This window comes from Perna viridis, chromosome 3 (assembly GCF_037379345.1).
Source record: "Perna viridis isolate PV_CMFRI_1.1 ecotype Kerala chromosome 3, ASM3737934v1, whole genome shotgun sequence".
Classification (NCBI taxonomy): domain Eukaryota; kingdom Metazoa; phylum Mollusca; class Bivalvia; order Mytilida; family Mytilidae; genus Perna; species Perna viridis.
The window spans coordinates 39014159-39086247 of record NC_142447.1 but is presented as its reverse complement, the minus strand read 5'-3'; the positions used below and the strand labels follow the sequence as shown (position 1 = coordinate 39086247).

General features: G+C 33.1%; 1 protein-coding gene across 3 annotated transcripts; it reads right to left on the bottom strand.

The window, feature by feature from the left end:
• Nucleotides 1-20765: 20765 nt before the first annotated feature.
• On the bottom strand, nucleotides 20766-50358 carry LOC148622193 (uncharacterized). 3 transcript variants are annotated; one of them, XM_088571835.1, is made up of 9 exons: nucleotides 50282-50358; nucleotides 39402-39863; nucleotides 25581-25708; nucleotides 25062-25281; nucleotides 24807-24827; nucleotides 23771-24067; nucleotides 23507-23530; nucleotides 22186-22209; nucleotides 20766-21740 (listed from the first exon to the last, which is right to left on the bottom strand). In XM_088571835.1, the coding sequence occupies exons 2-9, from the start codon at nucleotides 39484-39486 to the stop codon at nucleotides 21619-21621; spliced, it is 921 nt and encodes a 306-aa protein (XP_088427961.1). In that variant the 5' UTR covers nucleotides 39487-39863; nucleotides 50282-50358; the 3' UTR covers nucleotides 20766-21618. The 3 variants fall into 3 exon arrangements, with proteins under 3 accessions (XP_088427961.1, XP_088427960.1, XP_088427962.1); XM_088571834.1 differs by lacking the exon at nucleotides 50282-50358 and having other exon boundaries at nucleotides 39402-39960; XM_088571836.1 differs by lacking the exons at nucleotides 23507-23530; nucleotides 50282-50358 and having other exon boundaries at nucleotides 39402-39958.
• Nucleotides 50359-72089: the final 21731 nt, after the last annotated feature.

Sequence of the window (72089 nt, the reverse complement as noted above, 5' to 3'; positions counted from 1 at the left end):
ATATTGAATATCTGTACTGCAATTGTTCGATTCGTATACAGTTTTCAATGTACATTTGTTTTTCCATAGGCATTTTTGATACTTGTAAAAAAAGTTGTAGCCAATGTTTTAAAATGAGAATGAATCAAACAAAACGTATAAATTCAATGTGACAACGTCTTTCACCTCTAAAACTAACATTATGACATAACATTTGCCTCGATAACATTCCTATTTGAAACTAATTTATCAACGATGGTTTTTCCTAATGTTCTTAACTTTCAGTGAAAGATGTGGTGTCTTGTGTAATCGATTAGAGTCAAGTCATAAAATGCTTTTTAAGTAGAAATTTGATTATTCAATCTTGAAAAGAAATTTTTAACCTATAATGGTAAGTTAGCAGACAAATCTACTCTGACGTTTCGGAAGTAAACTGAGAAGATCTTTCACACTTAAAAGTCCCTAGGTTATTTGATAGTGGAGGACTCTTTGGCGGCTCAAAGATAATGATCGAAGACTTAGCTGTGAAACCAACGTTTAGCATTTAAGCTTAAGACATTAAACAGTGCTATTTATCGTGTCTTCTTTTCAAATGCAAACGATAATGTTTGAAAAGACATATACTAACCCAAGAGACTAGTTCGGTTTGAATTGAAGTTAATATATGATAAGTTCCTTTATTGAAACTGACCCATTGAAGGAAACAAACGTGTTAATCTTTTTTTTTTCATTCAATCAATTTACATTTAGGAGCACCATATCCTTGAACATCACTTTAATGATTAGTCAATAAACATCTTAGCACATTCAAAAAAGCGGACAAATTTGTCGTATAAACGTTTGAGATTTTGAATATTGTGTTTTTGTTTTTTGTTTTTTTTGTTTTTTGTTTTTGTTTTTGCTGTAACTTTTTGTTGTTTTTAATTTGATCAATATTCATCACAAAATGTGTTAGCAATCGTTAAAATGAACGATTGATATAAAGAGATTCGCCTTTATTCTGTTAGGTACTACCTTATTTAAGCCTTCGGCTCAGTTGCACGTTTTAATTCCTAACGTTTATATAGTTTTGTCGAAAGAACAACATATTTTGGTTCTAGATAAAACGATACACGATCTGGCATGTGCCCCTTTGAGGACAGCATAATTAAAGATTTAACTTTAATTAGAATGAACTGGACATCTGAAAAACTTGCCAGTAAGAAAAACATTTCATGATGCATTGGACAGAAATTTTAAGATCCTTTTCATTTTGTGAAGACAAAAAGGAAGAAAAATGCCCTTCATCAAACCATTCAGTACATCTCTTTCTACCATTTTTTCTCTTCGGTTTGTTTGATTGTTTGTTGGGGTTTAACGTCCGAGCAGCAATATTTCAGCTATATTCAACATGAAATTAATGATAAAATGAACATGAAATGATGATGAAATGAAAAAGGGATGGGACACAAGGACAATAGGGTCGACAAATTTTGATTGCCACTAGAAATAGAGAGAGGTGGGTAGGTCGGGCAATTTAGCCTCCTGTAGCGGAGCCCTATGGTTCCTACTCTGGGAGAATACCACAGTATGGTTCTTTAACGTGCGAGGAACGTGGCATCTTTCCTAACACGGTGCACCACTATGGTTTACGGTCAGGTTTTCTGTATTATAGCCTGACAACCCCAGCATGTGACACGCCAAGGTTACCCCATTCCACCACCTGGGGCACACATCCCAGTTGCTCTGTGGGCAGAGCGCCCTAGCCCCCGGCTAGGGTTCTGAGCACTATTTAGTCGCCTTTTACGACAAGCTTAGCGCTGCTGCAGGCCTATTCTTTTAACACCCGGATCTGCACGGGGCTTCGGTGCTTCAGTGATATTTCATAATAACTATATGTCAAAGTTTTAGAGGAATAATGCATCTGATGTGTATATGGTTTCTAATAAATCCGAGCATTATTATGGCATTATTTCTCGCAAATTTGGGATGTGTAAATTTTGTTTTTCACGGAAATCAAATAAGAAAATTACTTACCCAAATAAATTACACCATGATCAAAAGTAAAATTGTAATTTGGTCCGACCAAATATATATATATGGTACACATATGCAAGCCTGTGAATGCGTTAAAACGGAAGATTTTATTACACCACATTCAATTCAAAAGTCCGGAAAAGGTATACAGTATTCAGGCGACAGCATGGTGATGACATGATCAGTCAAAACTATAATATTCTGCGTCATTGTTGTGTTCGGTATAAAAATCTCAGCAACCATTCATTGGAACTATTTGAAATTAGAATATGCAGCTTCAGTTTGAAAAGTTGCTTTTCTTTTTTTTTGCTCGTTCACACCTCAACTTCCGGTATTCTATAACATTTTTCCCTAAATAGGGGTTCAAAATTATCTTTAAATTCTCTTAAATTTTAACATTTTTTTTTTAGAGAAATGAATTGACTTTCGAATTAAATTAAATACAGTCCCTGAACCGATCCGCGCAACGGTTTGACGGATCGATGACCGTTGACTGATTGATCGCTGACGGATCGATGACCGGTGACCGATCTGATCGCAGTTTTGTTATGTAAAATGACGAATGAACCGTTAAAATATAAAAAAAGTAAAGATTGATGTTCAAATTTATTGCATAATGTAAATATGTGTAACACGGGAAACTTTAAAATATATTGACCGTTTTGTGGTCACGTGATACGATCACCGGTTTGATAGATCGGTTTGACGGATCGATGACTGATCGGAAAGTCATCGATGACCGATCGCATTTTTTTGTTGTACGGATCGGTTCAGGTACTGTACATGTATTAATAGACAAATTGTGTATGGGACTTCATTCAATACCACGACCATCTTAGACTCAAAAGTCTTTTAAATTTTAGGGATGCCATAACAGCTATTTGTGATGGGGAATACCCGGTATTGGTTTTCTTTGTTTCAGATATAATGACTTAGTCGAAGGAAAATAACTTTGATAATTGAATTTTTATTCAATGTTTTTTAATTATTTTTCAGGGGCGAGGTTTGATACCTTTTTGCACCATTAAAAAATAAGAGCATTGGTCGTATTAATCAAAGTAAGTTCTTAGAGGTCTTAATATCTTCATCTGGTTAGCAAACTTAATTACTTATTCAAACTATTTAAATATCTTGCTTTTAAACTAACTCATTAAGTAATTGGATACTAAACTTCATTTTATCATCAAAGTGTATCGTATTGAATATTTTTAATAATGTACTTGGAAGCTCTTTAAGCAGGTTCATAATACTTCAACACTACACCAACAAATCAAAACTGTCTACGATTGATCGATAATATAAAATTGTCATAACTATAGATTACACTGTCATAGTTTTCTGAATCTATGTAGTGCCATTTAGGCCTTTATAACATCAGTATTTTATTCTAAATTGATTTTAATTGAGAGAGATTATCATCAACCTGTAAACATATACCATGATCATATGCCATGTGCCAGGTTTTTAAAAAAATATATTGCCTTATCTATTTCCAGAATTTGTCTCTATTTGTAAAAATATTATTATTTCATCTGTTTCGTTAAAATTTTGACTACATGAATTCCTTTATACTGTCTTTATCTCTGATAAGTCTGATATTAGATTGTAAATTCGTACAGTACAGAATATCACTTGTACGCTCAACCAACATCGTTTTGTATGCATTGTCATTTATCAAGCCTGCTTCTTACAATCTCTGTATCAACATTGTGATTTTTCATATTCTTTTCCACTTGACTAACAATGTGTGTGCATTTATTTTAAGTATTTTCCTCTGTTGTAACTGAACAATAGCAGACTAAAATACCCAACTGACTCCCAAAAAGGTAATAAAACCACTTGAATACGGGCTAAATCAGTTTTCATTATACTCAAGGATACATAAAGTATGTTGAGTTATCTTTCGTTTAACTACAGTTGGTCAACGCAAGCAATGGCAAAACGATTACAGAAAAAAGCTTAGTTTTTTTGCAAACAATGAAAAGAATTATATATTGAATATACCCTTCATATCCTATCCAATATAATGATTAACTTCTTATCTTATAAACACGGCCATTTTTTAAAGGTCCATCAAGTGGTTCACAACGGGATCGTATTCGATGAATACATAATGCAGATATTTATGAATGTATTTAAAGTTTTTAAAGGTACTATTTCTAATAAGGTTGAAGCATTTTTACTTTTTACTTTTGTTCTGATATCTCATGTATTGTATTTAAATGCATGTAGCTTTAGAAGAAGCAAATATTTTTTTCCGGAAAGTAATTATTGTTGTTTGCATAATTAAAGTACTCTGTGTATAGTGTGGATAAACTGTAATATGAAAAATACAGTCATACCACTTAAGTATTAACTGAAGGTTGATGATAGGATGGGATATGATTATTTTCAATTAATTGAAGAATGATTGTTGTGCTGAGCCAGTACCATTGACATTAATTAAAATTAGATTAACACACTACAACTGAACTTAACGTTATATAATAGTAAACACCATACACTTAAACAGTCATTTCTCCAGATTCTGCCTTGTTTTATTAAAATTATGTGACATTGATTTCCTATAGATCTGTCAAGGATAAAATGCATAATTAGTTCAGCTGATGATGTAAAACTCTTTTAGAAAATAAAACATAGCTGTCAATTTGTTGACGTTAAAGACTACCGATAAAGAAATGGAGATTTCAACGTGGCACTTATCCATAATACTTTATTCATCAGTAACCGTCTAAAACTAGAAGATTAATGATATATTGTTTCAACAAGAAAATATGATGTAAGCCTGGTAGGATTTCATAGCCTACAAAAACTTGTTTGTCAGTTATGAAAACTTCAATTAGTCCCCTATTGTAAATGTCGGAGAACAACATATATTTAAGAACGAACATGGTTTATCGACTCAATTATTTTGAGCAAAACGAGGTGTTAAAAACTAATTCTTGTTAACATGTAAGAGATCTTTAACTTCAAACAAATTAAACCTAATTACTGCACATGTTTAACCCAATCAAAAGTAATCGATGTCATCTGATAATTAAAAAACATTTGGAAATGCATTCTATCATTGTTTTGAGCTATAGTTCCTGATTTTTTCAACAAAAACGTGATTGAATGCAAACCGAGAAAGTGTTATAGATGTATTAAATGTACCCCTGCATTCCTAAATCTGACTTTAACTAAACTGACTACATGTCAGATTTGAGAGAATGAAAGGAGAAATTAATTTTTTGACAAAGAAATAAAATACATGAATATTAAGTGCAATTTTAATATTTGTTGACTTCTTATATATACATTATTCCTCAGCAGACTATTGACGTTTTATATCTTATCAAATATTTCTGTAAATATAAAATAATATGAAATGCGACTACAATTCCTGCATAAATATATCCCAAAGTAACTTGGTTTTCGACAAGTGGAAATTCAGAATACCAAATTGCCAATATTAAAAATATAGCGGAATTGGATTTGCAGAAGATGTTTACTGCAAAATTGTTTATACAATTCATTGAGAAATCAGACAGACGTTTAATTCCAAAAACCAAAGATGATGACATTTAAGGAAGACATAAATTAATAAAGTCGAATGACTTCTGCAAGAAGAGAAGGGGAAATTATCATTTTATTGAATGGTACGTTTATTTTCACTTACATTTATTTCGTTAATTCTGCCGTTGATTACTACATAGAAAATATAATATTATAAATGATCACGAGACAGGGTTTTATTTTAAACCGTCCGCCTTTACGTCCGAGCGTCTGTCCGAAATACTTTCGTTTCACTGGAACATATTAAACTTTTACATTTATAATAACCTAAAAGCGCAATAAGATGCATGTTACTGGTAAACAATTTTTGGTGTTTTTATTAACATGCTGACAAACATGCGAAACCAGTAAAATAGGGCTATCATTATAAGTTTCAAAACTCTTTTTGTCAGATATGAAATTCTCCAGCTAGGTGTATCGTAAATGTAATAAAGAAATTTAATTCGGAGGACGAAGACATTAAAACAGTTTACGGCTTCTTTTTTTTTATCGTGGACTATCTGAAGATGATATCGATGAAATAAGTGTTCGTGAGGCAGCAAAACCACAATTCATTGGGAACAAACAAGACTTTGTAAAACTCACCGGCAATACAGGTTTTTCGCGTAAAACTATCTTAAGCAGAATAGAAATACAGTCTACAAACATAATGAATAAACCAGCTGGTTTTAAACCAAAGAAGATCCAAAATAGTCAAATTGAGAAATAACTTTTAACTGACAATAATATGGCAAACACCACCACTATACATGCATTTGTGTATTTCTAAAAAAAAAAGCTTTTAACAGCATCGAATACCAGATTCTAAAAAAACGATAAAATTGTATTTGACCTTATGATTAATTTGGTAAATTAACAAGGTGGAACGAGAACTGAACCATTACCTGTAACAACTTGTGTACGTCTAGATTGTTTTTTTTTTTATCTCCTCCCCTGTATTCTTATGTTGGTGATTGGTTCGGTAATACGGTACACATTGGATTGACATTTTTATTACGTCTTTGAGACCTGGAGTTTACTGCCGACATATATATCCTATCCCAATGCTTTCATGATGCACAACATCATAACATTACAGAAACAACAAAATAAAAAAAAACACAAGTAGATCCTTACGCAAACCAAAGATATGAAATGCAAATCAAAATGATCACTCTAAGACCGCTGACTTCATGGAAGACGTCCGAATCTTTACCTACCTAGGATGTATGGTCAGTACATCAAAAGACACTGATGGGTACATTATAGCTAGATACAATAAAGTACAATAGGTATTTCGCATGTTAGAGATATCACTTAGATAACAATCTTCGATACAAAAGTCAAAAATGTATTCTTATATGGGTCAGAAACCTGTAGAGAAAAAGTAGCAACTCTCAAATCAATACGAACTTCTGTCTACAAATGAGATGATGTGGATAATTTGGTTAAGTAAGTAATAAAATGTGATTGTATTTTACCACAACATTCGTTAATTGTGTAATTGTGTGAGCTTGAGTATAGGAAAGTATACCCGTAGTAGAATTTTTATCTTCAAACAGTTTTATAATAATTTGTTTTTGGTTATTTTTTTATTATTATTTTTAAATGCGCTCTTTGTATTGTATGCACGTTTTATTTTTCCCTCTAATCTCTTCATTATACTTAATGTCAAAAGTAAAAATTTATTTGTTATATTTTGTAGTTTCTGAAAAAAAATAAACTTTTCAAAATATCAAACTTCATGATATAACAATGTGCCCAACGTCTGATCGCTCCGTAATCTAATAACTTCCAATGAACTTTTATTGGTGGACTCGTAAAAACACTCTCCTAATCAATTGGAAGTATATTGACTACCTATTAAGCTGGTTACTTATTAGATTCTAATAAACGATTCATACGACAGCAAACACGTCAAGTCACATAACTGTATTCGTTCGTAGACTGTTTCCTTGCGATATTTTCAGACCAACAAAAGAGGTTATTTATCTAAAAGACGATGGAAATTCACTCTTAAGTAATGCAACTTAAGTGATTGCAATAAAAATACGAATTTACTCGAACGGGTGGGTCCCGTTTGTTGGTTAATATTTGTTAAGATTTATGTTAACATGAAGATCTCTTCAAAATAATTGATTCATCTAGTGAAAGTCAATCCAAAAGTATATCCGAATTTGCCAACCGTAATTACAGTAGACTTAAAGTTTTCCTTAAGATTTTAACTATTTATTCCATTGAATTCTGATAGTCTGAATCTAATTACAAAGGAAATTCAAATATATGAGATCTGCTCTAACCTATTAGTGAATTTGTTTAAAGAACTAGAATTGTCCCCATGAAGGTAGATCTACTAGAATCAGTTCACCTTGAATTTAATATGTAATATTCAAATTGAGCTGTTTCTGGGATAAATAATATAGTACCTCTTCTGTAACGTTTCTTTTCTGGATAGGAGAAACCTTATCACCGTTACTTTGGGTTTACTACAAATTTGGCTGACTGGTTAAGCCAATCACATCAGGATTCAATTAAAAAAGAGGTTATTCCATTATATAAATGAACCACTTTATAGGGTTCAGCATAGTATTTAAAAATTGCGTTTTCGCTGATCTTCAAATGTCACTATTAGATTTTCCAAAAATTGGCCATATCCTTCTCTTACAGTATGGCTCGGTAGCATATTCTTGGACTGTATTTTCAAATGCCTCACAATTTAAAATGCAGAGCAGCCATGTAGATGAAACGTTCTACAGATTTATGTTGTTGCCCTTTTACGGCAAGACGACTTTTACTTAGGGCCTGTTCTTTTTAACACACGGGTCCGACAGGGGGCTAAAACCTTTGAAAAATATATATATTATACCAGAACTTTCGGAAAAGCTGGCTATGGAAAGTGACGGAGTTACTTCAAAATGTTATAGCTTTCACTGCAGAAGGAATTTCATAGATTACTCTTGCTTGAAATACTGTTGATTAATTTTAGAAATGCTTTCATCACTTTTATTGTTTGCAAAGTGTAGTTTCCACTGATAACATATACGTATTATCAAAAAACAAGCAAACTTACATGTTTATACTTAATGAACTATTATTAGTTTGGTCAAATCTTCCGTAGAAAGTCATAAAAAGTTATATTTTTGTATTGTACCTAATGTGTTTGTTTTGTTTTGTTTTGTTTTTTTATTTTTTTTTTAGAAAAAATGGCAAATTCTCATCAAAGCTAAAATGACATGGTTAATTTCAGGAACAGCTTTTTGAAGTTAATATATATATAAATTTAATGATAAATGTCACATATTACAGACGTTTTTATTCATACTTGTGGTCTTTCTCTATTCACTAAACGACAAGAATTAAGTTTCAATTTTTTCTCCGGGAGAAAAAAATACAAAACTGATTCCATTGATTTATCATTCTCGAACATCTCCCGTTTAGATAATAAACCGGATTACTTACAGGGATGAGAAATATACAAAATAGATATTATCACTTTCTTATTAACTTGTTACGAATTAACTCAAATGTATATTTTAAAATTGAGCATGAAGGTACATTGTATCAACAAGGGTTGTGTGGGATTCTGTTTTTAACAGATATGTTTTAGCCAATATGAGCACTTAATTATACTTTTGTTATAAATACATCTCGGTTCCAATTACGTTATATGGCAGCGCAAACTTACAAAATATGTTTCCACCAAAAAAGGACAATGAAAAAAAAAAAACAGATCGGATATGTTAGTACATAAAAATAAACCAGCGTTTTACTTAAGTCGTATCCAAAGTTAAATTAAAAAAACAAATTAGAATCAAAATTAGATTCCCGTCCTCTTTCTTATCATCGGACTGCATGTCAATTGACTTTTTGTGAACAACTCTTCGGCGGGGTTTCTATAAGAGTAGAGAACACTACCTATACCGGTGCACCTGTTCCCTGCTCCAAGTTTATTGTGGAGCCCGAGTTACTCATTACTTTTTCTGCTTATTATTTTGGTTATTTTATGTTCTTTGTTGTGTGTCTTGTCTTTGTCCCTGGATTACAAGCTTTTGAATTCCGCTAGAATCTTGGTTACCTTGATTACTATCGCTCAAAAGAATAGTTTTTGTTGTAGTAAACTTGCCATTTCATTGATTGAGTACACCATAATTGTTTATAACAATTAAATTGTGACCTGATTTATGTAACTTTTTTTTCTATTTAGATAGTAAAAAAGTGCTTAATAAGTTTTTACAGACATATGATAGTTAAAACGGAATAAAACAACTAATGTAATATAATGGATGCAATTTACAAATTGTGTAAAGAAAGGATTTAACAGACCAAATATTTAATTTAGAGGAAACCTTGAAGGGAATTAACAAAATGATTTCTTCTGCATCCTCTTATTGCTACTTAAAAGATGCATAATAGCTAATCATTGTCGTTTCCTATATTATTATACCGATATAATTTGACAAAGAGGAAGTAGCACATATGTTTCTAACTCAGTACAAGCATCATCAAAGTTTTTCTGTGAAAATAAAAGCTTAAGCATACTTAATAGTTTCCCTGTTAGATGCAATAATTTCAGATAGTTATTGAAAACCCTTTTGTTTCCTGAAACAAACATCATTGCAATGTAATATGCGTAAACTGAATTACATCCTGTATTTTATGAAAGGTGATAGGGTTATGACATTTATTGTTTTTTATCTGTATGAATAAGATACATAAGGTAGACAGGAATTTGCAATTTACTGAGATCCGTAGTAGATGTTCCTCTTTTATTAACTCCAACATGTCCAAGTTTTCCAGGAATGATCATACGTGACTCACTCTGCAAATGCTATAATGAATATTAATACGATTTTGAGTTAGCGGTTAAAGACCCTTACAATTGGTTCAGATAGTATGTGGTACCTGCCTGTCAAAAGCTCTTCCTTAACCAATAAGGGTAACAACAAAATTACCGAACACTAACTTGATTCATAATCAAATCAAGTCCCACACGTGCAGGTCCGGATGTCAAAAGAATAGGCCTGCAGCAGCGCTAAGCTTGTCGTAAAAGGCTACTAAATAGTGCTAAGAACCTTAGCCAGGGGGCTAGGGCGCTCTGCCCACAGAGGAACTGGGATGTGTGCCCCAGGTGGTGGAATGAGGAACCCCTGGTGTGTTACATGCTTGGGTTGTCAGGCTATAATACGGAAAACCTGACCGCAAACCATAGTGGTGCACCGTGTTGGGAAAGATGCCACGTTCTTTGCACGTTAAAAAACCCTACTGTGGTATTCTCTCGGAGTAGGAACCATAGGGCTCCGCCACAGGAGGCTAAATTGCCCGACCCTACCCACCTCTCCCTATTTCCAGTGGCAATCAAAATTTCTCGACTTCATTGTCCTTGTGTCCCGTCCCATTTTTCATTTCATCATTAGTTCATGTTCATTTTATCATCCATATCATGTTCATCGCCTGAATATAGCTGAAATATTGCTGCTCGGGCGTTAAACCCCAACAAACAAACAAAAATCAAATCAAGTCCAAAATAAATCAAGCGAAAAAAGATATTACACCACCGAAGCAGCTGGTACCGCAACGGTCTTGATTTTGGTACAGGCACTTAAACCGAAGTGGTGGGTTAAATCTAGGTTTTACAGCGCGCTAAACCTCCTTCTTCTATTGCGGCGTGACTATATAAGTGGTGATTAAAAAGCATTTGCATGCTATTGTTATAATCGATAAATCAGTGATCACATCAGCACAAAGAACAATTTACAAAAACAATCATTTCTCATTGTATAGATTTTTAGACTTAAATTATTGTCATCATTTACCTGCTGTTTTCAGTTTTTATCCAAATGAAGCAAAAGGTTTGTATAAAAATATATGTATGTTATAGACGTTAGGGATTTCGTATTATGACGTATGCAACATAAGTTCAAGTTTTGATTGATTGATTGATTGATTGATTGTTGGGGTTTAACGTCAGAGCAGCATTATTCCAGCTATATTGAGACGATGGACATGAAATGGATGATAAAATGAACATGGAATGATGATGAAATGAAAAAAGGGATGGAACACAAGGATAATAGGGTCGACAGATTTTGAATGCCACTAGAAAAAGGGGAGGGATGGGTAAGATCGGAAAATTTAGCCTTCTGAGGCGGACCGCGAATATTCCTACTCCTATCGAATACCGCCCCGTGCAAGTCCGGGTGTTAAAAGAATAGGCCTGCAGCAGCGCTAAGCTTATCGTAAAAGGCGCCTAAATAGTGCTCAGAACCCTAGCCGGGGGCTAGGGCGCTCTGCCCACAGAGCAACTGGGATGTGTGCCCCAGGTGGTGGAATGGGGAACACCTGGCGTGTTACATGCTGGGGTTGTCAGGCTATAATACGGAAAACCTGACCGCAAACCTTAGTGGTGCACCGTGTTAGGAAAGATGCCACGTTCCTCGTACGTTAAAGAACCCTGCTGTGGTATTCTCTCGGAGTAGGAACCACTGCGCTCCGCCACAGGGGTCTAAATTGCCCGACCTTACCCATCCCTCCTTTTTTCTAGTGGCAATCAAAATTTGTCGACCCTACTGTCCTTGTGTCCCATCCCATTTTTCATTTCATCATCATTTCATGTTCATTTTATCATCCATTTCATGGTCATCGTCTGAATATAGCTGAAATATTGCTACTCGGACGTTAAACCCCAACAAACAAACAAACATTTCCTCCATTTGTAATGACATTGGTTAAACTACTAAACACGGTTTAGATTTTATTTGCTGAACTGTGTGCTATGTTTTGTATTTCAATAAACTATTTAATTGTTTCAAACAAGTACGCTTTTACTATTAATCGATATATGAAAGTGATTTTAAATATTCCGGACGGAAATGCCCCAAATGAAGCTCGAAATTTTCGGTTGTATCACTTTTGTCCAATGAAATTGTAAGTTGCCATGATAAAAAAATCATTGGTGTTACGTAATGTCGAAGCGAACTCAATACCGACTGTGTCAGAAAAAAAAACAGTAATATATATTTCAAAATGCTTTGAACACTGATATTTCATTCCTTGTATAGCACCTAGCAGACCTCTCTATGACGGATTTGGCTTCCGATAGTTTTGATTTGAGTACTTCTTGCACTGATGATGAGAGGTTACACCTTTAAACACTTTTACAGCATATCGAAATTTGCAATATATATGATAAAAATACAAAACAAAACAGCACACTTAACAATATAGCACTTGCAATGTGAACAAACAAAAAAAGAGGGTGACATCAGGTGCCCGGGAAGGATAAAAGCATCTTGATCCGCCCAGCGGCCACCGTTACATTTCAAAAAGTAATCAAAGGAACCAAAATTCTTTCGAAAATTAAAAGAATGAAAAACAGACGCATAAAACACAGAATATAAACTAACCTAAATAAAGTACATACATAGTAACAAAAGTAAATGGGCAACTTGGACTACTCTATAAACTGGGTGCTTGGGCCAGGTGTAGCGATAGGGATAGCGCACTCTGCATTTATAGAAACACCCAACTAGTTGCTCATAAAAAGGCAAGGCCGGGCACACGAAACAGGAAAGGAAAACTATGACACAATGAACAAATCAGTTTCCATGGTGCAGATAATTACAACATAACGATCTCTGAGTTCCCGATGACGACCATAAAACATATGTAGTGATGACTTCAATCTTGTAGCAACATAATCCTTATCCAAAAGTCTTATTGTAAGAAGTCTAGAGCGATACAAAGTGTCTGGAAACTTCATATGCAGGTGCTGATGGAAAGTTGCCATTGATAATAGGAAAGTTGACAATACGGAATGAAAAGTCATTGGTTGTTGTGTAGTTTGGTTTTCCTTGACCACCGATCTCTAGGTGTAGGTTAATGAAGCTGACTTCAAGTATCTGAAGTATCATCTCGAGTTCTTTGGGTAGATGCAATGTGTCAAATCCCCGAAACTAGGATTGTTCAACGATAATACGTCATCTATATAGCGGAAACTGAGATTAAAGGATCTAGCGAAAAGATGTTCCTTCTTTTGGATTAGATCAGATTTAAAGTCAGCCTCATATGAGGGAAGGTATAGGTCAGCAAGTAGAGGAGTACAATTTGTTCTAATTGGAATGCCGTCCATTTGTGGAAAAAACGCGACTGTCACACTGGACAAATATGGTGTCGGTAAAAAAATCCAGAACTTTGAAAAAATCTTTTTCGGTATGCTTTGAAGATGATTTTTGTTTTTTGTTTTACGAAGTATGAAGAATCTCTCAAGAGCTACATATTTGTATCTAGGTGTACCCTCTTTTTTGTAGTAAAAAACGATGTATATTTTCGATTCGGGTTTTTTACTTAGTATGGGAAATTTAAGTATTAAGAGAACTTATTGAAAAATCATAAGTTTTGATTTTATTGCATTCTATTAACAATCTTGAGTTGAGGGTTTCCAGAAGATCTTTCGAATTATTTAGGATTCACAATGTGGTAGGACTCGAGACCCTTTTTGACAGCTGTGAGTATAGAAGATAAGTTTTGAAAGAAATGTGGTGGTAAATTTTTGTTGGCATCGTCGTGGCACTATTCATACCAGTTGTGAGCGTGCTATGATTCCCGTCTGGGGACACCACAGTCTTACAAGACAACAATGTGTCCGGGCTGTTATCAGGTTCGAACTTTTTAGACTTGGCGACGTCCGAGCCAGTTTTTCTTTCCTTCTTCTTGTTAAAACCATAAATAATATTACTGGGCTGATGATACATTCGGGAACAAAATCTACCAGCAGAGATATCGACCCAGTGGTATTAAAGATTAACCAAGGAAACCCAGCTTTTATCTGAAATCAAAAGAATGTAATCCAGACACGAAGACCAGACATGGAAAACCGACATAAAATAACAAAGAAACGTACATATAAAGTAACCAAAGTAAAATGGGCAACTCAGACTCCGATAAAAATTAAATGTGAGTAATACCATGTCTTAAGACTTCAAGTAATATCATGTTTAAAGACTCGCTAAATTGTTAATTTTTGTATTGAATATCAGAATTTCAGGTTTGCTTTTTTATTATGGTAATAAACATTCTCACAACATGTATTTTTGTTTAATGATATATGACCAAATGAAAATTCTGTTAAAAGTGTCAAAATTGTTATTGTGCATATAATTAGTTATTAAGAAGACCCTTTTCCATTAACATTTACAGTTTGAAATTCTTGCTAAATCATCTAAATGAAATTGACTATTATATATATATATATTCGTATTCGTATGCTAATTGTATAAGGATAATGTGAATTATCTAGTAACGGCTTTGCATGTAATTAAGGAAATTTATCTAAACGACAAACATAATTTGATGCCAGTATTTAATATTTCATTCACTTAAAATGAATATTCTAAAACTTAAATATTTAAGTACCCGATCCAATCATGTATAATTGCATTAGCATGATAATAGAAGACTTCAGATTTGCACTCTAACATATTACATTGGTCTTTTCAACTACTACAGCTTACAGGAAATGCGATAAAAGCAGATACTTAATCACTATAAAAAGTACATTGCCGTAAAATCAAAAACGGAAAGTGAAAATTGATGTCAAAGTATTTACTACCCCAACATGTCTATGATTTATGGTAATTTTACGACTAATCACCTGATATCAACTAATTTCGTAATAAACAATGGAACGGAACGATTATTTTAGTCTCCAAGAACAAACTTGATTAGATGCTGTTTTCATTAACCCCATATTTCAGAATAAGACTATCAAATATATGTACAACAACAAACTGAAACTCCGACCGAAGTTAACTTTATTAGTATCCATGTTTAAATACACTTAGCAAAGGTATCCAAAGATGCTTTTAAAAAACTTAATCCTCCTTGACCCAGATAGCAAGTCACTTTTTGACTACGTTGGCTTAACATTGGTGGATGTTTTTTTTAGTCGCGACCCTAGTTTGAACTTCACTTTCCCTTGAGGGTATTTTACTGCATCGATCTTCGTTAACCACATTACTTCTTTAAGATGAACCAATAATTGTGAAGGACAACAGATATAAGCACTAAATGGTGGCTGATTATTGTTAATATAAAAACTCTACCTTAAAGGCAGGAAGACTTACATTAATCAACGGGTGCTATTGCAAACATTCTTGATGATTACCGATATCTAACTTATGTAAACATGTTTAAAAACACATAATACATCCTCCGGGATCTTCCTAAGCCATATTACAACCACCAAGCTCCAAACGGTGTCTGACGTTCAAAACTCACTCCGGACGCTACAAGCAGGTACCCTCAGTAAATGAAAGAAACTTTCAAAACCGAAAGAAAGGTGAATGAAAAGTAAATTAAGCGACATTGTTCAGTTGTCGATTGGTTTGAAAATTTTGAAAGGGCCGTTTTGCAGAGGTAACTATGAAAGGAAAAGAACGTCTTCCGCTGCGTAGAGTTTGCACTGTTACCTGTAGTCTTGCTTTTTTTCTAGACTTTCTATCTATTAAAGGTTTTGCTTGGACATTGTAATATCTTAATGTAATATGCTAAGTAATTCAAATATTTTTTTACATTTGTTTGTAAACTCATTTCGCGTTTGATTGGAAATGAATTGCGATGTTAAATATTCCTGAATAGTTGATCAAAATCCAAGATTGTGTAGGGTGCATGCCCCAAGTCTATTATTTCTTGCTTTTGTTATTTATTAAGTGTCTTCTTTGTTACATTCAGTGCTTCTATTTATCACCATGATTGAATTCAAGATTTCTTATCAATGGGAACAAAAAATAATGTTTTAAATGAAAAGAATCATGTAACGAAATACAGTTATCTAGTACAAGTTGAGTTATAAAAACGATTGAATTTCATTCAAGTTAAAGATAGATATCTTTGACGATGGTTTCACTTTTCAGAACAATACACTGAATTATTTTTATCAGATTCTTCTTATTGTCAGCAGCACATATCGACAAAAAACAACAACAAAATGCTGTAGATCTGCGTTTAAATTTTCCATTATTATATATTAACAAGTTGATTTTGTCTTGGCACAAGGTGACGACAGGCGTATTCGAAATTTACTTCCGTTCACCCTTGATATGAACAACTTCGTAATTGACTGATTGAATGTCTTTCTCAATACTGTTTCAGAGGCTATGTAGCAAGAACATTAACAAAATACTTACGTCACATTAAAAAATTACCCCGGGCCGCCACAACAAAACACAAATGCTATTGAAACTTAAAAAGATTTTAGAAATAAAACAACAGAAAAGCATTAATTTAAAAGTAAAAACATTAATATATTAAAAATAGTACCAACTTCTTTTATCAAATCAACAACGTTTTGTTGTGGGACGGCCTTAAACAAGTCAGGTATTTTGTCAAAATCTAAATTGTATTTATTATTTATTTATTTATTTATTTAATATCTTATGTTAACACGACCTTCACGATAAAAGAATTTATTCAATTTGAAAGTGAACAATCACATATAAAATACCGAAGTTCAGGATAACCAACAACCAAACCGACATATTTAAATCTTGAATGTCCAACACGACTACTTATGACCACATGCTTAATCAATTGCCGGATGTAGATTTATGAATTAGATTTATGGAATTGGGTTTGATAAAACGAATCTTGTTATATCATCAGCAATAAATTGATTCAGTTGTTGTCAGTACGTAATGTTAAGGAATTTGTATCAGACAGAACGTCATGTTTATAGAGAAGTACTATCTAGTCATCACAGTAGAGTGATTTTATACGCATGCAATTGAAAAAGTGTAAATACATGTAGGATGTGGGCATTGCAACTGAAGACTTGTTGAAACCTGAGCAGAAGAAAAAGCATTACGAGGTTTAGCGCGCTGTAAAACCTAGATTTAACCCACCAATTTGTTTGAAAATGCCTGTACCAAGTCAGGACCATTGCGGTATCGGCACCTGCTGCTCCGGTGCTGTAATATCTATCTTGCCAGATTTATTTTGGATTTGACTTGTTTATGAATCGGATTAGTGTTTTTGTTGTTACCGTATTTTTTGTTCTTTTGACTATTCCTTTAGACTATCACGTAGAGTTAATCATATTTTTTTTATTTTGACTATTCTTTTAGACTATCACCAAGAGTATATCAGTTCATTATTTTGACTGTACTTTTAGACTATCCCCTAGACTTTGTCATTTTTGTATTTTTGACTGTACCCTTAGACTATAACTTAAAGTTTATCAGTTTTGTTATTTTGACTATTCTGATTCTCAGTCAGAGTGGTTGGGGTCCGTAAGGTCTTTAACTTTGAAACCAATGAAAGTTTTAAGTAGGCCTATAAGTGCCAATATTATATCAGTTTTCGAACACCCCAATGTAGCAAAATCATCGTCTACTATACATGACAAATATGTTGTCGTACCAGCAGACAAAGCCCAAAACAACATTGTTTTTTGTCTGCAAAACGTTTAACATCCAATGCTTATTATCAGAAGTAGACGTAGAAAGTAGAAAATAATAGCAGTGATAAGACCTATACTGCTACCCGATCTACAAAGAGGAGATTTTTAAAACCCATAAATCTGTGCTATCCTCTTTTGGTCTCTCTACCAATGAAGATGATTGTGATTTACTGTCTATGTACTGGATTCCTAAACTCTACAAGAATCCATACAAACAAGTTACATAGCTGAATCTGCAAAATGTACCATCAAAACTCTTTCAAAACTTTTAACTTCTCTACTCACAGCTGTCTGTCAAGAGGGTCTGCAGCCTTACCACAACACATGTTACTCCCGTAGTGGTATTAATTCAATGTGGATCCTGAAAAATTCGAAAGATCTTTTGGAGACAATCAGTTCAATACTTTTATCAGAATATAATAGCATTAAATCCTATGGTTATTTAACACTGTATACTTCTATTCCCCATACTCAGTTAAAATCCCATCTTAAAAGCATTATATATCGTCGTTCCCCCACAAAAAAAATACCTAGATGCAAATATATAGTTCTTGGTAGAGATTCCTCATACTTTGTAAGAAATAATTCCAAATCCTCTACTTATCTGATTGGAACGAAAGAATATCGTTTAGCTATATCCTTTAATCTCAGTTGCCGCTATATAGATGACGTATTATCTTTAAACAATCCTAATTTCGGGGATTTGATACATTGCATCTACCCCAAAGAACTTAAGAGATAAAGGATATTACAGACACTGTGAAGTCAGCCTCATATTTTGACCTACACTTAGAAATCGATGGAAAAGGAAAACTGTTGACCAAACTTTATGACAAACGTGATGACTTTTCATTCAAAATTGTCAACTTTCCTTTCATCTGTGGCAACATCCCTTCAGCACCTGCGTATGGAGTGTTCATATCACAGTTATACGTTATGCCAGAGCTTGCCGAAACTATGCAGACTTCTTGTATTGCGCTAGACCTCTCACAAATAGGCTTCTGGAACAGGGTTATGTTGCTACAAGGTCGAAGTTATCATTACAGAAGTTTTATGGTCGTCATCATGAACTCGTGGATCGTCATGGTGTATCCATCAGCACCATGAAAACTAATTTATTCAACGGGTCATAGTTTTTCGTTCCTCGTTTGTCTACTCCGGACTTCACCTTTTATGAGCAATTCGGCCGATATTTCTAGAAAAGCAGAGGACGCTTACCTTACCAGTGCACCTGGTACATGCTCCCAGTTTTTAGTGGAGTCCGAGATGCTCATTTCCTTTCGTTACTTTGTATGTATGATTTTAGTTACTTTATGTTCTTTGTTGTGTATGTCTGTTTTCCATGTCTGGCCTTTGTCCCTGGATTACATTCTTTTGATTACCGCTATAATCTTGGTTCCCTTGATTACTCTAAGATATGTAAGGCCCCAGCAAAATTTACTCTTCTTTTGTATTGTATTGTTTTTTTGTTTTGTTTTGTTTTGTTTTATCTTTTTTATGTTTTTTTTTGTGGGACTTATGGAATTTTTCTGCCCCATAAATGTTACGGTATTTTATTTGACTGTGGTGTACTCAGCATGAGTTAAAGGATTAAGTTGCCTTTTCAAGAGTTCGGGTATATTTATGTATTCCATGTATCTAGGTTTTTCATGTATTGGTATTTTACGGCACATCTATAGTGATAGGGAGACAGTCAATCAGATTCCAGTCTTTTGTTCTGGAAAAATACATCCATAATGTCATTTTAATTCAATCGCTGAGATATATTCCCCCATACATCGGATGCCTAATTTGATTCTCCATTGCATGTTATATATAAAATGCTACCAAGCTGCGCTACAAGTCCTTAATTAGTAAGCCTTTTGTCCTATATCAAGTCTGCTGGTGAGACTAATTTCATTACATTGACAAATTGCATGTAACCAATTATCTCGAAATGCATGAAACTTTGGCATTAAGGAATTAAAAGTCTCAGAGATTTAGAAGACTACTGTCAGAAAAATTTGATGAATTCATGAATAAAGATACATGAATGAACATCCATTTACAACAATTAACAACTGTTAAGCAGTTTAATGAAATTTTACACAATTTTTATTCTACATATTCTGATTGCAACATGACGTTTGCTTTACTACACTGTTCTTTATATTTATTTTAGTAAAATGTATTCAAAACTTCGAAAGATATAAACTTTACTTAATAAAATCTATTCAATCTTCACAGCACACATTTAGAAGGAAAACTTATACATTTCTTTCAAGTTAAGATAATTTTACAGATGAAGGATTCTATTTGTACGTATAAGGAGTGCCGATGTACGACGGTATGCTTCATTGCAAATAACTGAATAATGAAATGGTTTCAAGCCATGTGTTTATGATGTTTGTTTAGAAATATAAAGAACGAAAAGTGCATGGTAATAGACGTAGTAGTACACTTTACCAACATTGATCTAAAAGTGCAATGCAAGACGCAAAAATAAAGTTTCCCTATAAAACTCTATCCAACATTTGTATGTTCAATAGATGGTTACAATTTGCTTTTACAAAAAGAAATCCGGGCTTTTCTAAGAATTGCTCCAAGATTTAATGTAGTCTTAGTTGCTTATTTACTTTTGTTACTTTGTATGTATTATTTTAGTAACTTTATGTTCTTTGTTGTGTATATCTGTTTTCCATGTCTGGTCTTTGTCCCTGGATTACATTCTTTTGATTTCCGCTAGAGTTTCGGTTCCCTTGATTACTTTTTAAAACCTTAATACGACGTTTAACAATTAACCTCAGGTTTTGAATGCTATATTACAAATACGACCTTATCTAACAATTAATATTGTACCGGTATAGTAAAATTAAAAAGCATTGTCACCTACAAATATTTAATAATGTAATAATATAGAAAATAAAATGACACGTTTATAAAAGAAAAAAAAGGATACGACCAGTTTTTTCGTACTTATAAATTGCGTAAAACATTTATTTACATATCACAATTAATTGTACATGACAGTGTGACTCCCTTTCTTGTTGTCTTACGTTCTCTTCAAACAGAGGTTGTCCTATGAATGTCATTACCACTAACCAGAACATTTTTCTAGCCATCTGTATCCGTTTGAAATTCTTGGCGATAACAGGCACTCATATTGATAACAATTTCAGAACAAACAAAACACAGGGTTTAAGTAACCATCTGCAAATCGAATTTTCCATTACAGCGATACTTTTCATCTCCTTGGCTATACATTATGTTAAAGTGAATTCTAATGTTATATCGTTGTCATTCATATTTCATCAGCAATGTTACTTGATAAATGTCCTTGAGTTTACTAATTTAAAGATAGTTGAAGTATTGAGCTGAAGGCTATATGCATATAAAAGAAGCAAGACCCAGATCATTATAGTAACATCTTTACCGGCAACACATTGCGATAACAACTATAAAGGTTTAACATGTACAACGTTTAGATGTGCATACATTGTTTAAAACGTCAACAGTTAAAAAAACACTGGTATAGTATCTCTGGATCAAAGCTATTGCAAACATTGAGATATGTTAAAGGAACAACCTTTCACGTGTATCCTGAGAAGTTAAAGGCACATTCACTATTTCCATGTTCTTCAACCTTGATGCCTTTGTCAGCTAAAGGTTAACACTAACATTGATAGTAATAGTATAATATTATTCCTTTGATTAGATGCCTTGTTATTATCGTTTGAGGATGCATCGTTTGACGTATAACCGGACATTCTATCAGTTCCTGCAATAGATAGTTAACTGTTTAAGTATTGCATGTCATTCTGATCACATAAGTGGTCTATATCTTAATGTGTGTCCTGATGAAAAAAAAACCACTCAAATCTACTTCATATCAAATGGGTAATTTGATTTTATTTTGGTGTTATTTGGTGTCATGTGATAGTGATGTGATTTTCAGGAGGGGATTTTCCTTTATTAACACACGGACTCACCTGTTTACACGGAAAAAAACATACACGAATTATGTACAGACCAACTCCCACCTTTTACCTTTCCATACGTAACAAAGGGAAGTTTTAAAGAGTAATCAAGGGAACCAAGGTTATTGTGGTAATCAAAAGAATGTAATATTAAAATTTACGTATCTTTAATCGATTGTGATTTCCATGGATGTAGGGACATATGATTTAAAACGATTATGTGTCGTGCTGAGAAAACAAACTTACTTTTCGTTTTGTTTGGAACGCCATCTGCAATAAAAATGGAAATTCATTATCGCATGAATGCATTAGTATTTCAAGTAACCGTTGGGCAATACAGACATAGAAATGATTCACAAAAAGATTCTTGTGCATATTGTCGAAAGCGTAGGAAAGAAAGAGAAACACATGCACGTATCAAGCTGCAGAGAAGACGTTAATGTGCATTAAGTGGCAAAAATAAAACAAGAGTACTGATTCATCTCAATTAATGAGCAATCATTTGTCAATATGTGCAAACAAAAACATTACATAGTGCTGAATTTATTGTATTTCACTCAATGAAGAATTTTACATGGGGAAATATGAAGTATTAATGAACTGAGAAATAGGAAAATTCGATACATGCGAAAAACCATTACAAAAACAAATTCAAAGTATCATTTTTGAAATGTATAGAATGCAATATTCGAGTACAAAACAATGCAATCTAAAATTCCTAAAGCTGTCATGGTAAGATCAAATATCCGTTCATTATGTGTGTGTTCGTTTCCACAAGAAGAACGCATTGACGCCATGGATTACATCTGTACATATGTGTGACATATTGATTTAACGGATATAAAGAGAGAATGATGTTCATTAATCAAATATGATATACACAAAGAACTATGTACACGTATATTGCTTCACATAAGTAAATTTAAAAAAAACAAAAACTACTTTTTATAATGTAGGGATGTTAAGCAACTATAAAAGTATATAAATTAACATAGAGATATGTTAACAGAATGTATAAAAACATGATCCTTGTACATTAATGTCTATTCTATCAAATTACTAAAAACACACTATAAAGTAATATCTCAAGTGCACTAGCAAAGTTAACACAATACTTAGTTTTACTTTTATTGTTTATGGATATAACCTGCTTTATACCAGAGTTTGCTGGACATTCAATAGTATTGAATAAATTAGTTTACTCAATGCAAAAGTTGTAAAAATTCATTGAAATAAAGACCTTCAGACCTTTTTTAGGTTTTTCAAATTTGATTTTATATATTGTTTATATGATTAAAGGCAATATTTTGAGAACTGTCTTGAAATCATTTAAACGCGTGAAACTATTTGAAGGTTTGCAAATTATTTCTTTTAGATATATACACGAAAGTGTATTTACAAGGATTTTACAGGTTTATTTGTATATTCAAGCTATTACATACTATTTGGCCACAGTAAAGATATATTACTTTAAAATTGAAAAATGTGTTTAAAAGATAACATACAAGAAACCAACTTTGATTAGGTGCTGAAGATATTATTAAAGGCAGCAACCGACAAAGCTTACCTTTGTTGTTAGAGAGTGCTCTTGCTGAAAATGTTAAAGCAAAAGGCCTAGTTAGACTTTACTGGAAGGAAATATCTAATTAACTTGTACAACATTCATCCTTTAATGTTTTCTATCAAATACATTCGATAGGAATATATAATGCCAATACTCCAAGATTATATATGTATGTGCATTTTTTAAAATATATGAAAACGTTGAAGTTTATCAACCAATGCCTGTTAAAATGAAACTTTTCCTAAATATTGTTATATGGTTACTTACTGTCTAAAACACTGACTCGAAAACTGTGTGTTTTATTTTCTGAACTTCTACACACATATTGTCCTTGGTCACTTAAGTTGCTTCGATCAATTATCAGTTCACTAATCAACCAACGTCCAGGTGGAACCTTTTTGTAAATCCATAAACGACCGCCCCATCTTGAATCGTTCTCGTCGATTATATTGCCCTCATGGAACCAGTCGACATCTGCCGGTGCCCTCAAAGCTCCACTTGCATTGCATGTTAGGTTTATTCTTTGATAAATGTCTACGTATGCAGTTCCTGTCAGTTGAACGGCTGCAGTAAAAATGTTCTTGGCAAATAAAAATCTATGGTGTTTATTTTATTTATTTTAAAAAAAAGTAAATATCCTTGAAAAGAAAAAAATAATTGCGATTATAAGAAGTTGTGTAAAACCTGATTCATAGACTCGTTTTTTCTTATTTATTTGCTGAGATATTGCTTTTCTGCCTTGATTTGTCACGGTATACAAATAGTATAACTTAATCACAATATACTGATTAAACAAAAAATGTTCCTTATTCATATTCCCGACTATGGATTAGTTGTTTTTTTCCGATTTTCAGTAAAGGGGAGTAACTTCTTTTATAAATGTGTCATCTGACAGACTGGTTTACTGTCGAATTGGAGCAATTGACAGTCGTATAATTCAAATTCAAGAAATAATTGGAGCCGCGGTACGTACTTTTGATACTTTTGAATCACTTATTTCAAACCATTCAGGTACTTATTGTAGTGAAAATAGTTTCAGTTTCCAAGAAAAATGTTTACTGTTTACCTTTCCCCAATGAGAACGCCATCAAATTTGTTGGGTGTTGGTAGGTTACGTCCCTTTGAAAAACGTGTTAAAATGGCTTGAATTCCGTTTATATGAAAAACGACTTTTGCTCGCATAGGTTGGTTCAGCAAAGGGATATTTAATTTTAAAATATCCATGACATTATCCTTAATATAAAAAGTAAAAAATATTGTTCTAGATGTTGTTAAAAAGGTGTGAATCTTAAAATCTACTTACTCGGTATTCGAATTCTTCTTGCTACAAAATAATAAAAAAATGATATGCAAGAAAATGTATTTTATTACACTGACGATGAACGTCGGAGAGCGAATCTAAGGTTTTTCTTGAGGAAAAAGTAATTGCTTGACTACTTGAAAATATTTTGCCGAATACTTTTAAATGTTACTGGGCATGATTAAAAAACATTCATAATATTTTGAAATCTGAATACAATTTAAAAGACTAATTTCATTTTAAAGTAATTTTACATACGTTTTACCCTAAGATGCACGTATCGCTTGTGACTCTGCGTTGTTGCAATTTGACATTCGTATGTATTGGTGTGTTTAGGCTGAGCATTCTTTATCACAAGATCCCAGCTTTCGTCTGTGCTATTAATTTTATTGTAAACAATACTTATGTCTTCATCGTTAGTCCATCTTTTTATTCCTATCGTTAGTGGCCAAACTTGATTACTAAGTCGCCACTGGACCTAAAAAAACGTTATAATTGCAAAAAATATATTGCATTTATTTCAGTTCAACTGATTAAAAATCCTTCGAGAATGAATTTGTATGTCTTAGTTTTCGTTTAACATTACAAAAAATAAAAAAAAACAATTACACAGACCATTATGACGAATTCCGTAGGTAGTAAAGCTACCTTTCAACAATAGTATTACATACCAAGATTCGAGTGGAAATCAGAATAAAATGACTAATGTTTAACACAATGTCGTATAAGGCACTATCTATAAAACTTGATTTGTAAAGCGTAATACTTATTAATTACATCTTTGGTTTCTCTGTTCCTAACGGTACATTGCAGTACAACTCTTTCATTTTTATGGACGGATACATTTTGTCTGCCTGGTAAAATTTCCGGTGGATGCCGGGCATGGTTCCTTCGGAAGTGCCTTCCTAAAGTATAATATATAATGGGATGAAGAAGTAAATGGGCTAATTGTTAGTTTCTAAGTACATACAGAACTTTATTTGATGAAATTGCGAAATATTATTGCTTGTTAAAAGCATACATATATAGTAAATTCGGGTATAAAAATATAGGTAATAGACTTCAACCTCATATATTTTAGACGGTGAATAATATATTGCACTATAGGCCTCGTGTCAATTTATCATACAAGAACAGTTATTATCTTCACAGGTTGGTCGAACATAAAATAATAATGTTAATGTTTCATGTCAGACATTTCCAAGTGAGATACTTCTTCACTAGATCACAAAGCGTGTTTAATAGTTACTTTTTATGGTTTGATAGCATACGATGGTATTTTTAATTGAAGTCTACATTATTTTTATATCAAAAATACATCAAATATAAAGTACGTATTGGAAGCAGACATTTAATTTAGGAACCGCAATATTTAAAGACCGACATCAAGAAAGGTCAGTTCTAAGTGCATTATCTGACTTAACATGATGTATTGAATTTAAATGAAGACCTCCAACAACAGAAGGAATAAGGATGACATGGCAATGAGTCTGAGCACTCTCCTTTCTAAGCAAAGTATCCTCCAAACAGATCATCCAGGAAACATATCATAGTTCAATAAGTTTTGTACATTTGCACGCAGCCAGTATCAAGATATTTGTTATATCTTTGAATTATCACTTTTGCGATTTGCAGACCATATTCTCGGGTTTTCAATTACAAACTTGGAATGTTAATCACTCAGTTTAATCTTGATTGCTGTTTTATAATATCAGTTGGTTTATCGAAAGTCTAAAGTAAAAGAAAGCTCTAGAGTAGTTATGTCTTTTATTTTTTATATTTATAAAATGTCAAATCTAGCAATTGGAATGTTATTCGAAAAAAGTAGCCCAAAAGAACTTTACGGCTTATTATGTCCTTTTATTGTACCATATGATAGTGTTAGTTTAAGAGCGTTCGGTTTCTGATATCGTCAGAACTATTCTTTTTTCTTCTTAAAAATAGCGATTGCTAAACCACAATAATTATCTTTAAAAAATAAAATAGATATAAATTGAAGAATAAGCTGCTAATCTCATAATTTGCATAAACGCATCGTCAGATTCATGTGAACAGGATAAAAAAGGTCCGCTTATTTGAATAGAAAACTGCTTGATTATGAAATGACCATATTTGAAGGGATTTGGTATAGTAAACGTTTTCAGCATGTATAATAAGAAAGTTCAACTGGCGACTTAATTATACAAATCGACCGCTCTTAAGTAACACAAAGTAACGTAATTCGGAGAGTTATTTATTTATGTTTTGTATAAATTTTATTATACAATGAAATATAAGTAATCTTATTTTATAAGGAACAATTGAAAACGCTGTTAATGAAAAAAAAGTGTAACATCAGTATTTGTTAATTTGATATTACAATGATAATTTATATTAATGATGTACATGCTGAACATTTGAGTTGGCAATATCTTTACATTGGCACTACAAGTCAGGAGTAATAAATGCAAATGTAATAGACAAAGTTTGTTTGTTTGATTGTTGGGGTTTAACGTTAATGTATTGTTTTATTATTAATCTTCTGCTATTGTTTAAGAATGCTTCCAGTTTAAATAATGTATATTCCTTTTCTTTCATCGAAAATATCAGATATACATTAAAGAGTAGGTCGCCTGCCTCAATAAGATTCGACGATTGACAGTTTTACTTCATCCCAAGTCAACCTATACGGTGCATTATTCAATAAAATTCGCCATGTGAATTTCCGTTTTAATATTAATTAACTATTTCAAGTACAATTTTGAAGTTATTCGAATTTGTCTGCTAATATATTCCAGAGTAAATAACATGGACAACTAATTTATTGTTTTATTGAAGTAAAGTCCGAACTGTTAGTTGCATTTTGTGACAGACTGAGTTAGTCCTAGGCTATATGTTTATTTTTTGTTTTTGAATGACAACATTACAGGTAACATGTGCGGCACATTGATCCAGTGGATTTTGTTGTCGTTGCTTGCCTGTGTGCTTTTATATATATATTTTTTTTCTTTATAGCTTTATATTCAGTTACTGATTACAATCTTGCTCCATTGTTAAACTTCACAATAAAGAGCAGATTGGCACAAACAGATGTTAATTCATGCAATGACACTAAAAGATGATCGAAACATGGTTTTCTGTCACAAAAGTCTTGCACTGTACTCTAAAAAAATAGCCTTCTGGAACAGGGTTATGTTGCTACAAGATTGAAGTCATCACTACAGAAGTTTTATGGTTATCATCATGAACTCGTGGATCGTTATGGTGTATCCATCTGCACCATGAAAACTGATTTATTCAACGGGTCATAGTTTTCCTTTCCTCGTTTGTCTACCCCGGACTTGACTTTTTTTAGCTAACTCGGCGAGCGTTTCTAGAAAAGCAGAGGACGCGTACCCTACCGGTGCACCTGGTCCATCCTCCCCGTTTTGAGTGGAGTCCGAGTTGCTCATTTGCTTTCGTTACTTTGTATGCATGATTTTAGTTACTTTATGTTCATTGTTGTGTATCACTGTTTTCCATGTCTGGTCTTTGTCCCTAGATTACATTCGTTTGATTACCGCTATAACCTTGGTTCCCTTGATTACTCTTTTCCTCTTAATTCCCGCTCAATATGCAGTTATTGTTTATTCTTTTTGTTGTGCTTCTCTAGTAAATGGCTTAAGATCAACCAACAAAGTAAATTATTTGTTTTACTAGTGGTGTTTGTTCTATTTTCAGAAAAGATGGTTAAAATCATAAATTTCATACTCCATGCATTTTGTTCATTGTCCAATGTTAAACTTAGATTCAAAAGTACTTACATATATAATTCAAACCATAGAAAACTATTGAATCTGCAACTAGATTTGCTTTCTTGTATAGAGAATTTACCGCCCAATCTCATTTAAGTCGTGCAAATAAGGTCCAAGGTCTTTGAAAACATCTACTGTCGGAAAACCTCCGAATAAAATATGTTTGTATGTTTGACATCATGGTCTGAACAGCTAAAATTAGTAATAAGTCTAACAAAGCAATTTTCCATTACCTTTTGAATAAAAAGATCATACTCAAACCTCCGGAATATGCTAAAAACCGGATGTCGCAATACTAAAATTTCATAATTTAAGGTCACGAATGCCGTAACTCGTTTCTTATATATGGACTTTTCTCGTCAATTTGCACCAAATAGTATCCGAACAATAAAATAATATGATTAAAAGAAACCAAACAACATAAGTAGGAAATAAATTTAGAAATGTTAGAGTGTCGCCGATTTCCTGATTCCTCCGTTACGAAGATTTAAGTGCATTGAAAAATAGCATATAATGGTGTTAAAAACCTTTAACACAAGTTACGATACTTAGAAGAAGGTATCTAAAAATAAAGGAATATAGGAATATATGCAAGAGTAAAATAATTTATCAAAATCGGCATTTTTAAAAATACCGCTGATCAATTGATTCCTCCGTTACAGTAAACAAATTTTGTTATTAATGATAGAACATATAAATGTTGCTTTTACTATAATAACACTATGTTTGCTTATAAAATCAAACTATATAAACAATTTTTATTGTATACATTCTTTTGAATTAATTTTATTTTTTAAATAGGAATTCCTCCGTAACTATTCCTCCGTTACGTGGAATTTTTATAAGGAGCATATTTTCTTTATTACACCGTTGACACATTTATCAAGTGATCTCAAAAGTATACAGGCGCGATTGTTTCGAAAATTACATGTCTTCCATCATGAAAAATGGAGTGAATTGAAGAAAAACATTTGATGTTGTATCACAACAAAAGCTGGTAAGTACATTAATTACTAATACTGAGAGAAAATAACTTTTTGGTGGCTATTTTCATTTTGACACACTCACAGAAATATAGACAACAAAATCGTAACGGCATAGAAAAATTGGGAATCACAATGTACCTGTGTATATGGAAAAAATGCAAATGAAAAAGAGGCTACAATGTAACGGAGAAATCGTGATTCCTCCGTTACATAATTTCACATTAAGAAAACATGAATTATTGATGTTTTGTTTTTGTTTCAGAACTTGAATTAGAAGGATAAATATAAATAAACCTTTTTTTTCATATATTTTTTTGAAATTCCTGAAAAAAAAATGTTAAGACGACACGTTTAGTCTAAGGTCTAAACAATCCTTCTTCAGCTGGGCGTAACAATCAGTATCGTCCATCACTTATGTTTGGGTTGGTAAGGATGCAATCGCACAAGCAGACACTGATATCAAGACCACAGAGTTAAAGTCGATCAAAGGGACAATGACCGTCCATTCTGTATTTGGATATGATGGATCAACAATAGTGACAAGGACAAAATCTTGTTTCTGTGATAACTGCTTTGTTGATGGGAAGTTCTGTCCAGATAGCCAATGTGGTGGATGGCAATTGCATGAGATTAAATCAGATGTAACGGAAACGGAGCATAATGAAGCAGAACATCAAGATCAACTATATGTTGTTGATGATAGGGTGGCCGCTGTTTACGAAGGAGATTGGGATGTTGGCTAAATCAATCAACGTGACATCGCTGATACACATACATGTACAGCTTTAAGAACCCAACGCCACCCGATACAGTGTAGGTCTACGGAAACCAAATCCTACGTAAAATAGAAGAGCCATCGTCTATCGGAAAGAGTAGGCGATCGTACTCCCTTCCGAAGGAAATGATCAAGGACATTGAAAGACGCCACGTCGAAAATTCCTTCGTAACAGTACCTAATCAAGATTAGAAGAACCAATTATGTTGCTGATAGTAAGGACCATAATCGTTTTGCTCCGTACAAACTGCTATTTACTGGAACTATTGTTGTCGTTTTATGGAGAATCCAATGCATTTAAATGATAAAAACGTTTGATGTGAATAAGACGATTCCTCCGTTAAAAACCGAGACTACCTGAAAACGTTTATTTTTTTTAGAATTATGTGTTCAAAACTTGAGTTTACATTCTTGTATTGCATTTTCAAAATATCATAACAAAATTAAACAGTAATTGTTCATTTTTTCTATCTCTTTTATTTTTGGTATTTCTTGATTCCTCCGTGACAATTCTTACTCTCAATTCCTGCTGAATTTTTGAGTAAACTTCAAGTGTTACATAAGTGATGTAAATTTGTGTACGATCAACATTTATGAAAGTGCTGGAAAATGACTTTGGCTTCATTTTGATTTGCTAGAATGGTTAACTGGAGTTAATTTCACATAACACTTATTTAAAAATTCATATTAGGACAGGTTAATGCATTTGTGAGGTACTTTGAGATGTGAAATACGCCTACATTTTCACTGTGAACATACAGTTAAACCCTTTTCCTTCTTGACAATATATTTGAGATTAGGTATTGAATCATTTTTAGCACTTTAAAGTTAAAATGGCTAATATATTAAGCGTCCAATTAGAGTTGATGTTTGTTATGGAGGAATCAGGGGACCAAAAAAGGAGAAAGAGTCCCTGTCTTTGAAAGTCTGTATCTCAAAAAGTAGTTGAGATTTGATCGAGATATTTTATATTCCATGGACAGAATTGTATAGAATCAATTAATTAATATATTGTCTGGAAATATTGTTACCCAATTTAATACATTTTCTAAATGCATATGCACTACTTAAATGAGATTGGGCGTTACGTGCATGAGAACAATTAATACTTAATATTATGAGTTATTCTCATTCTTGTGAGTGACATCTGGGTTGACAGGTTAAGCTTAAGAAAATAAAAAGCCTTTGTTTACAAAATAATCTGAATACTTAGATGTCTTTTATTATTCAAATTTGCAATAAATGTATTCGAAACTTCATTGTAAAAAAACAAATGATATATGTTACTTTTGTAAAATTTTCACAATCATACATGACTGTTTATCGCAAGAGTGCTTAAAACGACGAGTAGCTGTCAAAGTTTTATAGACAGCATAACAAATTTGGTCATGCAGAGACAGAAAAGTACAGGTGATGAAACAATTGAATTACAGAAAAACATAGTCTGTCGTCTTGCATCTGACTCGATTTCTATGAATTTCATATAAACAGGCGAAAATTTCCAAACCATTTCGCTAACGACGTTACCACACACTTATAACAACAAATTAATGGTTATTTATCGAACATTAGATATAAATTAAATAGTTCAGTTTTTTTATCCTTGGCGCTAGATCTGATAGATTTATGTATGCATTTTCTGATGAAACAATACTTTTTGTTTGAATGCCAATATAGTATTATTGAATACTGCTTTTTGATAGACGTTTAATTACAAGCATTAACATTCCAATTTGAACCATCTGCTTATGTTGATATCAGCTGCAGTATAAAGTATATGTCAAAACAAAAACTTGGGGGACAGTACATTTGAATCTCCCCATTCATCTGTCTGTCCATATTTCATGTAATCATGATACATCCTTAACCACTCAAGGAATTTTGAAAAAAAGCTGAGCACCATATGTAGATAATTCATTGCTTTTTAATATTCAAACCCTTTACCGGCTTTTTCCAAATCACTCTAGGGATTCTGATTAAATTGTACAGGAATGTTGGACATTGAAGTAGATATGTATAAAGGAGTTATCGTTCTTGATTTGTTTTGATTTGGTTGATTTTAGTGGGAGATTAAAGTGTAGTTTTCTCAAAAGTACAGATCTAAATAAAGAAAGGACTATTTTTACATAAAAATATGGCATATGTAAACCAAAAAAGCATCAACTGATTCATGGGTTTTTCTACACCATGAATCACCTTACCATAGGCAGTGTCAGATTTTTATATGGACTGATACTTAATACTGACTACATAGCTTTTTTGTAACGTACCACAATATATGACATGATCTAATCGTATGTTTCAAAGATCATGGATAAAACAAAATTGCTATCAACTGAACTAGATTGAAACTACCACTTTTTGGTTAAGGTTTCATAGGTTTTACATAAAATAAAATATTTGCCGTGTACGCAAAACACAATTTAGAAACGAACGGTCACTCCAGTCAAGAAATTGACTATCTAAAAATATATAAATGATATCACCAACGATTATTACACATCTCGAAGGACTTTACGACTCGATAGTTACGACAGATTTTATGCGCAAAGATTAACGAAAATCAAAAAAAATCGGCGATGAGTGATCCAGCAATGAAAACATTGTAGTACTATTACAGATATTATTTTATACCATTATATTATCTTCTTCGATGAACAAATTATAGTAAGATGACAATCATTACGGAGATCGTGCGAAATATTTTCCCCAAGTGGTATGGGATTATATCACCCTCCATACTCTACAGGCAAAAATGCCCTGCTAATAATTGAGTTATGATCGTGAAGATTTGGTTTATATTACATGTTATGCAATAAGTGGATTTTGCGGAATTTCCGGGAATCTAAGAAGTGACATTAACACATGATATATTGAACTCCCGATTATTGAAGTAGAACCTCATTACAATAATCAGATTGTTAGGGAACTAAATTTGATTATTATGATCCACTATGAAAACTAAATTTATCAGAATTACGATCAAATAAGAGTTCGGGTTAATGATGTTTAAAAGGATCTGTAAAAATCTATTTGAAATTACTTAGTACGAGATGGGTTTTAGATTGCCATATTTTTTAATATTGGCAAAATAAATAGAAACGCATCGAAAGGTAAAAACATTTAGGAGACATTGGATCTAAAGCACATGGTCACATGGTGAAAACAGAAGACAACATCATAAAATATAAAAACAAGACTAACAACAAAAGTCAGAAAACAATATAGCACACAAAAAAACTAAAGCAATTGAAATATAATATTCCCGAGTAAGATCAAATACTCCGGACGGGTAGGCATGATCCTTAAAAAAAATTATATCGGTAAAAAAAAATTTGATGACCACCATAATTAAAACTTCTGTCATGATGGATGATATCAAGAAACGCTGGACATTCCACAACCTAAGACTATTTCACGCCCTTTTAAGAAATTCCGTTCATAAATAATATGCACGACTGTAACAGATAGAGTCTTTAGGCTGCTGATGTTTGTATATTTCCAGTCGATATCTACTTTCCCCACTTCCTGGGTTAATTATCAATATATATTTTGAAAAAAAAATTGCAAGTATAAGGAAGAAATAGATGCCGACCCTTGACGCACAAATATATATGAACTAAAGATATTAAAACGTAACACAGTTATGCAATGATGTACGTAAACACTTATAGATTCTTAAACAAAGTGGTTGTCGGGACATGTCAGAAATGTTTTATTTTTATGAGCGTAGCGGAACTGACCGAAAACGATTGTCTGGTTTTCATTTTTGAACAAATATACAAATTTCAATATTTAACTTCAAAAAGAAACACAGAACACTTAAAAGACATACACAATTCTTAAAAAAGACAATTCCATATCATCGTCTAAGTATACAGAAGAGTTTTGTAAGAATAATCAAGAGAACCAATATTCTAGCGGAAATCAAAATATAACCAGGGGCAAAGACCAGACATGGGAAACAAGACACAAAACAAAGGATTTAAAAATAACCAGAATAGTACGTACAAAATAAAGTCAAGTCCAGGCTATACAAAAGAGGAAATAAAACTAGACACGATGAACTAATTAGTTTCATGGTGCAACACCGTCACGATCCATGAGTTCATGATGACGACCATAAAACGTCTGTAGTGATGATCTCAATTTTGTAGCAACATAACTCTATTACAGAAGCCTAGTTGTAAGAAGTCTAGCGCGATACAAAACGTTTGCGTAGTAATAGCAAGCTCTGGCAAAACGTATGAGTTTTCATATGAAAACTCGATATGCAGTTGCTGAAAGGATGTTGCCACAGATGACAGTCAAGCAGACAATATGGAATGAAAAGTTATCGCGTTTATCGTATAATTTGGTTTTCCTTTACCATCGATCTTTAAGTATAGGTCAAGCAATGACCTGTAGTAAATTTTATCTCAAGATGCAATGTATAAAACCCCCGAAACTAGGATTGTTTAACAATAATACATCATCTATATAGCAGAAACGGAGATTAAAGGATGTAGCTAAACAATATTTCTTCTTTGTATCAGATCAGCTATGAAATCAGCCTCGTAAGAGTGAAGGAATATGTCAGCAAGCAGAGGATCACAATTAGTTCCAATTGGAAGGCCGACCGCCTGTTGAAAAATGCATCCACCACACTGGACAAATATGTTATCTATAAAAAAATTCTAGCACTTTGAAAACATCTTCTTAGATATATTTGGAAGATGATTTGAAATTGTTATTTTTGTATTTATTTTTTTTTAAATGCTGGTTTTCTTAGATCGACAATATATTTTTACAATGTGGTGGACTGTCGGCATTCCAGTGACAACAAAGTATGCTCTGGAACTCTCTAACCTATTTTTACACTTTTATGAAGATGAACTTACGGTAAAATTCACCCAGAAGAAGGATAATTTTCAATAGAAAGAGCATGTCAAAATTTCATTGATTTTGTATGTGGTATTTTTGCCTTTAAATGTGTTGTTACCCTTGGTTGTCCTTTTCAATACTGTTGCAAACATTATAATTAAAGTAAATTTCGTTTTGTTTGGATAATTAATTATCGTAAATATTTCTTCTTGGAAGCCGTATAAGTAAAATAATGTGAATCGTTTTCATGTTTGTTTGTTATTTTTTCAAGTCAGCTTTATAAGAACAAGTCCATTTGTTTATCTTTCGTGGACTTTGTTTCCTTTTTTCCATTTCATATATATATTTTTCTTATATAGCAAAACAAATTTTAAAATGTTTGAGATCACACAAATAGTGAATGCTTTAAAACTATGATTTCATTTTATGTGCACAGTTCTTAATTGGATAACCAATTAATTCAAACAGAAAGGGCACCGAAACAATGTTTAAATGGCTTAAAACGCTAGTTAATTAAAATGATTACTTAAAAATATTGTTAAATATCTTCAGTAGCTTAGTTGCTCGGAAGAACGTCTTCAGAACAGATAAAGCCTTCTTTACCGAATGTTTTGGTTCTAATGCTGTTAAGAGGTTATCCCTGGGCACACTTGTACAGCATACAGAAATTCAATACATTAGTATAGTTTTTTTTAACCAATTAACAGTATATGTCTGTTACTTCAATGTTTCGTTATATCTCACAGGGTATCTCAGACATTGATGAATCCTTTGTACTTATGATAAATTCATGACTCACAGTCATAGATATGCCACATTATTTTGAAACAAAATATTAAATATTCGACAAATTCTGAAACATATAATACACGTTTAGTTTGTCAGAAATTCGTATATAAATAGCCAATAACAAAGGTGGTAATTGTTCTCTATAATTAAGTTACATTGCAAATAGAAAAATTTGCGATTGTATACTTTGAAATGATTTGACTTTTTATGAGCAACTCGGCGGGTGTTTCTAGAAAAGCAGAGGACGCTTACCCTACCGGTGCACCTGGTCCATGCTCCCAGTTTTTAGTGGAGTCCGAGTTGCTCATTTACTTTTGTTACTTTGTATGTATGATTTTAGTTACTTTATGTTCTTTGTTGTGTATGTCTGTTTTCCATATCTGGTCTTTGTCCCTTGATTACATTCTTTTGATTACTCTTTCAACATGGAAAATTGGGGGTGTAATTAGTATGATTTACGTGTGAATCGAATGAAAAATTATTTCATTTCAAGATGCAATTAATGTTTTGAACATCGATTAATTAAAAAAACCAAATCAAAGTAGGCGAAGAAAACATGTTAACATAATGTTTTTCTATGGAATCATATTGGGTATCTATTTCATACAAACATTTTTCTCAGGCAAAAGCTTATTAGTAGTTAAAGGAAATGGTGGTCTTGTGTTAGCCAAATTCGCAAGTACGTTTAATGCATGTATCATGATATGAATAATATGACGCAGAAAAAATGGCATAATTACTTCATTTTACATACTTTATAAGCTGAACATGCCTATCTTGTTCCCAGTGTTTGTGTACAACATTCTTTATTCACATATATACACAATGCGATTTTTTTATTGACGATCAGTAAAATTCGAGTCAATTTTCTTGAGATAGTCTAGACTTAAGGTATCCTTGACGACGAGCTTTATACCTAAATTAACGAGTAATGTCGTCATAAAGCCCAATTTTAATGAAATTACTTTTGCTTTATTGTGCAGCAAATACTGAACAGTATGCATATTTATGTAATTGTGAATTAAAAAGCTGAAAGTGTTCAATTATTGCAAGTCTTAAAATATGAAACTAAGAGGTTTATGTCTATTTAATAAATTGTCCACACTCGTTATTTTTATGAAAAATTATTATACAATGAACGATCTACAACTTTTATTTCATTCACATCAGCACAGGTAAAATATTTTAAAGCATCATTTATTCTAATAAATGTACACTTAAAGAAAAAGACCACGTTTGAATTAATTTAGGCTATGACAAAAAATCATACCCATGTAACCAAAACTAAGTAGCCTTTAATTCAAAATGCGCTTTTGCAAAACGCACAAGGCTATGCAAAATTCGAAGGCTTTGAAATATGTGTGGATAACTATCTTGCGGAACTCTTCTATCTGAAGGAAGATTATAAGCATACTTTACTGATTTTTACTGATAGCTGATTAGCTCGTGAAGTCACTTAGTCGGTTTGATACTGAGAGAAGTACTACATGTTAAAATGTAAATTAAAAGAATATTTCGTTAATGTTTCCTGTATTTTAATCACAAACAATGCTGACTTGTCAAGCTTACGATTGCACAGATGATAAAAGAGAAATATTCAAAAAAATAAAACTACCGGCAATACGAACTAGCCATTAGATTACCTCAGACATACTAGTCTTCTAGCTGCGTTAATATTGTCTGACATTGTCTTACACGGTGCGCCCCAATCTGTTCTTCTGTAAATTTTGGGTTGCAATTATAAAGGAAAAGTCCCAAACTTGCGCTTTCCTCGGACATCGTAATCAATTTGCTGTTTACTTTCACTTTACAAACCAGCTTCGTGACGTCACAGCTTAACAGATCATGATGGCGCCCATGGGCGCGAGAAATTTAAATTTTCTAATTTATAAATCGGGATTAATTAGTTTAGAAAAGAAATTATTTCTTTTCAATCTAATTTTCATGAGTATTAAACAGATTAGTTTCGATATTTATAACTTGCCCAATAACATAGTATTCTCCTATAATGATAAATCTGGTTAATCGGTGGATTTTAATACTTCAGCGTTATGTTGTTACAAGGTTTAAGTCATCACTTCAAAAGTTCTACAGTCGCCATTGAGAATCCAGCTGCACCTTCAGAACCGATTAATTCCCCGGGTCTTTTTTTTTCTTTCGTCTACCTAGGAAGTGACATTTTATCAGCAACTCGGCGAGCGTTTTTAGAAAAGTAAAGGATGCTTAACCTACTGGTGCTCCTAGTCCATATTCCAAGTTTTAACTGGAGTACAAGTTGCTCATTTACTTTTGTTGTTTTGTACGTTGTTCATTTCATGTTCTTTGCCGGTGCACCTTGTCCATGCTCCCAGTTTTTAGTGGAGTCCGAGTTGTTCATTTGCTTTTGTTACTTTGTATGTATGATTTTAGTTAGTTTATGTTCTTTGTTGTATATGTCTGTTTTCAATGTCTGGTCTTTGTCCCTAGATTACATTATTTTGATTACCGCTATAACCTTGGTTCCCTTGATTACGCTTTGCCATTATCCTTCAATTTAATTCTTTTAATTCAGGTGGAATTCTGTTCTTTATAAACTGTATCTTTCTAATTGTGCGAGAAAATAAATCGTTTCTGTTTATATCATTTTTTTTTTTTTTTGCAATTCAATCATTATCAATTTTGAAAAATAAATATCTGTTTAATAAAAAATAATTGAAGTAAAAAAACGAATACCGACCGGTACTGTTTGTTTACTGAATACTACCATCCAATGTATATTATGTTTTCAAATTTCAAAATATCAATTTTCTAGACATATCTTATACGTCCAGTCGAATAAAATTAAAGTGCAGTGATATGACTTCGAAAATAACCAAGATAAACACACTAGCATTACAAAATAACATTTGGAGAACCAAAAACAAAGGATGAACATCTACAAAAACTGCGTAAACCGAATGGAGATATAAATATAATTGTTTTATCTCCTTCACAAACTACAGTATTATTGGACCATGTTTTAAAGTAAAATAAGTTTAACATCTATATCTGTAATTTAAATCGCATAGACACCTGCTCACAACTCATTGTAATAGGAAACACACACAGATAAAATGAAATATATTTCAAATTCTATAAATATTCCACTAATTGTAGTGACAACTCTCAAAGTAAAATTTTGCGGAAACTTTCCTTGTCAATAAACCTCGTTTACACAAGGCTACAACACTGAATGGTTTTTCAAAAAGTGTTATTTTTCGCATTTTTTATTACATATAACGAAAAAATGTTTTACAGTAAAAAATTACATGTTTTAGAAGGATTTATCTTTCGATTTACTTTAACATAGATTAGGTCATTAGAATAAGCTAAAGGTGATAAGATGATTAACATGATAAAGCTCAATTTGTAGATGATTAGTAAGCTATCCTACCTTCGGTTGAAATTAGAAATGCTATCAGGAGCTCTACAGTCCAGAGCGATCGTTGTACCAGTAGATAGTATATATCCATGATCATTTAACTTTCTTCAGTTAGTAAGTCTATTTTTCAGTCACAATAATTAATCAGGGTTTAATATTTTAATTCCATACTATAGTTCAACTCCGTGACTGAAGCTTCGGGATTGTTCTTTAATTCTGATTATCCTTTAATGTATTCCGTAAATTAAATCCAATAATGTATATAGAAATTTTCACAGAAGCATTCTCGGAATATTACATTGAGTTGAAATCAACACTGAGCTATTATATTCTACACTGACTGCACATGTTCAATAGTACCGTATAATTTTCCAACATAATTTTAAACTCTCGAGTATTATACGTCATGACAATTTGTTAACAATTCTTACATACTAATGACAAGCAACCAAGTGTTACCTATACAAACTGCATCTACAAAACGAAAAACACATTATCATTAATATTTGATTCAATAACATTGTACAGAACTTCATAACGTAAAAATTCGATATAGATTCGAAACATATTAAAACCCCGATTGATCCAGTTGTATTAAGGAGTAATATCTAAATGGTATACGGTACTCCTCGGTTGTCGATTAAAAGCTTGATCATCATGATTTTTTATGATAACACTTAGTTTTATTTACTTTATAAGTGCTTGTGTTGTAAAAATAATCATTAACCCCTAAAATGATATCAACTGCTATTTACCAGTGACACGTTCGGAGCATTGTTCTATTTACTCCATACGATATTATACACTAGAGGATAAAGGGAAGGGATTGTGAACAGACGATGCACTAATTAGATGTGATAATTTCCAGGTACTTGGTGCCATTGCACAGAACAAAGGAAATTGTCTCACGGTTTCAATAAATGTTTAACTGAATCATGTAAAAAAAAGAACATACTCAATTAATACTGATTAATACTGAACGAAATTTTACTTGCAAAGCTTTAACAACACTGTTCGTTCATGCCAAGTATTTTACTGTAAATTCCATTGAATAATCAAAAATATTCAGTTATCCGCGGAGAACAAATTAACATTGATTGATTGATTGTTGGGGTTTAACGCCCGAGCAGCAATATTTCAGTTATATTCAGGCGATGAACATGAAGTGGATGATAAAATGAACATGCAATGATGATGAAATGAAAAATGGAATGGGACACAAGGAAATTGGGATCGACAAATTTTGATTGCCACTGGAAATAGGGAGAGTTGAGCAGGGTCGGGCAATTTAGCCTCCTATGGTTCCTACTCCTATCGAATACCGCAGTCGGGTTCTTTAACGTGCGAGGAACGTGGCATCTTTCCTAACACGGCGCACCATTACGGTTTGCGGTCAAGTTTTCCGTATTAAAGCCTGACAACCCCAGCATGTAACACGCCAGGAATACCCCATTTGACCCCTGGAGCACACAACCCAGTTGCTCTGTGGGCAGAGCGCCCTATACCCCGGTTAGGGTTCTGAGCACTATTTACTCGCCTTTTACGACATGTTTAGCGCTGCTGCAGGCCTATTCTTTTGACACCCGGACCTGTTATTTTGCGTCGTATTTGCCTTCTATTTATGTCAAAACAAAGTAATAGACATTTCCTACCATAGCTTATACGCATATTATTTTTTTCTTTTAGTTTTGTTTTATCTTACAAAAAATATATTAATAGAGAAAAGCCATGTAGCGCAGCACTGACAAAAGATGAGTCTTGCAATTTTGCATTATGAACTTTTTGCTAAAGATCTATATCAGGGGAATGATAAACCGTTCCATAGGAGCAGACCACTGCCCTCAAGCAGGATTTTTTTTCAAAACTGTTAAATGGTGTTTTAATTTTAAATTTATTTGGTATTGGTGTTTAGCCTATATGTGTAGATGTGACCGTTGTCGAATAGGCAATAACTATTTGACCAAACATTTCCTGTCTATAGTAATATTTCTGACCTCCGATTTTGTACCGTCTGTGCTAGCATTCCATTTTTTTTTATTTTGCAATAGTTTGTAATAGTTTGTCAAAATAAGAAATTTAACTTCAATCATAATCCCCGAGTAGCAGGCTATTTAACCAATATTTTACCAGCATGTACATCGACGTTTTTTATGTATTGTTAAAGCTTTGCTAAAAAATAAATCATAAAAACAAATTTTTTGTAACAATCTTTATTCAGTTAACTTGTTTGTTGTTGTTGTAATTGTGAAATCACAAATGTATCATTTTTCTGCCTTAATATCATCCATACAAAATGAAACATTAGATAGAACAATTTCGTAACCAAATGAACAAACATCTTTATTGATGGTTCGTCTGGCATGAATTATCTTTGAATCAAATCGCAATAAAGAACACGATATAAGAAACAATATATCATTTCAATGACAAGTTGGGGCTAACAATATTGCCTCGATATATTCCACGCAACAAATCGAAAAAGTATCCTTTTATGGTTATAATTTGCTGGAACGTGTATACGATTTCAGTATTAACAACATGAAATCACGAATTCTCTAAAAGCATATTTGGTACGACATAGCATATAGATGTTTGTTTGTTGTTTGTTTGTTAGAGTTTAACGCCTGAGCAGCAATATTTCAGCTATATTCATGCGATGAACATGAAGTGAATGATGAAATGATGATGAAATGAAAAATAGGATGGGACACAAGGATAATGGGGTCGAAGGAGTTTTGTTTGTTTGTTTGTTGGGGTTTAACGTCCGAGCAGCAATATTTCAGCTATATTCAGACAATGAACATGAAATGGATGATAAAATGAACATGAATTAAAAAAAAAAGGATGGGTCACAAGGATAATAGGGTCGACAAATTTTGATTGCCACTGGAAAAAGGGGGATGGGTAAGGTCGGGCAATTTAGCCTCCTGTGGCGGAGCGCAAAGGTTCCTACTCCGGCAGAATACCACAGCAGGGTTCTTTAACGTGCGAGGAACGTGGCATCTTTCCCAACAAGGTACACCACTATGGTTTGCGGTCAGGTTTTCCGTATTATAGCCTGACAACCCCAGCATGTAACACGCCAGGGGTACCCCATTCCACCACCTGGGGCACACATCCCTGTTGCTCTTTGGGCAGAGCGCCTAGCCCCCGGCTAGGTTTTTGGGCACTACTTAGTCGCCTTATACGACAAGCTTAGCGCTGCTGCAGGCCTATTCTTTTAACACCCGGACCTGCACGGGGCGGGGTCAAAAGAGTAATCAAGGGAACCAAGGTTATAGCGGTAATCAAAAGAATGTAATCTAGGGACAAAGACCCGACATGGAAAACAGACATACACAACAAAGAACATAAAGCAACCAAAACCATACATACAAAGTAACAAAAGAAAAGGAGCAACTCGGACTCCACTAGAAACTGGGAGCATGGACCAGGTGCACCGGTAGGGTAAGCGTCCTCTGCTTCTAGAAACACCCGTCGAGTTGCTCATAAAAAGTCAAGTCCGGGGTAGACAAACGAGGAAAGGAAAACTATGACCCGTTGAATAAATCAGCTTTCATAGCGCAGATGGATACACCATAACGATCCACGAGCCCATGACGACGACCACAAAACTTCTGTAGTGATGACTTCAATCTTGTAGCAACATAACCCTGTTCCAGAAGCCTATTTGTTAGAGTTCTAATGCGAAACAAAAAGTCTGCGTAATTTCGGCAAGCTCTGGCATACCGCATGAGTTGTGATATGAACACTCCACACGCAGGTACTGAAGGGATGTCGCCAGGAAAGTTGACAATTGTGAATGAAAAGTCATCACGTTTGTCGTAAAGTTTGGTCAATAGTTTTCCTTTACCATCGATTTCTAAGTGTAGGTCAAGATATGAGGCTGACTTCACAGTGTCTGTAGTATCCTTTATCTCAAGTTCTTTTGGGTCGACAAATTTTGTTTGTCACTAGAAATAGGGAGTGGTTGGTAGGGTCGCGCAATTTAGCCTCCTGTGGCGGAGCCCTATGTTTCCTACTCCTATCGAATACCACAGTCGGGTTCTTTAACGTGTGAGGAAAGTGGCATCTTTCCCAACACGGTGCACCACTATGGTTTGCGGTCAGGTTTTCCGTATTATAGCCTGACAACCCCAGCATGCAACACGCCAGGGATACCCCATTCGACCACCTGGGGCATACAACCCAGTTGCTCTGTGGGCAGAGGGTTCTGAGACTATTTAGTCGCCTTTTACGACAAGCTTAGCGCTATGGCAGGCCTATTCTTTTGACACCCGGACCTGCACGGGGCCATAGCATATAGAACAAGTACTGATTCTTTGCGTAGTCATTGATTGATATATTTCACCAACAGCTGACGATGGTATATAGATGAAGCCCCGATAATAGCGACAAAGACTTAACGATTAAAAAATGATTTAGCAAAATGCACAAGTGAAATAAAACCACACATCGTTTGTTAATTTTATAACAAAGAATGTCTTGTAATGCGATTAAATGCAAAAACTTTTATTTCCCATCAATTCAATTGCAGTATGAGTTTTTTTTTCTGCTATTTTATGAAAATTTATAAGGGCAAAATTACTGATGTAAACTCAATGGTAACGTTTTTGAATTTTGAATATTGGGTTAAAGTCAGTTTAAAAAGAAACTGTATAAAAGATTACTGTAGGGCACAACAATTTTAAAGTGTTGACTTAAAAAGTTGGTAAGTAACCTTTTATAGAACCTAGGAAATCCAGAACAATTCCATAGTCATGATATTGCCCGTTTTTTTTTTTTGTTTTTTGTTTTTTCTTTATATTATTGTTTTTATATTGGCTTTATTTAGAAATTTGAGTTTAACTTCGTACACAGTTTAAAGTAGTTGAATCGTCGACATTCCATTACATATCTACCCTATTTAAAAGTTCAGCTTCAGAGTGTACAATATACCAAACCACATGTTAAGAAGAAAAGTAAAAACATTTTCATGAATATGATCTTCAATTTCTTCCATGTGATTTAAAAAAGTATTCTGTGAATTAGAGTTTCTGGAATGCCTTTGAAGAATAAAAATATGAACCTTGGTCTGAAGGTAAACGATATCCTAAATTGTCTATTAAGCATATACATGATAAACCGGAAGTAGGAAATCGGTCTTGATTGACTGATACTTGTTAAAGATAAAAGAACTGATCCAAGTTTTTATTACGTTGATTAACAAGGGTAAAAGTCTGATTGCATCATGATTATTGTTTTCCCAAAGAAAATTCAATTAATTTTATGACTTCATTGCTATTTTATTACTGCATTAAACGCTATTGATTATGCATTCACTCCTAAACAACATTACTAAATTGTACTGTAAGCATACTTAATTAAATGGTATATTTAATGACCTATAATGATTTTCAATAATGCTTAAGTCAATTTTCCGGCGTGGAATATAAATTGCACTCTAGCATTTCATGGAGCTGTGAAAAATCCGAAAAGATCTCACAACCCAAGGGTAACATGATTGCAGAAATCATTCTGGTTTATAGTATCTGCTGTAGAAAGTAAGTTTCAAAACATGTGCATGATTAGCTCTAGTAATAATTTATTCAAAACACCAATCCGCCAGCTGATAATTGCACCAAAAGGAAAAATACAACATTCTAAAAAATATTCCAACAAAGAATACCTTTGAAAGAGTAATCAAGAGAACCAAGGTTATAGCGGTAATCAAAAGAATATAATCCATGGACAAAGACCAGACATGGAAAACAGACACATAAAACAAAGAACATAAAGTAACTAAAATCATACATACAAAGTAACAAAAGTAAATGAGCACCTCGGACTCTACTAAAAACTGGGAGCATGGACCAGGTGCACCGGTAGGGTAAGCGTCCTCTGCTTTTCTAGAAACACCCGCCGAGTTTGAAATCTTACAACTGTCTTTGGTAAGCAACAACTAGAATATTTCTGGTATGAATAAAAGTAAGATAAAATGGAATGACAACTGTTCATTAGATACATAAAGTGAATTGTTTCTATATATATATTATGAAAGAAATACAATGTTTTTTCGTATACAGATGAAAGCGAATTGCTGATTCATCCTCATAACACACCAAAATTAAAGCTAATAGATCTTTGAATTGTTCTATGCTTATTTCTCGTCATTGTTCGCTAGTGTATTATGTAATATTGATAGAGACGTTTGAATGGTAAGAACAAAAGAAGGAATTATTATAAAGAATATTTTAAATTTAGTGTAGCGAGACTATTTCTCTATGATTACCCGACATTAAGATCTATTTTAATAACCATTGAAACAAACGTAATATTGCCACAATTCTGTTGTTAATATGATTTATGCAAAATACAATTACGCAAGTTTTAACCATTAAAATCAAACGTAAATTGATCTTCAATAGTGTTGCTTTTATGTACAACTTACAAAACAAAGTCCATTCTATTTTAAAAAGCATTTTTTGCAATATTAAGGAAAATAAACGAAAGTTTTTGGATTGTGTTGATAGAAAACTAGTGCCAAAGACGCCCTAGATATGCAGGTGGCGGCAAGAATAGTTTAACCCGTTTTCTCAGAAATGAAATAATTCGGATATAAATAATTGACTTTTTAACAAAGGCGCACAGCGGATGTTTTGTTTGGTTTATCATTACTCGAAAGTTCTTTAATTTGTGGGTATCAATTTTCGTTGATTGCAGACAAATTTGATTCGTGGAATCTTTAATTCGTGGTTTGACATCTCACACAGTAAAAAATAACCAGAAAATATGTATTTTGTCTGGAATTTTAATTTCGTGGCATTTGTCAACCACGAAATCACGAAAATTGGTACGCCACGAATATTAGTACATTCATAGTATGAATATTTTTTTCAACGAGAATTTAATAGACAAACAATGATATGAAATTACGTTTTTCAAAAGGAGAAAAAAGTAAAGACTTTTCCCCCTAGCAACACATAGAATCGACCACAGTTTTATTGTTTCTTGAAACTGATAAATGAAATTAGTGTGAAAAAATGACTTAAAACAATCACTTATTTTTTTTTCAAATCTTTTGCACGCGAAACCTTCTAATTTAAACTTTTTGTAAATCTATATTTATTTTAATTCTTGGTTTGAAGTGTGACTCTTACTACATGTATACCAGCAAAAGGCCCAACATTAACATCAACATCTCATGGGGGAAGTTTAAAACGTATTAGTTTTAATAATTTGAAAAGCCCAAATTCATATAGTTTAAATTATTTGATAGAGAGTTTTAATTATATACGCTATCAAGTACCCATAGACATAAACACACAGATTCTTGTCAACTGCTGACTCTTTCTTGTGATAAACTATTAAGTTATGCATCATTCTGTTTCTGTTCGTTATTTTTATTTTTTTTATCTATTTAATGCAATTATATTAATATCCATGTCTGATTGATAAGAACAAAAGATAAATTGTAAAGAATCGGTTTATATTTCGTTCCGTTGGTTAGTGCAGCGAGGCAATGTGTCTATGTTCATTTACGCAATTTTCTGAAAGCGCTTCCAACGGAAATTCAATAGTGTTTTTTCCTGCATTCTTTTCTTCTTTTTTTTTCTTTTTCTTTTTCTCTTTTTTTTTTTTTTTTTTTTTTTCTTTTCTGTTTTTTTTTTTTTGCATTGTTAAATGATATTCAGTGCATTTTATTTTCATAAGCATCCAAATCATAAAACTAGCAAAATCGGGTTTGTAATTGTTTTCGCTTAAAATACTGAAATCAATAGAACTTGAATAACCGGTCGTCATTTTTTTTTCAAAAACTAACAGAAGACACGTGGTTTTATCGAAGACGACCTCGACACACACAAAGCTTGAATAACAGTTGATTTTGTATCGATTGTTTCCAAATAAATATACGTCGACTCTCAGCTTTGTGAGACGCATCGTCATAATAAATTAAATAAAATAACATCTCTTTTGATGCAGTAAAAACGGATAGGAAACATTTAAAGCCCATTGTCTAGTCACATTTCCTATTATGAAACAAGTTATCTAATAGTTATTACCAATTTTTTCAATACAATGGAAATGCTGGAAGCAACATATCCCTTTACGAGCATTTAGATTTGATGATTCTTAAGGTAAACGATCGTTATTCCAAATAATTATAAAACATATGCATGATAAATATAATTTTTTAACGATATATACCTATTACTAATCAAAAGATGAGTTTTCAAAAAGACCCTTAGAGACTTAATATTTTTATTTGAATACAGATACAATAGTTACGATAGGATCTTAATATATATCTACGGGGACTCTTTACAATAAAGGTGATAAAAAGGTAATGTATTTGTGAGCTAGATAAATATTGAAATCATCAGAACGAAATATGGTCGAGATCTTGACATGAGTTTTCATTAAAAAACGTAGATCGCAATTAACCTTTATATTTTATCTAAAGCTTGAATAAATTTATTCTCAAGACGAATAACAATACAAGTCCATTTAGTGTAACGTAAACATGAAATATGCCTGAAAAAAAAAGAATCACAAATTACATTACAACTTCCTTATTGTCATTGCTTACAACACAAAACCCTTAAACAAAAACTATTTGAAGTTAATCAGTAAATTAAATACACAAAAAAGTGATTTTAATTTCAACAAAAAGTTAAATATACATACCCGATACCATCAAAGGTTGTCATATCTTAAATGTTTTACAGTTATATCAGGTTGCAATCATGTTCTAACGTTCACGCCTAAGATTTCCTAACGAGTGAGTATTACCCAGTATTACCCAGTAGTTAGCCGAATAGTCAAGAAAGTTTAACTTACATGTGTAATAGACGTTGATAAAGATGTCAGAGCAGAAAAAAAGATTGAATTCTGCTCCAATGAGAGATCTGCAAATATGCATAGCAAATTTGTAGCTGCTATTCATTACTTATACTTTGCGTTGACTTGTTGGCTGTCGATTGTCCTACATATAAATTGCCCGATCTTTGACAAAAGTAGACGCAAGTTACACTTCGCTTAAAGTGATACACAACACACAAAACTGACGCTTTGAAGACTGAAAGAATACTTCACCCAAATAACTTACAGCAAAGGATGTTATAGTCTAGAGTTATTATAGTGCCCGACTCGTTCCATACCAAATTGACTCATGCTGAATGGCTACAATTTTATGTATGTAGTTTCAAACGCGATAGGGTATTGCTTTTAATTAGCGAATGTATCTTGTTTTATATTCTAAAACCTATAGAATATAAAGATATCTACAAAAACAAAATATGTATATAAATATGACTTTCTTCATCAGACATAAAAATACTTGTTTTCCCTTTAAACAATATCGAAAAATTGAAAACGGAATAAAGATAAATGACAAATATGTGGACATAATAAGAATAAAGTCAGTGTTTCATGTCTTCAAACCTGATTTCCTTCATTTGCTTCATTATCTGTCTTTCAGTTATAGTCTTCTGTGCCGAGTAAATGTAAATTGGTTTCCTGTACATAATACGTCCCAAAAGATTGATTATATATAATGCACTGGCGTCTACGAAGTTTTTGGCCATAAAAATGCAATTTTTGCACCAAATAAGTGTCATAAATGCATCAAGCTAGTATTCAATATTCATATTAGACACTGAAAAGCCGTTATATAGCAAAAGCCATTATTGAATAACACGACACTCAAATGTTTGGTTGAACCTTGTTTAAAGACTAAGGTATCAAATTTAACATTTAGAAAACACAGATGGGATTTTTTATGTAATAAGTACAGGCTAATGTTTTATTCTGGTGTTCTTTTGGTTGATCAATACATTTAGAGAGACTAACGCTTAAGTTAAAGCCGACCGCTTTCGTAACAATTTTGATCGAGGAGCAAAGTAAAAAAAATAACAGCACTATTTGATAGTTTTTTTTTTTATATTACCGTTCACAGCGCATGAAACTTTAATTTGTTTGTTGTTTGTTGGGGTTTAACGTCCAAGCAGCAATATTTCAGCTATATTAAGACGATGAACATGAAATTGATGATAAAATGAACATGAAATGATGATGAAATGAAAAAGGGATGGGACACAAGGACAATGGGGTCGAAATAGAGAGAGGTGGGGAAGGTCGGGCAATTTAGCCTCCTGTGGCGGAGCCCTATGGTTCCTACTACGGCAGAATACCACAGTCGGGTTCTTTAACGTGCGAGGAACGTGGCATCTTTCCCAACACGGTGCACCACTATGGTTTGCGGTCAGGTTTCCGCATTATAGCCTGACAACCCCAGCATGTAACACGCCAGGGGTACCACCATTCCACCACCTGGGGCACACATCCCAGTTGTTTTGTGGGCAGAGCGCCCTAGCCCCCGGCTAGGGTTCTGAGCACTATATAGTCGCCTTTTACGACAAGCTTAGCGCTGCTGCAGGCCTATTCTTTTAACACCCGGACATCCATGGGATAACTTTAATTTGAATTCACATATTAGTGAGGTGTAGAACAAAATTGTAACAAATGCGCACATGGCATATGATATTAAAAGAAATAACGATAATTACATGAAAGTGGCGTTGAGACAAGTAAATAATATTCACATGGACGAACTAAAGAACGAAAGCACCAAAGAATCTTGAATATTAAAAAGTGACCACCAATTGAAGAATCGTTGGGAATTATCACTAACTATGATACTGAAGCTAATAAATCATTAATAATTCATGCTTCCCTGATATAGAAATGTTATTCACTGTAACACCTTATGCATTTATAATATGGCATGTGTTGTATTTAAACGTGTAGTTCAATTAACATAATATGAAAATAATTTGTTAATTCTACATTAATTATATTTTATTTTTATTAGCTTTTATATAGTCATTGAACTTTGAACAGTATGTACTTACTTGTAATGGCATAAATTCTCCGAAAACTAAGCCTCAGATTGAAGTCACTGGAAAGAAACAGAAGAATCGATAAATATTGTTCACACAGATTCCATTGCATTGGCATAGCTATAAGAAACCTTTATGTGTTGCACAAGTAAACTGTATCTGTACACGCAAACATTGAGAAATAAGAGCAATATGATTGGAACAAATACTGTAAATTTTAGATTCATCAATTTCTTACTATCAAACTAGTAGTTACTTTCATGGTATTTTCACAAGCACAAAGAAAGACGAGATCGATGACCAAATGTTTACATTGATTTGTTGATTACGTCTTTTGTCATTGTTTATCTAACAGAAAACAAAAAGGTATTTAACACTTTTGCACAAAACAAAACACAAAAAAACACAGTTTTCAAGAGCTATTTCAAAAGGGGACATTTCATTTCAATACTCAATGTTTATTGGTAGCTATTTTAGTCTTTTAGAATTATCTTTGGATGCTCGGTGCATAAGATCTAGCATGCTGCCTTTGTGTATCAAAAAAGATTATGACTCAAATATACGATGTCGACCAATAAACATGAACATGCTAAATGTATCATCGTTAAAGTACTACTTATGCTGCTGTTTTTAGCAAATAGCTTGTCAATTGAAATAAGATAAAACACCATCTAATATCATTAAGTTCATCCTCATACTGGATCTTTATTTATTTTTGTTGAACTTTGATGATGCATTTATCGAAAGTATAATTACTACATTTTTTCTGCAGATAAAGAGCTTTAAAGCAATATGACTGGAATTGGACTTGTCTGAGCCTGAATTTTACCAGATTTTATTTTTTTCATACTATTGCAAATATCACAATACCTAAATCACAGAGGCTCTATTTCTAGTACTGCACATAGTAAAACCCCTCGATGATTGATTTGGCTTCCTTTTTCTAATGCTTTGGTTGTGAGTACTTCTTGTATATATTTGATTCTAAAGCTGCTGACAAGGGGTTATTCCTACAAACACGTGTACAGCATATCGAAATTTGCAAATTATTATTTGAAATTAGCAAAAACATTGTCTACTATACATGACAAATATGTTGTCGTACCAGCAGACAAAGCCCAAAACAACATTGTTTTTGTCTGCAAAACGTTTTATATCCCATGTTTATTACCAGAGGTAGGCGTAGAAAATAATAGCAGTGATAAGACCTACACTACTACCACTCTCTCCAAAGAAGAGATTGTTAAAAACCATAAATCTGTACTATCCTCTTTTGGTCTCTACCAAGGACGATGATTGTGATTTACCGTCTATGTACTGGATTCCTAAACTTCACAAGAATCCATACAAACAACGTTTCATAGCTGGATCTGCAAAATGTACCACCAAACCTCTTTCAAAACTTTTAACTTCCATACTCACAACTGTCAAAGAGGGTCTGCAGTCCTACCACAATACTTGTTACTCCCGTAGTGGTATTAGTTCAATGTGGATCCTGAAAAATTCGAAAGATCTTTTGGAGACAATCAGTTCAAGACTATTATCGGAATGTAATAGCATTAAAACCTATGATTTTTCAACACTGTGTACTTCTATTCCCCATACTCAGTTAAAATCCCGGCTTAAAAACATTATACATCGTTGTTTTTCCAAAAAAGATGGTACACCTAGATACAAATATATAGTTCTCGGTAGAGATTCCTCATACTTTGTAAGAAATAATTCCAAATCATCTTCCAAACATACAGAGGAAGATGTATACAAAATTCTGGAATTTTTAATCGACAACATATTTGTCCAGTGCGGTGGACGTGTTTTTCAACAAACGGTCGGCATTCCAATGGGAACAAATTGTGCTCCTTTACTTGCTGACCTATTACTTTACTCTTACGAGGCTGTCTTTGTAGCTGATCTGATCAGAAAGAAAGAATATCGTTTGGCTAGATCCTTCAATCTCAGTTTCCGCTATATTGATGACGTATTATCTTTAAACAATCCTAATTTCTGGGATTTGATACATCGCATCTACTCAAAAGAACTTGAGATAAAGGATACTACAGACAATGTGAAGTTAGCCTCATATCTTGACCTACATTTAGAAATCGATGGTAAAGGAAAACTATTGACCAAACTTTACGACAAACGTGATGACTTTTCATTCCTTTCATCTGTGGCAACATCCCTTCGGCTCCTGCGTATGGAGTGTTCCTATCACAACTCATACGTTATGCCAGAGCTTGCCGAAACTACGCAGACTTTTTGTATCGCGCTAGAACTCTAACAAATAGGCTTTTGGAACAGGGTTATGTTGCTACAAGATTGAAATCATCACTACAGAAGTTTTACGGTCGTCATGAACTCGTGGATCGTTATAGTGTATCCATCAGCACCATGAAAACTGATTTATTCAACGGGTCATAGTTTTCCTTTCCTCGTTTGTTTACCCCGGACTTTACTTTTTATGAGCAACTCGACGGGTGTTTCTAGACAAACAGAAGACGCTTACCCTACCGGTGCATCTGGTCCATGCTCCCAGTTTTTAGTGGAGTCCAAGTTGCTCATTTACTTTTGTTACTTTGTATGTATGATTTTAGTTACTTTATGTTCTTTGTTGTGTATGTCTGTTTTCCATGTCTGGTCTTTGTCCCTGGATTACATTCTTTTGATTACCGCTATAACCTTGGTTCCCTTGATTACTCTTGCCATATGTATGATTGGTGTTTTTGTATTTAATTATTCATTGTCGATGCTTCATGAAAACCAGAATAATTCCGTTTCTTAGGGATGTGGCGCACTTGTATTCTTAAACATTATTGAACAATTTATAGTTTACATGTTGCACTTTATAGGGTCAACAAATGTGTAAACAGTTTGGTGTCAAAAGAATAGGTCTGCAGCAGCGCTAAGCTTGTCGTAAAAGGCGACTAAATAGTGCCCGGAACCTAGCCGGAGGCTAGGCGCTCTGCCCACAAAACAACTGGGATGTGTGCCCCAGGTTGTGGAATGGGGTACCCCAGGCGTGTTACATGCTGGGGTTGTCGGGCTATAATACGGAAAACCTCACCGCAAACCATAGTGGTGCACCGTGTTGGGAAAGATGCCACGTTCCTCGCACGTTAAAGAACCCTGCTGTGGTATTCTGCCGGAGTAGGAACCTTTGCGCTCCGCCACAGGAGGCTAAATTGCCCGACCTTACCCATCCCCCCTTTTTCCAGTGGCAATCAAAATTTGTCGACCCTATTATCCTTGTGACCCATCCTTTTTTTTTCATTTCATGTTCATTTTATCATCCATTTCATGTTCATTGTCTGAATATAGCTGAAATATTGCTGCTCGGACGTTAAACCCCAACAAACATACAATCATCCAGTTCAACAGACTAATAGAGAAACGCCTTACGAGATTAATACTAATAATATAATGCAATAAACATTGGAACTGTGCATACAATCATCCAGAAACCTTGTCTACATTTTAATTTTCTATGGGATTGTTCAATTTTGAAACATGCAATAAACTTCATCTATTTCAATCAAATGTGAATGGCTATCAAACTTTAACATAGAATTCAGTTTACCATATTCAATTGAATGAAAATACTAAAGATTTATCAATATAGTTTCCTTGCCTTTCACGGACAACAATGGTTCCCAAAAGGCGTCTGATTGCAAAAACAAACTGTACTTTTGATATTTGCACACAGACCAAATTCTTATCTTAAACCAATTAACACAATGATTTATAACTTCAATCATTTTTGTTTTGCAAGTTGTTTTTTTTTTCGATGAATGAAGATGTGCATAAAATCACGCATATTGTGATGATTGTGTCCCTGTCTATGTACATTTACATTCAGCATTTAGAAAACAACTTATATAAATATGACTATCATTATGAACAACATGTTAAGCATTTCAAACTGGCAACTTTTATCAGCATTTGTAACCTCTGTTCCTTTAATTTGTAAAATTTTCTTTTTGATCTATGTGCACAGATAAGACATGCTTCTAAAGCATCGCATATTTAATTCTACCTACTGACCTAAGTTATAGTCTGATGCCTAAATTCTACTCATAAATTGTAAATTTTATTCAGTAGTATGTTTGATAAATGTATATTCAGGGAGAAAGTGTCAAAATATTGTGATCATTCAGTATATGTTTTTTTCTTTGGTCTTGTTTTCCTGCTTTGTACGTAGTTCTTCTTTACTTATCACCGGTTAATGTTAAACTGCCTGGAGGGGATTTTAAATGTGCTTAGATTTAAATACAAATTGCAGTTTTTTTTTTTAAATCTGAACTTGCTGTGGTGATTTAAAAATCTCGAATTTACTGCTTTAATGATATAAGAGTCGGTGTAAAAAATCCAATTTACGTGTTAGCACAGCTCTGCGGTCTTCCATATAAAAGGCTTCTACTCTCAATGGATTATATTTTACATTATCTACTTGAGAAAAAAAATCTAAAGATCACAAGGAAAACCGATTTATTCCCACAATATAATTATTGGACTTAACGTCTGACTTTTGTATTTCAAGGCGTCAACAACTGGTTTAATTAAATATTATTTCTTAAATAATCTTGTTTTCAGGCGATGAACATGAAATGGATGATAAAATGAACATGAATGGTGATGAAATGAAACAAGGAATGGGACACAAGGATAATAGGGTCGACAAAATTTGATTGCCACTAGAAAAAAAGGAGGATGGTTAGGGTCGCGCAATTTAGCCTCCTGTGGCGCAAAGGTTCCTACTCCTATCGAATACCACAGCAGGGTTCTTTAACGTGCGAGGAACGTGGCATCTTTCCCAACACGGTGCACCACTATGGTTTGCGGTGAGGTTTTTCGTATTATAGCCTGACAACCCCAGCATGTAACACGCCTGGGGTACCCCATTCCACCAACTAGGGCACACATCCCAGTTGCTCTGTGGGCAGAGCGCCTAGCCCCTGGCTAGATTCCTGAGCACTATTTAGTCGCCTTTAAAGACAAGCTTAGCGCTGCTGCAGGCCTTTTCTTTTCACACCTGGACCTGCACGGGGGAAGTTAAATAACTAATATTAATTCGTGTCCTGATTTTCTTTTACAGATAATTTCTTTTTTTAGAACTCACGTAATGTTCACTTTGCCAGAAAATATCTATTTTGTTTAAATGATTAATGTAAATTTGCTATAAGCGTAAATACCGAATGCTGATTGTAAAATACTTTGATTAAAATAATATTCCATGCAATAAACATTTAGATGTTCTAAACAGATAATATGCGTTAGGATCTTCTAAACCTGCTCAATAAATGTTCGGGTATTAAAATCATTCATAACCTTAATATACAATGATTTGGGTTTTAAGGGCTTTCCCTACATAGCAAAGACCTTACATTTCTAATGTTTTTTTTTATTCTTTCGTCATTTGCAAACTTTCTTTGACATGTTCTCCCCTATTCATCTTTTAAGATATCATTACCTAATTTGGACCATCGATAGAGCTCAATAGGCGTTTATGAGATGACGCTGTAAAGAATTCCAATATCCATTGAAGAAGTTATCACCCTTTTATTGGCCTTTTTTTTTCCAACATGGTCCCCAAAATCATTTTTCAGGATACCATGGACATCTTTGGTGAACATGTAGATGTCATCATGTTCTATTAGGAAATGACCCTGCTAAGGGTTCATTATCATCTTTAAGGGTTATGTCCCTTTAAAACGTTGTCTTTCAATCCCTCATATCTTAAAATTCACAATAGATAGAATAAATCTGGAAGCGGTTTCATGTACATAAGCAGACGACCAAATTAATAAACATGAATTTGTATTTTGTTATCTTCATACGGGAGTTATATCCCTTGAAATATCATACTAAAGGTTCAAAATATTATATTACGAGAACCGCAGGTTCTGAAGACATGGGACCTTCATCAATAATCTTTGGTCCATGTGACCTTTCATTTGCATCAAAGGTCACAGAGTGCTAGTTTCTTTTCCTTCAAACAATTACTTTGACACGGCCCTGTTTCGTCATCTTTCAAGATATTATTACAAAATTTGAACCATCGATAGATCTCATTTAGGACTTTTACAGGATAACTCCATGAAGAATTTCATCATCCATTGTAAAAGTTGTCTTCCGCTTATTAGGGTCTTATTAATATGGTCAACATGGTCCCTCGAACTCATTTTTCAGGATATCATTATCATACTTAATAAACATGTAGATGTCATCATGTACTATTGCAAAATGACCATGCTAAGGATTTCATTATTATCTTAACAGTTATCTCCCCTTAAAAAAAATTATTTTAATTGATTGTTTGTTTGTTTGTTGGGGTTTAACGTCCGAGCAGCAATATTTCAGCTATATTCAGACAATGAACATGAAATGGATGATAAAATGAACATGAAATGAAAAAAAAGGATGGGTCACAAGGATAATAGGGTCGACAAATTTTGATTGCCACTGGAAAAAGGGGGATGGGTAAGGTCGGGCAATTTAGCCTCCTGTGGCGGAGCGCAAAGGTTCCTACTCCTATCGAATACCACAGCAGGGTTCTTTAACGTGCGAGGAACGTGGCATCTTTCCCAACACGGCGCACCACTATGGTTTGCGGTCAGGTTTTCCGTATTATAGCCTGACAACCCCAGCATGTAACACGCCAGGGGTACCCCATTCCACCACCTGGGGCACACATCCCAGTTGCTCTGTGGGCAGACCGCCTAGCCCCTGGCTAGGTTTCTGAGCACTATGTAGTCGCCTTTTACGACAAGCTTAGCGCTGCTGCAGGCCTATTCTTTTAACACCCGGACCTGCACGGGGCCTTTTAATTGATAATATCTTGAAAACCATAATAGATAGAATCTAAAAATTGTTTCATGTACACAAATAAAAGACATAATGAATAAACATAAACATGTATTTTATCATCAAATCATAAAGGAGTTATATCCCTTGAAATATCATACTCAAGTTTTTTTTTCAAATTTATATTTCGAGAACCGGCAGTTCTAGAAACATGGGAACTTTATCAATGATCTTTGGTCCATGTGACCTTACATTTGCATCCGAGGTCAAAGGTCATAAAGAGCTAGAAAGCCTTCTTACTGCAAACCTTGATATTAAGAAAACAATAAGAGATAAGTGCATACATACAGCGTATGAAATGACCTTCTCGATAAGCCCCACATTTGGCGACAAAATTTACAACTGTTCAAAGGTTATGACAATTTAAATGTTTTGCAGAATCTGGTTTGTGAACTTGACATACATGTATGACCTTGACCTTGCAAGTTTTTTTTCAAGGTCAGGTAATCCTAAGATGCATGGTGGTAGTTTCATGTCTCTATGACTTCCGGTTCTGGAGTTTGGTATTGCATCATATTTTAATAATCATTGGGCTCAGAATGAGCTCCAGAAGTGCCCAAATTGTTTGTTATTTTGTTGCATATGTTCTGCAAATTATCATACAGTTTTCAGATTTGAGATATCTTGTCTAGCTTTGGATCTATTGAAATTTTAAGTTTTGAGAGTTGGGGGTATACATTTTAAAATCCAAAACAGACACACAAATAGTCATTCCACAAAATGAAAGATCTGCGCAAGTACAACTTTTGATAAAATACCAAGGACCAATATAAAAAACTAATAATACTACAACTTTAAATTTTCATATTTTGCAATGGTTTGATGTATTTCATCAATACCTTATAGATTTGATATTGCATCATTTTTTTTCAACTTCGGCGAAGAGGGTCATGTGATATATCATTTTGAAGGTTTAAATGAGCACATGTCAAAAATGGTTTCAACCATGATAAGTCATACATGTTCAAATTGTAAGGTCATTAAGTGCAAAAATTGAAGTTCTTAGAGGGTAAGGTTGTTGCATAGCAAATAAAAGGTCTTAATGCGTACATCCGAAATATCGATATTTTGTCTCAAAAAAATGATTTGGGTGAGGTCAATGAGTGCAAAACTTAAGTTGTTTATACAGTAAGGTTGTCGCATATCAAATTAAAGGTCATAATGTGTACATCTCAAATTTTAATTTTTTTATACAGATAAAGAACCCAGTTGGGGTTAATAAGTGCAAAATTCTGAAGTTCACAGAAAGTAGGGTTGTTGTATATGTAATGAAAGATCGTCGAGTTTTCATTACAAAAATGATAATAGAAACATCGACAATTGCATTTGACAAGATCACCAAGTGCAAAAAGTCAAACTGTTGTAGAAGGTTAGCATTTTATGCATCAAACAAAATGTCTTAATGTATATATTACAAAGGGAAAGACCTTTCAATTGTTTAACAAACAATTGACATACTATTTGCTTTTTTCATTTATTAAACTATTGGTATTTTTTAAATGAAATAAACATTTTAAAAATGCATTAAAAACCAACGTTATCCTTGTCAGGTATGGTTTTTAATTTTGTTTTGTTCATTTGCAATGTATTAAACTGCATTATAATAGTGAAGTAATGTTCCTTTATGTCTATGTAATAATCCATTTGGCGACTGCAGTTTAAAGTGCGAATTAAACATCAGCTATATACATATTTATATCTGATACAAATATATATGTGTACATTCTGTACAGGAGCTGACAATGAATCAAAAAATTGTTCAGCTTTATCTTTTTAGCCACGCACAAATTATGCTATGGGACAGAAATCAAAAGTGAACGAAAGAGTTTTCTGTACGTCTGCAAAATATTTTTTCCGTTGATATTTCTACGGTACTTAGAGCCGTTTGCCATCCATGCACTTTCAATTAAATGCGTTTGTGAAACTATAAACGTAAAATGTTAAAACAATGGTTTGATACATAACATCAATAATAGCTATTTTCTATGATATCCATTACATCAAACATATATAGAACTTCATGTCTTCATTGGCAAAATGAGAAATTATATAGAGCATTTCTTGGATTATTATTTTAATATTGACACTAACATCAATATTGTTTCTAAGATCTCAAAGATACTTCAATACGATATATTCAAATTATTAAGGGGTTAGAAGATTAAAGCATATATTCACACATAAATCAGCATTTAACCATAAATCCACATTCAGAAAAAAGTTTTGCTGTTAAATGTAAACTACATCTTTCTTGTCTGTGATATATAACATCTGTATTTATACTGTAGTATAGATTCGTTTTATAGACCGCAGTCTCTAAAGAGGCATTAGGTTCAATAAATATTGATACTATCGTTTAGTTTTTCGTACTTCACTTTAAATGAGTGTCTTCTTTTTTCCAACTCATCATCAGCAAAGTCTACAAACTAAGAACAAATATTCATTTTTCGGAATGTTGATGTATAATTTGCACAGTATTAAACAATACAGTAGACAAAAAAAAACGTTTAATCATTCATTACATCGTCAAGTTGTAGATCTACGTAACTATATTGCAATGAAAAAAAAATACTAGACAAAAGAGTTACGAATTTCTGTTCTTTGCTTTTGTTGCTTTGTATGTATGCTTTTAGTTACATTTTCTCAATACTTAAAAATAAGATTACATTCTCTTTTAACACAAGTATGTTCTTTTAATTAAAAGTTTGAAAATGGATATACTATCAAACAGTACATTACGATACGAAAAAACACTGCCATTTTGGACTAATTAAGTAACCATAAATGTCAAACAGATCAGCAATACAATGATTAGACACCAAGGAATTATAATAATATTATGATGGAGTTTTATCTCCGTGTCATTATCTATACTCAATTAACTGAAATAATCAACAGACCGCTGATATTTCAGTAAAAATCTTTGTTTTGAACAGTCTCCTACAAGTGGTGTAGTTCTTTTATTATAGAAAATCTTTGTATAATCATGGTATCGATGCTATAAGTTTTAAACAAGTCTCCTAGGAAACAATTTACTGTTTCATCTGGTTCAATATATAAGGACTGTTAGAAAAGTTAAATCCCTTTCTAAAGATGTACATTTTTATTTATTTGCTTTAGTAATAAGTCATGAAGTTAAAATATCAATTTAAATGTAGAAATGCTTATTGACTAAGAGATGCCAAATGTTGCAAATCGGATAAAGATTGAACTTATTGATATATTTATTTGTGACACATCATTACGACATGTATCTTCAGTATGTAATAAAAGACACGCAGCTGTGTCTGTCTAATTACTATATCGATGTCAATGCAACGATCAGTTGAAACTTGGGAGCAATGTTTCACGTTTTATGTTTCAACACGAGCATGACCTTTTCTATGTCATCCATCAATTTAAACCTTTCCTCTCTTTCTAACAGAAAGTTTAAAGTAACGAGGAGAAGTTTTACAAAATTTGGTTTAATATTATTTAATATTAATTAAATCTTATCCATGATCATTATGCATAGGCATGCTTTATTTAATATAAACGCTTTAAACTTGTAGTACATGACACAGACATGATAAATAAATTTTGATTTTTTATACTAACAGTCATTTAAACTATTACCAAAAATTTGCAAAACGCCCACACCCACATACACAAAAATCACAAGTACACGTCTGTTTTCTCATAACAGCAGTGAACTAGTGTTATGACAAATTTAAATGAATGTTCTTGCATATGGTGGGAACAGCAAGAACTATTATTGCAATGTTTACATTTAAATTAGAGTTAAACAAATATAAACAGTTAAAATACTTTACAGACATGGCCTAAAATGCTATAAGTAATTGTTATGTAAATTCTCAGTATTTGAGTCAATTAAGTCCTTAAAACTAACATTTATAATTCAGTTCGGTAATAAGCAAAGTTGATCATGAAGTGGTAAATCACTGGGAAATGTCGTTATAAGAATAGATTTATTTACATATTACATAATGTTATTTAGTACATAATACAACGCCTAAATCTTATCAAAAGATATGAAGTTAGACTACTTGCTCAAGTAGAAAATTTACATTTTGTCTCATAAACGTTTTTTTTAACTGATTCAGATAAGGTGCATCTAATTAAGGTTAAAATGTTCGCACTTGAGCGACATATGAATAAGACATTCGTTTCCTTGGCTATTTTTAAAAGAAATACTGTGTATACATTTTTTATCATTTTGTCTTTGTGTTGATACATACAGTCTGCGTAGTTTATGCCAGAGCTTGCCGAAACTACGTAGACTTTTTGAATTGCGCTAGAACTCTAACAAATAGGCTTCTGGAACAGGGTTATGTTGCTACAAGATTGGAGTCATCACTACAGAAGTTTTTTGGTGGTCATCATGAACTCGTGGATCGTTATGATGTATCCATCTACACCATGAAAACTGATTTATTCAACGGGTCATAGTTTTCCTTTCCTCGTTTGACTTGACTTTTTATGAGCAACTCGGCGGGTGTTTCTAGAAAAGCAGAGGACGCTTACCCTACCGGTGCACCTGGTCCATACTCCCAGTTTTTAGTTGAGTCCGAGTTGTTCATTTGCTTTTTTTACTTTGTATGTATGATTTTAGTTACTTTATGTTCTTTGTGTATGTCTGTTTTCCATGTCTGGTCTTTGTCCCTGGATTACATTCGTTTGATTACCGCTATAACCTTGGTTCCCTTGATTACTCTTGGACGTATTTTTTACCACATAAATTTATAAAATGAAGGTAAAGACGTTATATAATAGACAAGTAAATTACATAACTGATTGGGTAAAATGAGAAACTGAGTAAACATTGTGATGCATCTGATCAAATATATATATATATATATATATCATTTATCATCTATCAGGTTTAATTTTCATTCAACAAATATGATGTTCATAATCTAACAAAATTAATGTTTAAGCCGACTCCTATTAAGAAATTACTCTGATACTTTTCAGACAAAGAACATAAAGTAACTAAAATAATACATGTACATTCAAAGAAATCGAAGTAACTGAGCAACTCGAGCTCCACTAAGAACTGGGAGCATGGACCAGGTGCACCGGTAGGGTAAGCGTCCTCTGCTTTAATAGAAACACCCGCCGAGTTGCTCATAAAAAGTCGTCCGGGGTAGACGAAAGAGGAAAGGAAAAACAAAATGGACAAAAAGTACTCAAATACGTAGTTTACTAAAGCATCAATATATAAACAAACCATTCGTTAATTATCTAACCAACATCAAGAACTGTAAAAGAAAGAAAATGTATTTAATTGCCAGTAGTGTGAGAAGGACTAGTTAAGATATACCATTGTACACTATTGCTAATTTGATTTGTGATCTAAATAAATTATGGTTTACCTTTAACCTTAAGTGGACTTCCATTGATTCCACTCAATTTTCAATTCTGTATTATGGTTTTGATCATCTTATGATTTAAGTTCCTATTCGAATATGTTTTGAATTTTAAGTTAAATTAAAAAAAACTGAAGAAATAATTGAATTTGTATTTTTATCATTGCAGTGGTTTCCAACGTTTCGGTGTTTACGTTGATATTGCATGTTGTGTTACTGGTTTTCACTATTGACTGTTTCTTTTCACTATTACCTAATCTTTTATCAGTTTGGTAACTTTGTTATTACTCTTCATGTAGAGGTAACCTTTTGTGAGCTTTGCATTATTCTTTCTTTTTATTATATGCTTTATTCGAGAAGTTGTGATTTCCTTCTGGACAGAATTTATTAAGAAATTCCTTTTTAACTTAGGTGTATAGATAGATAGATAATTCTAACCTACTGTATTACACCGACTTTTCTCTTAAGATATCTATCGATTACATGTCAGCTTAAACTCAAAACTGACATGAAGTTGGATAAGGTTATACATTATGATTGGTTTTAACGTATTCTGACATTTAAAACCTTACTTTTTTCTGCTCAAAATGTAATGCAATATGTTTTTGTACAATAAGCAATCCATAAATAACATTAATTATACGATAAAAAAACCAACAGACATTATTGACCACGTTATCGTTACATCTTAAACATATATAAGGCTACTGTTTCTCAGGAAATATTTTTTTCTTTATTATTTTGTAAACTTCATGATAAAAACAGAGGGTTCCTATTGTAAAAAACGTTAAATTGAACAATTGATGATTGCTTGATTGTTGTACGTCCTGTTGCAGATATTTTATGCATTTCATGACGAGAACGATTGACAAATCGAACAGATCCTGCTTTGGATTAGTTTGACATGCAAAGAAAGCATTCAAAAGCGATTATTTAGTTTAAAGAATTTGAATCAAAATACATAAGCATTTGCATGACTTGATATAGTAAACTAAAAATTCAGTTGTGTATATGTTTTATTGAAAAAAATTGTTTGCAAATAACTAAAACTCACTATTTCCCTTGTGTTGTACAGAATACGTCGAGACATAATTCGACTAAAAATTACTTCTTTTCACAAGAATCTGCAATATTATATTGTGAAAATTAGATAAAATCAAATTAATGTCGTATGTTGGCATGCGTTTTATCGATATGTAACTATTTTTACAGAAAAAAAATATTTGGTTAATAAAAGAATTACATGTACAATCATTTTTCAAGGTAAAGAATTCTCCAATAATCTTTCTAAACTATACTCGGGATTTGTCCAAAACAACACCGAACAAGCAAATAATAGCCCAAGGATAATTTGAGAAGACTGTATATCTGAGGTAACATCGGAAACAATTCATCTCTTTTTTTATGTACAATTACAACTCACAAATAACACTTCCAGGAATCAGATAATTGTAATTAATCTTTCCTTAGAGAATCAAGAATAGAGAAAACTTTATCGTTTAAAGGACAAAAAGCTATCATTGATTTATCATCACTTGTATGTTTCGTTTTATTATTTAGGATAGAATGGAACAGATTTGCACTACAACTGGGAATAAGATAATGTGACATGAAAACACGAGCATCACGTTGTAACCGATGTCATGTGACGTCACCGATAACAGGAATTTTACCCTTTTTTAATGTTTACAGAACATCACATATCGCCATATCGGGCTTACTTTGAATGCCTACAGAACAACATATCTCCCCAATCAGGCTTATACTTTAATAATTTCTGTCTCGTTTATCTGCATTTCACAGTCCTCTCTCGAGACCACAAGTTATCACAGGAATCATGTCTTACTCTGTCTTCAATAAGAAACCACAAATAATTATTTGAATACTCCAAAATCTTCGATACAAAACTTAATCTTGCAAATCATAATTAATTGCGTCATCAATGTGTAACCAAAAATGTATACTTTTTTAAACTGTACTTGACATTTTCACAAAGAAGGACTTTTTAAGTAGCAGTCTTTATAAAGATCAGACAGAGTTGACGATATCACACTTTTATTTTTAATTCAGAACTACTGATCACATAACCAATCTTAGTTTTTCATGTGGTCGATGAGCTTTTGAAATAAAAATCATAAATATTGTAAATGAAATTATCACTTAGCAAGAGTTATCGTTCTTGGTTTGGATAATTTTAATGGGAGGAGATGAACGTATGATTTTCCAAAAATACAGATCTGAATACAGAAAAAAAATATCGTTAAGTACGGTTATAGTATATGTAGACAAAAAAAATCGTTTGTTCGGTGGGATTTCTAATGAATCACCTCTACCATTCGCAATGTCTGAATTTTACAAAGACAGGCACTTAAAGCCTTGGAACAATATAATGCATGCAGTAAATTAAAAAAAAGCCGATATAGTTTCTCATTAATTATTGAAATTGATCGCCATGTTAGATCATGAAGATGTAAAAGTTAATTCAGATTTATTTTGGCAGATCTGCTTTTTTCATGTTTGTGTCTGTTATTCTAGTTGTTATCCTTGATTGACCTTTTCAAACATTATTTTTAAAGTTTATTTCGTTTTGATTGGAAAATTAATTATCGTAAATATTTATTCTAGGAAGCCGTATAAGTGAAATAATATGAATCGTTTTCATGATTTTTTTTTTGTCCAAGTCAGCTTTATTTTTTTCCTTTTTCCATTTCATATATTTTTTTCTTATATAGCAATTTAAAAATGTTTTGAAAAAACACAAACAGTAAATGGTTTGCAATTAACGGACTAGGATTTAGGAAAATCTTATTTCATTTTATGTGCACAATTCTTAATTCGGTAACCAATCAATTCCAACCCAAAGGGCAAACAATTTTCAAATGGCTACAACGCTACTGTTAAATCTTCAGTAGCTTAGTTGCTCGAAAGAACGCTTTCAGAACAGATAAAGCCTTCTATTACTAATCTCATTTAGAAATTTGGTTAAATAAAAAAGTGACAATTAACATTTGTGAAATATCAAGTTCTATTGATGGTACAAAATATTACGGCTAAGCTGTATGTAACTAGTACCAAAAAACTACTTTTGCGTCTACGAAACTAACAACATTCTGAAGTATTCAATTTGAAAACAAAAATCATTTAGGAAGAAATAAACAAGATAAGGCTCCTTGTTTAAATATGCAACTAATGTACATTTTGCATACTTCCTTTTATGTCATTATGTTCTTATTTTCTGTCTGTTTATATCTCATCCACGATATGTTATAATGTGTATTGTGGGCAATTATAGGTCCACTATTGTATGAATTAATTTGGCTTCACCGCTCTTGCAAAATATTAAGATATTACAGATACAAAAGTAACTGACATTAAAATATCAAAACCATCAAATTCCTAAGAATATATTATTTTGGTTTATTGGCCTGTATCGAACTTGTGACATACCTGCATAAAGCTCCTTGTGAAGAAGATTGGTAGGGAATAGAGGAAGGACAATATTGCTTCCGAACCATAAGGTTAAAGAGTAATCAAGGGAACCAAGGTTGTAGCGGTAATCAAAAGAATGCAATCCAGGGACAAAGACCAGACATGGAAAACAGACATACACAACAAAGATCATAAAGTAACTGAAATCACACATACAAAGTAACAAAAGCAAATGCGCAACTCGGACTCCACTAAAAACTGGGAGCATGGACCAGGTGCACCGGTAGGGTAAGCGTCCTCTGCTTTCTTAGAAACACCCGCCGAGTTGCTCATAAAGTCAATTCCGGGCTAGACAAACGAGGAAAGGAAAACTGACCCGTTGAATAAATCAGTTTTTATGGTGCAGGTGGATACACGAGTTGACGACCATAAAACTTATGTAGTGATGACTTCAATCTTGTAGTAACATAAACCTGTTCCAGAGGCCTATTTGTTAGAGTTCTAGCGCGATACAAAAAGTCTGCGTAGTTTCAGCAAGCTCTGGCATAACGTATGAGTTGTGATATAAACGCTCCATACGTAGGTGCTGAAGGGATGTTGCCACAGATGAAAGAAAAGTTGACAATCTTGAATGAAGTCATCACGTTTGTCGTAAAGTTTGGTCAATAGTTTTCCTTTACCATCGATTTCTAAGTGTAGGTCAAGATATGAGGCTGACTTCAGTGTCTGTAGTATCATTTATCTCAAGTTCTTTCGGGTACATGCAATTTATCAAATCCCAGAAATTAGGATTGTTTAAAGATAATACGTCATCTATATAGCGGAAACTGAGATTAAAGGATCTAGCCAAACGATATTCTTTCTTTCGGACCAGATCATCTATAAAGTCAGCCTCAGAAGAGTGAAGGAATAGATCAGCAAGTAAAGGAGCACAATTTGTTCCCATTGGAATGCCGACCGTTTGTTGAAAAACACGTCCACTATACTGGACAAATATGTTGTCGATTAAAAATTCCAGCATTTTGTATACATATTCCTCTGTATATTTGGAAGTAAAAGTCGACAAACAGGAAGTTGTTCTCGGTGAAGTCCGATATTTGGATGATTACCATAACGTCAGGTCTTGATAGAGAGATAAATACAACGAACATTTTCTTTTACACCGTAGGCCAATTTACAACTAATAAAAGTCGTCAAATAGTTAATATCTGAAATAATATCAATATAAGGACTGGAGCAGCTGTTAAACGATGCAACCAAAATAATGACTATTATACTGTTTGAGTTTACACAACAAACATTGCATTGCATTGACCGACTTCAATGCTATGAGCATAATTGTTGTTAAAAGTAACCGTGTAAAAGAATAAATTATATAGTAACACTGAAGGTATAACAAATGAAAATTGGTTCCAGATACAACAAAACATATCACATTCCATAAAAGAACTGAATGGCTCAAACAGAACGTAACCGACTAAAAGCCTTGGTGTGGGGTAGTTCATCATTATTGAAAGATATCCGGTCTACTCGTTAAAGGTCAAGTCTGGTATGGAAAGTATACTATCTGTACAAATTGAGGTCCTTTGACATGTTAGGAACTCAGGGGACTTTATACGTCCTATCAGTTCATTGCCATTTTAAATGTTGATTAAAATGAACTGTTATATATTAAACAAGATAAATTAATCGTTCTTAAACAGATTATCAAAACACATGAACCTACCAATTACCCATAAGGTGAAATAAGACTATCTGAACTAAAACGGATATAACAGAGGCAAGATACATAGATAGAAAACAGAACGAAATGAGCACGAACAAATATTTATATAACAGAACAATAAACCTATTATATTGAGGGTCTGGTACGCTCTACTAGAATCCTGACTGTAATATGTGACATTTAGGCAGTAAAATTGAAATATATGACATTGACACGCAATTTAATAATAAGAGAATGCGATACTATCTTATGACATTATATTGCTATATGAATATCACCTTTTGACAATTTATAAGTATGTTACTAATAGAAAAACTACACAGACAAAATAAGTAATTTAGCTTGTATTCCGATCTCGGCAACATTAATAGTTGCTTTTCAGATACTTAAAAACGTCATGTTTCGACAAATTTTGTTATAAATTTTGAAAAGGGGGTTTGTAGTCGGCACTCTGTATAATCTTTGTTTGGAGTGATTATTATATTATATTTGAATTTTTCAAAACTATTTTCGGGTGTCCAAATTCATCAGAATTTAAAAAAAGCATATTATTTTCTTTACAATAACGTGCTGGTTTTATTGATTTAATATGCGTTTTATTTTATATTCGGATTTTAATGCAAAAAACATATACAGTGTCCGAAATGATCGATGACCGGTCTGTGTCTCTTCTCGAATTATGAAATTAATATTAAAAGGTCAGTCATTTAAACTGAAGTATGGTGTCGGTCAGTTGTAATAAAAATTGTTTCCGTCATTTGTCGGTTATTTGTACTAAAGTTTGTATCGGTTATTTGTACAAACGTTCTTCTCGGTTATTTGAACGAAAGTCACTTTTAGTAAAGTTAGTGTCGGTCACTCGAACTAAAAGTTTGAGTTGGTCACTTGTACTTAAATTTGTGTCGGTAAATTGTAATAAAGTTTATGTCGGTTATTTGTATTTAATTTTGTGTCGGTAATTTGTAGTAATGTTTGTGTCGGTTATTTGTACAAACGTTTTTGTCGGTTATTTGTACTCAGGTTTGTGTCGGTTACTTGTCTCAAAATATGTGTCGGTAATTTGTATAAAGTTTGTATCGATCACTTGAACTAAAATTTGCATCGGTCATTTGAACTAAAGTTTGTGTCAGTGATTTGTACTTAAGTTTGTGTCAGTCATTTGTACTAAAGTTTGTTTTAGTCATTGAATTAAAGTTTGTGTCGGTCATTTGTACTTAAGTTTGTGTCAGTCATTTGTAAGTTTGTGTCTGTTATTTGTACTGAAATATGTGTCGGTCATTTGTAATAGTTTTAGTAATTTGCACCTAAGTGTGTCGGTCATTTGTACTAAAGTTTGTTTTAGACATTAGTATTAAAGTTTGTGTCTGTTATTTGTACTGAAATATGTGTCGGTCATTTGTACTTAAGTTTTAGTCATTTCCACATAAGTTTGTGTCGGTCATTTTTACTTAAGTTTGTGTCAGTCATTTGTACTAAAGTTTGTTTTAGACATTTGTACTAAAGTTTGTGGACCCGTGCAGGTCCGGGTGTCAAAAGAACAGGCCTGCAGCAGCGCTAAGCTTGTCGTAAAAGGCGACTAAATAATGCCCAGAACCCTAGCCAGGGGTTAGGGCGCTCTGCCCACATAGCAACTGGGTTGTGTGCCCCAGGTGGCGGAATGGGGTACACCTGGCGTGTTACATGCTGGGATTGTCAGGCTATAATACGGAAAACCTGACCGCAAACCAAAGTGGTGCACCGTGTTGGGAAAGATGCCACGTTCCTCGCACGTTACAAAACCCTACTGTGGTATTCTCCAGGAGGCTAAATTGCCCGACCCTACCCACCTCTCCCTATTTCCAGTGGCAATCAAAATTTCTCGACCCCATTGTCCTTGTGTCCCGCCCCATTTTTCATTCCATCATCATTCAATGTTCATTTTATCATCCACTTCATGTTCATCGCCTGAATATAGCTGAAATATTGCTGCTCGGGCGTTAAACTCCAAGAAATAAACTAAATTTTGTATCTGTTATTTGTACTAAAATATGTGTCAGTCATTTGTACTAAAATTTGTGTCGGTCAGTCTTACAGGAGTTTGTACCATTTATTTCTAATAAAGTTTGTTTCGGTTATTCATACTAAAGTTTGTGTCGATTTTTTATACTAAGGTTAGAGTCGGTTTTTTGTAATAAAGTTTGTATCGATAATTTGTACTGAAATTTGTGTCGGTCAATTGTTCTGACTTCATCACCGGCCATTCGTTTCTTGATTTTGTTGGTTTTGTCCATATCCAACCTTAAAACTGTCCTTTTGGGATTTTTTACATCTTGGTTAATCAAGATGTGTGCGTGCTATCATTCGAATTTAAGTTGTTCAGTGACGATCACCGCATTTGGATTTATCTCATATTCAAACCTTTCCTGATAGATATCCCATTATTGGCTCTGGTCTATACAATTTGTTTGAATATTTTTGGGAAAACAATAAAATGACAGTATGAAAAATTGATCACTCAATGAAAAGTTTCCAATTCTTTTTTCAATTATAATCCAGACACGTGATTAAATATTTGATACTGAAAACTTATGTTTTTCAACAAGTATCAGTAGAAGCTAATATTTAAATTACTCATCGAAATAATCTGCCAATCCTTGTAACAATAATATTCAGTCACTCCTACTGTAAAACGTGCTAATTGGAAAATTAGATTCATTGACGAAAATAAGGTTCCAACTAACTATGTGTTTTATATTAACACGTGTCTTAAACGATGGTTTTTATTTTTCATCAATTAGAAGTGCAATGTTTATTGTTACTTATTGTGTAAATTGAGGGGAATGTAAACATTTCATTTTAAAATAGCAGTTTACATAGGTGTAAACACAACAATAACAAAGTTATCTCAGTACTAAAGACCGATGAAAAAAAGTGAATAAAAATAGATTAAAAATTGACATAATGACTAAGCATGGTTTGTTTGTTTGTTGGGGTTTAACGTCCGAGCAGCAATATTTCAGCTATATTCAGACGATGAACATTGTTTCTTTGTTGGGGTTGAACGCCCGAGCAACAATATTTCAGCTATATTCAGGCGATTAACATGAGGTGGATGATAAAATGAACATGAAATAATGATGATTTTGTTTGTTTGTTTGTTTGTTGTGGTTTAACGTCCGAGCAGCAATATTTCAGCTATATTCAGACGATGAACATGAAATTGATGATAAAATGAACATGAAATGATGATGAAATGAAAAAGGGATGGGACACAAGGACAATGGGGTCGACAAATTTTGATTGCCACTGGAAATAGGGAGAGATGGGTAGGGTCGGGCAATTTAGCCTCCTGTGGCGGAGCCCTATGGTTCCTACTCCGGGAGAATACCACAGTAGGGTTTTTTAACGTGCGAGGAATGTGGCATCTTTCCCAACACGATGCACCACTATGGTTTGCGGTCAGGTTTTCCGTATTATAGCCTGACAATCCCAGAATGTAACACGCCAGGGGTACCCCGTTCCACCACCTGGGGCACACAACCAAGTTGCTCAGTGGACAGAACGCCCTAACCCCCGGCTAGGTTTCTTAGCACTATTTAGTCGCCTTTTACGACAAGCTTAGCGCTGCTGCTGGCCTATTCTTTTAACACCCGGACCTGCACGGGGGACTAGGTATCGTAAATATATTCTTTACATTGGGGAAATGCGCTCTCCATAAAAATAACTGTTACATGTAACCTCCCGAGATATTTTTCCTGATATTCTTTTTTCTCAATACATTCATTCAATTCACTATTAATGCTATGACGAACAAGGATGCCAATGTAATATAACCGTCCCATTAATAATTATATTTGTGCTACATATCCGCTAGAATTTTGAAACTCTTTCTATGTAAGTGCTTTTATTCATTCTTCTATTGTACCAGTCGATTTGTCTTTTTTTTTCAAATAATTTCATGTCTTATTTCATCTTTTTATTTGCATTTTTAAAAATTTCATATAATATCAATAAATATCAATATCATAATAGTATTAATCAATATATTTAGTTGCTGTAAATGGAACAATTAGTATTTTACAAAACTAAAGCTGAATTTTAATTCTCCCATAAATTAAAATAGAAAAAGAAAACTACTTTACATTCTAATCATAGAACACAATACCGGAAACGTGACACAATGTTGTTCAGTGGAAATATTTTACTCAATATTTTTCAATTAAATTTCAACATGCAGAAAATTATAATACATGTTCAAACAGTTTGCACATTAAGCAATTAAGTAAAATGGATTTCTGTCACTTTGTTTTGATTCACTGTAAGATCAAATACAATACTTTTTTTTCTTTTAGAAAAAAGACATGCCAAAAAACGACCTTTTTTCAGTGATACTGCAATTCAAAAACAAGCTTTACGTAAAAGCAAATATGCAAAACACATCTGACAAATTAACGAA

Excerpts from the sequence above, each read along its gene's own strand:
- LOC148622193 (XM_088571835.1), bottom strand. The coding sequence starts at position 39,486 with ATGATCATGGATATATACTATCTACTGGTACAACGATCGCTCTGGACT. Across the intron at positions 25,282-25,580 it reads GGAACAGAGAAACCAAAGAT|GTCCAGTGGCGACTTAGTAA; the intron begins GTAATTAATAAG and ends ACGTTTTTTTAG. Across the intron at positions 24,068-24,806 it reads AAGAAGAATTCGAATACCGA|CCGTTCAACTGACAGGAACT; the intron begins GTAAGTAGATTT and ends TTTTTACTGCAG.